Consider the following 72,089-nt stretch of genomic DNA (forward strand, 5'->3'; position numbering starts at 1 on the left):
ATATCTTGAGCTTTAAAAATCTCTTTTATTTTTTTATTAAATAATCATAAGAATTGAAAGTTAACATGAATTTATATCTTGAAATATTATAAGATGAAAATTTTACACAGGTGTACCTTGACTGCAATGGCCCACTTTCTTGTTTCATAGTCAGCAATTTGATTGGATTGTACGCCAGCAAATATAACCAGTCAGAGCCTGCGATTTCATGCGTAACTATTTTTTACAATCTTTCTGTCAAGGGCTCAGATACAATCCAATCAAATTGCTGCATTCACAAACTGCATATACAAGAGAATGGGTCATTGCTGTCAAGGTATAAGGTGAAGGTGTAATACCTTGACCATTGTGAAGATGTTATTTTAGTAGTATATAGTAGTCTATGGATGTAATTCTAGTTTTATTTTGTGATAATCTCTTCATTATACCTCACAATAAGTTGCAATAATTATTATTATAAATTGTGGAGATATTAGTGCATGTAAGAATATGTATGGAATTTAAAATGTTACAGCTCTACCTAAAACATATTCAAGTCCATCAATGTAAGCTTGAAATTGAAATTCCATGACAATTTGTATTTCATCTTCATCTTCAGTTAGTCAGAATTACCCAGATATATTCAATAAACAAAACTTCAATCTGAATTATTTAGTTTCTCATATCTTTCAACCCTGTATAAATCCAATTATTCTTAATCTAAATTTGATATCAATATTCAGTTGCTAGTAAAAGGCGTGCCAATATTGGGGTTTCTGAATTTCCACTGTAGTCCTTATATACATTTATTTGTATTTGCAACCAAGTAAATGAGAAACATACAGCAAATAGTAGAACGCAAAATTTTTGGTCTAATTCTATACGAAAAACATCCCCTTCAAATTTTGCCAGGGAGCCACAGTAACTAAGTGGATTAGACCCAAGTTCAATCGGGTTTCCCTGTCAGTGATGCAGGTAACAGGGACTGACATGGAAAAAGCGTCAAGTCGTTCGAATGGGACAGTAAATTGAGGCCCTAAGTGCTGCAGGCTGTGCATGTTAAGGTCCTTTAACAGTTGGAAATTGAAAAAGAGTAGGCTAATTCCGCTGTCCTGGCAAAATTTCCCTCATTGCACCCTGCATGGCATTGCCCATCTTCATTATCCTACATGGTGCAGAAAAGTATGATGTAAAAAATTTTATTTTTTAAATTTTGCCAGGGCAACAGAACTACTTTTTTCTTTGTTCAACTGTTTATACACAGTCTGCAGCACTTAGGGCCTTAATTTATTATCACACCTGAAAAAATATACAACTTATACATTGGTTAAAAAATCTGAAGGTACTGTGTCAATCTATGCCAGAGTCAAATTGCATTAAAATAAGATCCAATATGTATTACAAAATATATTTTATTGTTAACTTGTACCAAAAATATTTATATCAAATAATTAAATTTCAAAATAATATTCCACTATATACCTTCCTCTATTAATACAGTTGAATTGAAGCCGAAAACCGAGGCTACAAAGTAGAGATTTTGGTATCCAAAAATTAAACAATAGCCTCTAATTTTTGCAAGGTTAAAGACAATCAAATTTACTTTTCATAAAGGATAGTAACATTTTGGACATAAATTGGGGTAGGTCTGCTTCACACAGAGGACATTTAATTAGTTACTTAGTAGATATATGGAAAACAAAGTAACAATCAACCCAAAATCATAAATATAAACAACTTAAAGTGACTGTGAGAGCTGATATCTAGGTTCTAATTTGAAAACTTATCTTGAATGAAGAGATTAAATCAAAAGTAGTGGTGATACAATTTTTTTAAAATCTGCGTCAAAGGTAGCTGTAGGCTATTGGATTTCATGAAATATTCATCAAGCCTCATCAAGCCAAATTTCTCTATTTGAGTAACATTAGCAACTATTGTTACGATAAAAATGAAAACACTCGTGTTCTACGGGTGAGCATGTTCCTTTAGCGATGGTAATAACATGTGGATAATATGTCTATAATATTGTCTGTTGCTGAAGGAAAATGACAGGAGAGAGAGATATTGACGTGTAGTTATTTTATGTTGAACTCTGGCCCTCACAGTCAATTTAATATTGAACATTTATCTCTTTATTTGTGACCTTGGCCAGTGCTTTACATATAAGTTTTTAGGAACTTCTTCACTCTTAACATTATTAATATAATATCATAAACTTCTATTATTTATTAGACATTGTGAAAGATATTTTATAATTTAAGTAGTTTCATAAGTATTAAAAAACATAGTAAGAAGAAAGTCTGCAAAAAGCAGTTAATATACCAAATATAAAAGAATATTGAGTATTTGAGATTATATAATAAAGCTGAAAATAACCAATTTAGCTAATAAATCCTTCAAACTATAATCTTACAATAATAGGAATGTATCTTGGATGTGAGTTTTTTTTTCTAAAATTTGCAGCAATTTCAAAAGCCATAAAAACAAAAATGTGTGGAAAAAGTCCTTTAAGGCTTCTGTTTGACTAATTTAAATGCCAGTCTACCTGTACTTAATATACACGACTATTCTATAATACCAGTGTAGTATTTTTAGTATAGTATATTTCTTGTTAAAAAAAACCATACAAAAGAATCACATAATGGAAGCCTGCAGATAATAAGCAGAATTACAAATGAAATATTGAAACAAAATATGAGACATGTTGTTACTCAGAGTTTCAAGCTATGCGTTCTTCAGCCCAACTGAACTATTTCAGCCTGCATCCCTACTGCAGTTGGACAAGTAGAACTTATTCTCATGTTTTCAATCTGATTATATGCATATCTGTATTTTTGATTTGTTTTATTTCTGCAGGTTATTACACTTGCAGAAAAATCACCAAAATACATCTTGAACAATCAGATTGAAGAAATACAATAATCTCAACAAGGTAGAGAAATAGAGACAGAAGTGTATACTATAAAACTGACTGAACAAAATATTTCACCATTGCTGCTTAAAGCTAAAGCTACTTCAGTATATATGAATGAGGAAGAGCCCCCACTCTAGGCACTTGATGTGGCATCAACAATATTAGACATAAATCTCAATTCTATTTCAATAATGGTTTCATAATATTCTTGAACCTGTTTCCAATAAATTGAAAACTTGGTTTCCTGTTATGCTGAGATAATGGTTCCATCACATGGTTCAATGTATTTGGTTTCTTCAATTTATTGGCCAGTTGATACCATTTTCCCATGTGATCTAGTTTCAGGTTAAGATGTGGTAGTTCAGTTAGGTCTGAAACTGTGACAGGTGTATCACCTTTAGGAGGAATGTATGCTATATCTGATGCTATCATTAAGGAATCCTGTAAATAAAAGGGAAATAATTGTCTAAAATTAGAGCTGGTTTTGGGGGAGATTTCATCAGTCTGACAGAAGCTGGTTTATATCTTTCAAAAATAGATAAGGCTGAAGATGAATTGAAATTGTAAGCCTCAGGAGTGAAAAGAATTCACCAGTTTAAAAGGGCCCTCTCATTTAAATGAAAATGTGCTGGCTGACATCTGCCGAATATATAATCAAATTGTACATGATTTAAACAATATTGGGACCCAAATTTCTCATAGACTAGAGCACATATCATGCCACCAACACGCTTTTCAGATAAACAATCCTCATCAGGAAAGCATTATTCAAAATAGATGGCAACTTTTCAAAAATGTGTGATAAAAGATAGTGATCACTAAATAGGTAGAAATTACCTGCCTGCAAAACTTTGCATTTTCTATGTAATGAAACCCCCAAGTTGCTGTTTTATTGTTTATGCTTATAGCTGATGAATACCGCACTGATTCCCTCCATGCTTAACAGTTAACCATTTAATGGGCTATATATATATCAGGGAAATTCATATGCCAGGCATAGTATTCGTGCCATCCTAGGACATCCTCATGGCTCAAGACAAATTATCAAAGAACAAAATATGAAACATACCTTTTGTAATATAAGTTCTGAATTCTTGAACTTGATTTCTTTGGTTATTGGTAGGCTCAGTCCTTTAGCACCAATATCTAAGTACACAACATTTGAAAATAACATAGGAGCAAGGCTATCATAATTACTGAAGATATTTTACATGTATGAAATCAATATGCTTACTTATTATAAGTTGTCAATTCTCAATATATTTATACCATCAATTTCTTACAAAATATAAAATATAAATCCAAAAAACATAACTAACTATGGGGACTTTCAGCATAGGTTGCAACTCTGACAAACTTGTGTTATGGAAAAATGTGTCCGTCAGTAATAATGGCAGGCCACTCATAGAAATAAATTCCAGCATTACCTGGGATTGGAAACCTAACAACATTTGAAAATAACATAGGAGCAAGGCTATCAGAATTACTTAATCAAAATGAATGAAATGAATTGTCTTTTTTGACATAATAATATCTATAGTTGGGTACACTGAGCTATCAATAGCTATAAATAATAACTGATGATAAAAATTCTGAAAATTGAGTACGCCTACACTCTCTATAATCCGACATATTTTCACTGTCTCAATGCATGTCAGATTACACAGAGTACACTGTACAATGAATGTGACCCAAAAGTATGAGCCCTAACATAACTAATAGATTTCAATGCAGAATTTGATAAATTCAAATGCATCTGAGATCTTTTCAAATATATCAGCATAATATCATAAAATCTTTTCTTTTTATCATAATTTAAGTCTCTTATCACATTCTCACTTCCATTTTTGCCTTTTTTCCCCGTATCAAATTAAAAAACTTACTGTTTAACTTTGGAATAACTACCAACTGTACACCAAATTTAATCAATGATTGAATAACTGGACCCTACAATAGATGACAAGATAGTCTATTCATATGTTTATAACAGTGAGGGGAACCATAGGAAGAAATACACAAGGAAATAGCGTTTGATATGATGAGAGTGCTCTTAAAATCTCAGTCACAAATTTATAATCAAACAATGTGCAAGTTAAAAGACACTTCATTTTCAATCTTGCCTTTAGTATTTTCAAAACCATCAATTAATGATGTATGTTGTAAGTCATTTACTGCAAGTTTTTCTTAAGAGCTCAAGATTGTGTAGGTTTTTAATGGTTTAGTTCAGCAGTAGTGGAGCTCAGTTAAACTGTGAGTCGGAATGCAATCTTCAAGGGTACAAAGTGCTGAATTTTCAACTGAAACCACTCAAAATATCAAAACAATATTCTGGAAAAACTTGTCCAATACGAGTCAGCCCTCAGTTCCTTCTACAAGAAAACTGTGCTATACACTATACACCTAGATAAGATTCAGTACTTACACTGACAACACCGACTGCTGATTTTAATACACCAATTATCAATCTACAAGGATAAAAATAATTTTAAAAGATATTTTACATGTATGAAATCAATATGCTTACTTATTATAAGTTGTCAATTCTCAATATATTTATAACCATCAATTTCTTACAGAAATATAAAATATAAATCCAAAAAACATAACTAACTATGGGGACTTTCAGCATAGGTTGCAACTCTGACAAACTTGTGTTATGGAAGAATGTGTCCCGTCAGTAATAATGGCAGGCCACTCATAGAAATAAATTCCAGCATTACCTGGGATTGGAAACTTCAGTATATAAAATCTCTCCTTTAAGTGATGCCTTTAAATCAATTCCTAATGTCTATAAATATGAAAATAGAATTAAAATATACTTTCGTATTGGCATACAGAATTAAAAAGTTTCTAAAAAATGACCACTATTCAAGACTATATTTACCGAGACAGTCAATCTACTAGAAACCCCTTGACTTTTGTATTGAACTCCTTCACACATGCATAATTTCTATCAATATGATACTTATATGTATGATTTTGTATAATATTTCCTCATTATTCCAGTTATTCCATGTTTGTCCAGGAAAGACTATTCATATTTCATATTTTGACCAACCAGAACAAAAGGTAGAAAATTCTTGTTATCTTCATAAAATATAAAACTCTCAAAGTTTGCAGGTTGATTTGGTTCTTGAATATATGCAATTAGTCTTCAAAAGTACTAGAAATGTATGAAAATTCCTTAAACTAGGAATTTCACTTTAAATTCTATACCTGTCTTGAATTTCAATGGTGAGATGTGAACACTATTACTGATTAGCTAAAAAATTTCTGTTTCTAAGACTAAGATATGATTGGCCAAACAGATGATGAACCTGTACATTCTCTTTCTGTCTTTGTTAATGAAATTGAATGTCATACCATATTAAGTTTTATAAGAAAGATATCTGGTGAAGACTGTTTCTTGGCATATAGATCAAGAACCCCAGAAGCATCCACTTGTATAGCTTGTGGTGAAATAACCATTTTAGGAGCACTGTTGGCAACCATATTTACTTGTACGACACAATTGGGATATTTCTCTCCAATCTGAAATGTACACATTATAATAATAAAAAATCTTCTCATCAAAAACTTAATTAATATGGTCCCCACTTCACAAAATATTTATCACATCACAAAAGTTAGAACTTTTCCGAGATCTTATCAATTCCAATGATCACACCAAGTTTCATCAGAATTGGTTGAAAACTGTAGCGTCAATCCTGCTCACAAATTATTTTTAACAAATTTCGACGCATTTTAACAAAGTCAAGGGCAATAACTCAAAAACCGTTCATCGAAAATGCGTTAAGTTACAACTTGTCTGAGATCTTATCAATTCCATTATTGTAACATTTTGTCATATTCATGTGGGCGTATAAAAATTACAGTAATTTAATAATACTTCATAGAAAATTGAAGATAATTGGTAAAATAGGTTTTAAATTATTTAGAACATTATTTCCTGTGATCTTTTTGTTGTATAACAAGTGGGAGGAGCTTAGCTGTGATCTAACTAGATTTCAATCCAAGTCAAAGCACGATTTACTCTGTAAATGTAAAGCACGATTTACTCTGTAAATGTATAGAGAGAATGGAGTGACTGGAGTTGTCTATATATACCTACCTGAGGGATTAGTTTACCAATACAGAACAGTCCAGAACATGTTGTATTTAATATAGATCTATTACCAGCTGGTAGCTTAAAATAAGATAATATTTCTCTGAATAAACAGTCTAAATTTGAAAAACACTCTGTAATTCACTTAATTCATTGAAATATTTACAACATTAATATATTTGTCAACAATCTCAATTTTATAATTTTATCATATAACTAACCTTTTTCTATCAAGATAGGACAATTTTTCATTTTCTTGGTATTGACCAGCAATATTAAACAATTTTCACATTGCCAATGGAAAATACTGGTTACAAAATGTTGTGCAGTATGCCATAAAATACCACATATCATTATCAAGTTTGTGCTCATAAACTACAGGACAATAAATCTAAAATAGGCTTCAAGTACGTTCCAATTCTAAACTTACATCTTTAGCTGTTAAGTTATATTTCAAATAACTGTTTTTATATGCTGTATAACCCATAGAGTTGGCCATATAGTCAGATAGCCATAGATATACCATCTTAGAGCTGCTTTTAATAGCTGGTATATCAGCTGGTTGAAATGGTATATCTTCTTTACCTCCTTTCCAATATATCTCACCCTATAAATCATAAATAAATCTATTAATCCAAATATCCCAGCATATAATTTGGTACTTATACCTATTACTCATATAGTTTTCATTTCATTAATTCATTTACATTAACTTGTTTGGTATCAAAGGTGCTCATTGAGTTTACTGTCCACTATATTAAGCATGTGTACTTTGGCAAGAGTACCTATTAAGTCAGAGCATACTTCCCCTTAAGAATATCAGCCAGTTCTTGACTATCTATTATGTTTTTCTCACCTTATGGAATGTTTGCATGTAGGAATTTGAAAAAGAGGGCGATGAAATCAAACTATAGTCCAGTAAAAATTTCTTGGCTAATTCCACATTAACTGAAATAGAAGATCAATCAATCAATATTTCCAATAAGTTTTAACATTAATTTCAATCCTTATTCTTTAGTGGTGTTTCTATAAACCATTAAATTCAGAGGTCTTATTAGGTCAAAAGTGCTGTTTAGGGGATTTTAAGGCTTTTCCTATGTAAAAGGATAAGAAACGTCAGTTTTTTCCCTAATCAACTTTTTTACATTCATTAACTTTTCAAACAAATAAACAAACCTGGAATTTTCTTCATTTCTTTTTCTCCATCAGTATTTACAGCATCAACAGCTTCTGAACACATCTACAATTAAAATAGACATGTGCTTGCAAGGCTTAGGATAATCTAGTCAGAGTCAGGCTATTGTACTATATTGGAAAACTACCCTTCCTTAAAAAAACTGTAGGAGATTCTGTATCTGAAACATCTGTTGGTTGCATTAGATAAGTTTGTGTCAATTATGCACACATCAGAGCAATAAGTATCATATCGTGGAATAGCTGGCAATACCCAGCACTAATACAATCAATATAAATATAGCCAATAGAGTTTCTTACCTTTGATTTTAAAATACCCTTCAATTTACGCTCAATAACACCAGAAAATATATTATAGATCCATGATGCTCCACCATGAAATTTAATATGGACACTACTGACATCACAACTACACCCGGACGCTGAGATCTTTGGTCTGCCATTTCCATCTTTACCTTTAACAATATGCAAAAATATATAACTTACCCATGAAAACAAATAAACCAAGCACTAACGATCCAAACTCGACATGCATATAAAATATAAGCGAAACATTAGTAGCAGCTTATGAACTTTTCACATCAGCCTACTATACTAACTTATTCTGTTAGTGTCATATCATAGATCCCTCATGATTATCGGTAATATATTTGAAACACATGCTGACATGTCAAGCTCCGTCAAATAGAGTAGAGTTTATAGACTATAGCATCTCTCATTATCAATATTTGTGAGTGTGCTTAGTCCAGGTATTGAGTTTTGAGCTCACTTAATTCATACAAACTTTAGTCAAGATATTGAAACAATAGCACAAACTGAACTCTTGTTAAACAACTTTTCTACCATTTATGCAATCAAACTATTTAAGCATCTTAAACTTGCCCTTCAGTCTTACTGAAAGCTAAATGGTTGTGATAAGAATTTCTACTAACCTATAGCCATAGTTAAAGAAAATGTAATTCCATTAACAGAGGCATCAAACCGACCATGATCAGACACTTTAAACCTGTAGTATAAAGATATAAATATAAAGATATATTAAGATCATAACAGTGGTAGATTCTGATAATTATGAAATAAGTATTTCAGTTTTAAAGGGACAAGAAAAGAGGACTAGTCTTTTTAACTTTCAAACGCGGATAATTCACACACATGGACCTAAAGGCTCAAACTCTTACTGATTGGCTTAGCTACAATATTCCCGTTTCAGAGACCAAGATATGATTGGTAATAAAAATGGTGCATTTATCCTTTAAAGTATAGAAAAGTGTCTCTTGCCTTTTTAAGCGCACTGAGCCTATTAAGATAATATTCTGATGTCTGATATCAAGAATGCATATTAATAAATAAATTTGCATTATACAACGGTCATAATTAGGCTTATCTGGATATAATGGATATAATTTTTGGCTTACTCTCTTTGAACATTGCCTATTACCTTTCAGACGTTCTTTGAAACAAAATGTAAGAAACATTTATAAGCTTCATTTTTAATTTCAAAGCTAAAAGTGTGAATACTAAAACAGCAAGTAAAGTTACCAATGATATGGAGACAATGAGGTGCCTCAATCTGTATTCTATTTTCATGTCAGCTTTTGAAAGTATCTTTATTTACATGTAGGTCTGTTTAATACTGTCTGCTCAGAATATTTCCCCAGTCAGCAAGTACTTGGGACTGAGACATTGAAATTCAAAATAATTTTGTCACTGTTTATAATGTGCACTGCCAGTTTAGCAAATTCTTGAGGTTCGAATTTTTTTTAGTTCTATACACACAAAAATATGGTATATGTACATACCATCCTTTTTTATATTGGTATTTCCAATTACCCTTCATAGAAATACCAGCTCCATTGACAGACCATTTTAAACCTGTACTAGGTACTACAGCAATATTACTGGCTGGCTTGGTAAAACTTGTTATCACCATGCTATAAGATAAACAGACATTCAGCAATTATATCATAACATCCTTTCTCAATTCAAGGTATAACAAATGATGAACATGTCAGAGCTTTCATAGGTAACTGATGTTCATCAGGAGACTCAAAAGTAAGCTCAGATTAGGAGGGCAGAATCTGCAAGCAACTGAAATTTCGGCGATAAGTGACATCTGAGAGAATCAGATTAATTGCTGAATTCATACAAACTCACAAGCTATTGAAAAATTACAATTGTAATGATGAGTCGTTATTTTAACATTCAAACGCAGATAATTCTGGCCACAAAGGCTCAAAATCCCGTTTCTTAGACTTAAGTATGATTGACCAAAATAATAGTGCACCAGTCCCTTTAACAAAGGGCAAATTCATGCACAAGGAAACTTTTAAATGATTGAAATGAATATCATATGTTTTTAAAACCATGGATATTTTATATCAGATAAGGAATATCATATTATTTCCTGGATTAGAGTTATTGTATTGTAAGTGAAATATTAACCTTAATCCTTGGTTTATATCTGAAGTACAACTTGGCTTTTATTCAAGTTTATTACTAATATAAACCTAATATATTAAGCCTATACATCATAAACAATTAAATGTTCTATATTGCCAACAAGTATATTAAACTTTTGCCATGAGAAGTTTTGGAGTTGGCTGGATGTCAACAACTCAACAATGACATGTAAAACTTAGCCTGCCGTAGATTTAGGTTTAAAGCTTGAGTTTTTGATACCCACATAGAATATTGCAGATTCTTCCAAAACTAAGCTTATAGCTAAGTAAATCCATATAATTTTCTAGGCAGATCTCTATAATTGTAACTAAAGCCAGTGGTTTTATAGAATCACTAACTGTTCAATATAAAAAAAATACGTACCTAGAAACAGTATATGAAACCCCCCCTGATTTTCCACTCTGATCAGGAATCTTCTGGCCATTGAGTTTTTTAGATAGGGCATTAATAGCTGAAGTACTAGCTAAAAGAAAAGATAATAAATTACAAAATACTTGATAGGGAAAATATCCTTATAGAGAAAATATTAAGATCTAAAGACCTATACATTGTACCTTTTTTTCAGGAATAGAAACAATTTTTTCAGGATGTGTAAGAAGCACTGTAGACCACTGTGATGTAGGCCTATGTAGATCTACTTGTCTCAATATTCAACCATCAAAAAGTAAAAAGAGCAGGCCTATATATCATTAACTATGCAAATGTTTCAAATCAAGACATTAGGAAGAAAATTGATTTGTAATTTGACAAAACCAACAATTTCTTTAACTTTTTATTCCAGATATCCCCCATACTGTAAAAAAGGCTTAACAACTTAATTTAGGCATAGCTTAATTACATTGCATTAATCTTTTTTATCTGCTAGGCCTAGGCCTACTCTATACTTACCATTCTACCAACTTCAAAACTTAATTTAGGCACAGGTCAGGCTTACATTAAGTTACATAGCATCAATCACTTTTATCTATTTTTTATACTTACCATACTTCAAACCTTTATCTGTTATTCTGGCTTGGAATCCTGGTTTTACTGACAAGATATCATCAAACTGTAGTGTTATAACAAATATAACAGACCACAACATCAGGAACTTTTGACACCCCTTCATCTTCAACGTCTAAAAGTTAACTATCAATTAAAGCAAAAAAAAAACTTGTAATTATCTGAGCAAATTAAAAAGTTTTTTGAATTTTTTTCCTAATTTTTTCAGGAGAATTGGAATATCAGCTTCAAAATGGTACTGATAGTCCTAGAATGTCTCTGCGTTGATAAAATATAATCTTTTGTAAGTTTACATTGAAAAGAAACACATTTCTCTCCTAGATATTTTAACCCAAAAAGATCATAAATTTTTGCTGAAAATTTTCCTCTGTAAAAAAGAAATTTTGAAGGCATTCTGAGACTAACAGTACTAGTTTGAGGCTCCTATTACAATTCTCATAAAACAAAAAAATAAATCAAAAAACTTTTTACTTTGCTCAGACAATAGTTTCTTATTTCTTCTTTTAAACCCTACTTGGCTAAAACTAAACTATAATGATGTTAAATGTAGTTATCCAGTCTGATAGCGCTTTAATATTTCCTCAACAACGAGGAAGAAAATTCTAAACGTTAAGTAAATATTTCCAAGAAATTTGTAATTACCTAAATCGAACTTTCAATTTAAACTTTCCAGATAAGTTTTGTGTAGTGTAGGGCTTCCTCAACCGAAAATCCGGTCACGTGGGCTTTGACAGCTACGCTGCTTATCTTATGTGTGACAATCAAGGCTTGTTGTTATTCTCTGCACCAATAGAATGGCGCTACATTTAGTCTTGATTGCCATGACTAATACAGTCGCCTCTGAATACAGATTTTTCTACGAAAATAGACTCAAACTTTGAGGAAAGACCCGGATTTGGTGGTGCATAGTAATGTTTCCTGGATCAAAAGAAATGGCCACTATACAAACTTGTATCATGGAAGTTTGTAAATGCAGCCATTTTATTGGATGTACGCTAGCGAAAACATTAAATCAGAGCTATCGAATATAAAAGGCTGTAAATAATGAGCCATAATGTTTACAGTCTTTCTGTCGAGTGCTCTGATTGGCTGTATTCGCTATTTTATAATCCAATCAAATCGTTGCATTCCGTAATACAAAAATAGTGGCTATTGCAGTCAAAGTATAAGACGCAGTTCGAAATAGCTTCATATTGTGAAGATGGCATCACTCAGACCAATTTTCCTTGTGACCAATTTTTCGTTTGAGCAATCTGTGAATAGGCCCAGGTGATATCATGCATGAATTATGAAATTGGGAGAATCGAAATGTTTTATTCAGAATTATGTTCCATTTCAACCCAGTTTCTCCCAGTAAGTGATCCAGATCCGACATGGAAAAAGAAGGGCGTAAAACCCCCTTCATTACCTTTTCCTTTTTCATGTGTGTATTAAGCATAAAGGGAGACTACAAGCGAAAGTGTTGACGCGTAAAAAACTACAACGAATGGAGTCAATCCACAAGTACACACACACAAGTGCATGGTTTATAGTCCCATCTGAAAAAATGGACGCTTTTCTGTGTCAGTCTTGTGGCTTTTATCGCAAAGGGAAACATTGAATGCCAAGGCAAAACTTACGTAACTTGGTCACAGGAAATTTGGTCACATTAATACTGGCACAAGATATTATGGTCACGGCAAAAGAGACCAAAAGGTTTGACATAAAAGCCAGAGCAAATAAAATCCCTTTGACAAACGCCTGACATACTGCAGACTAACCAATTTAATTTTCGTCTAGTGTGCAAATTAAGGGGTCGAAAGATAGACAATTCGTGACTCTTCGTGACTCTTCGTGACTAAGGGCACATTACGATGTCAGTTTTCACAGAGCGACCCCCTAGTAATTAGGTTTATAACAATCATAATACTCATTAGATAACTGAAAGGCGCGTATTATCATTTTAAAGACATCTTTCATGTCCTTTGAAACAATGTATGTTATCGTAAGTTGGCATTTTTAATTTGAAGAGTTAGGGTTACTGCGGTTATTAGTACATTTAGAGTACACACCACGCAGGTGCTTGTTCTCGCAGTGTGGCCAAGTTTTACCAGTCGACAACGATCCTGAAACCAATATTTTTACATGTTTTTACTGGGAACGAAATATGTAGAACGTTCCAAGGTTATTTAAAGGAATCTGTATTGGCGGTAACTGAAATAATATCAACCAAGCGTTTGTGTTTTTATTGTTATCTAAAAGTTAAGCAATGTTTCCGCAACAGGCTCTTTTTAGATTTCAAGTACTTATAGGGATTGTAAAGAGGTTTTCTAAATTTTTCATGTGTATCGGGGATACTGATAGCATTGATTTGCACCATTTCAAGTTTCAACAGACGATTGTGGTTCCTGCAAGTCCACTAAAACTACATGTTTTATGACGTCACTAATCGCTAAATATTCTTTATCGGTTTGTAGTAGGCCAAGGCATACCGTGCTTCACGATATAGATTATGAAAATAGTGCAACAGTCATATGGTAAAGGTGGGCTATACCTGTAAAAAAACATTTAAGTGTTTAGAAACGGCAACATTTTTATTTATTCTGTGACCGAAAATGGGGTCGATCGATTTTACGTTTGAGTGTTGAATTAACACAGGGACTTTCAATCTGTGCCACCCTTACCAAAGGGCCACCAAAGGTTATTAAAGGGCCATAACTCTATTACATATATTATAAAATTGGTGAACTAAACATCATATTTTGTCAACCACTTAATCAACGATCAATCGAAATTTAAGGGCGAGAAAAGTTCAAGGGTCAGCTGTGGAAACAGGCCCTCTTCAATATCGGGGGTTTGATAAGATTTAACAATAGCATCGTATGGGTTATTAAGATTCATTGGAATCAAACTAGACATTTGTGTTGTCCACAAACTCTGACGGAGGCCTAACCGTTAAAATTGTAACCAGGCCCGTAGCCTGACTTGATTGTTAGGAGGGGCAAGTAATATAGCTATATTGTGCATGGTGTATAGTTGCAGTAATGGATTTGGTCGGTTGTCAGAATTTTTTCAGGGGGGTGGGGGTGGGGTGGGGCTTGTCCCACTGATTATAACACTTACTTCAAACGTAATCATAAATTGTGTCCCTTTAAAAGAAAGCGTGAGTAAATTCGTGTCCCTGTGTTTATTTACCAGCTGACTGTTACAAACCTGATCAAATACGGACCTCAAACATCTTAATATTATTGTCGGTTTTTTCACCCTATATTTTACAGTCTGAACTATAACAGTCTTTTCATAGTAAGTAATTGAATTTCTTTATCAAACATGGTCAGTGGGCATTTTTTAATCTAAATATAATATTATTAACAGTTTCACTCAATATTGAATATGTTTCGAACATAGCCACTGTCCTTGACTAAATCATTCTGTTTTTGTTGGAAATGTTTTTGTTTCGGTTATTTAAGTTTTATATACTAAATGTGGGTTATTTAATTTTGAGGGTAAGATTTTTTTAATTAGACTTTGTTTGCACGAAAATTTGTGTAATTAACAATAGTAACAGAATTGTTGACTTACTACAAACAGAAATGTTTCGGCCTTCTGGGCCTCATCAGTGCAGTGTCGATACTGGAGTTGACGTTTGGCTATATAGCCGTCTCAGATGATCCCACATAATGTGGTATCATCGTACCATGCCAGAGTGCTCAAACTAGCAAGCTAGTGAGCTACGCATACACGATAACGACAATGGTACACTCCAGATAGAGTGCTAAACAAGGTATGAGCCAAGTAGCATGTTTCGGCCTACCGGGACTCATCAGTGCAATGCTGATACTGGAGTTGAGTATTGTTAACTTAAATCAATTCTAGAATTATTTTTTTAATTTCGCTTTAAATGGTTGGTAATTTTTTTAATAGGTAGAGACTTCAAATCAAATATATGATATCATTTATTAGAAATCCACCTATCAGAGATTATCTTTCCTGGATCTACTAATATACAGAATAATATATTTATGATTTATATTATGATGTTCTTATTAAAGGGATTGTAAAAAGTGACCTCACTAAAAGCTAAGGACCTTATGGGATAAAGAATATTTTGCGATGCATTTAGTGACGTCATCAAACACTTATTATTTGTGGAATTGCAGGAACCACAGACATCTGACTAAAAATTGGAATGGTGCAAATGGATACTATCAGTGTCCCGAAAACACATACAAATTTAGAAACCTCTTTACAATCCCTCTAAGTGTAGACCAGGTCTTATAATCAAAATATTTAGAAGTATTTCTTTTCGTTCACTAAAAGTTCAGTTCTCTGCAAGAGTTCAATTGCAATGCATGTTGACGTTTATACACTCTCATGCATTGTGAATGCATAGCTTTCGGTTGAGTAATTTTATGTTACTGAAATCACATATCCTGAACAGTTTTCCCCTTTCAGCTTTTAAGTGCATATCTCTTCAATTCACTTCACAAAGTGCAAAGGGCAATTTGAAATCAATGTACAGTCTGTTGAATGTGACAGCCGACATGGGCACCTTTCTGATTCAACTGATTTCCTTTGGTATTGTTTTATCTACCAATAATTTACATTGCTATTTATCTACCAATAATCTACATTGCTAATTATCTACCAATAATCTACATATCCAGTAATCATAATCTTGTCCAATTGATATCGTTTGGTTTTGCAAGAGCGTTTCATGTGCATATCTTACAATCTACATTGCCAAAAATCTACATATAGCGAATATTCTCCATTGTCAATAATCTATAAAATATTAAAACATAATTTTATGTTATTGTATCCAATAATCTACATCGTTAATAACATTATTTTAGTTTATTATTTAAAAAAGACTTTACGAGAAACATCACCTTTGGTATAGATTGCAGGCTAGTAAACTGGGCAGTTCGTGATGAGACAAGAAGGACGTAGATTAATATCAATATTTTATATATTAATTTAAAGTTTATATATAGACAATAGTTTAGGCTGACATCTAATATTAAATACATATTTGTACATTCTTCATATTTCATTGTGCGATATCTTCATTCTTATCTAAGTTAGAATTTGATCTTCACTCTTTTACTCCCTTTCTTTTAGTGTACGAAATGGATACCTTCAAAAACCGCAAGGTGTCAGGTCACTCGGATCAGGACAATCTGACCAAACTTTACTTACTCCTTGTCGCTCTATTGATTATTGTTGTGACCAATTTTTCATGCGACCAAATCTTTGTGATCAATTATCTTCATGACTATATTGTTTATGAATTCCATGTGACCAAATTACCCTTACCTATTGACCTTGTGACCAAGTTATTGTGACCGATTAACTTTTTGACTATACCATTACCTTGTGACAAATTTACTATTTGACTGAAATATTGTGACCGATTTACCTTGTGACCATACTATAGCAGCCAATTTACCGTATGGGGAACTAAATTATGGGGACTAAATTATTGTGACCAATTTACATTGTGACCATACTGTAGCCAATTTACCAATTTGACAAAGGATATTGTGACCAATTTACGCTGTGACTAAATCATAGTGACCGATTTACCATTTTACGAATTAACTGTGACTATACATTATTGCACTACAAATATATAAATGCCCTTCATCAATGTGAATGCAAAGTTGGTCTTAGGTGGTTGACTGTGTTCTCAAATTAAAAAAAAGCCTACTTCCATTTTAGATAGAATATTTCGAGGACTATATATCTTAAAATATGGGTAATAATTTTAATATACTGCACAAAAACTTCTCACTCAATTGTAACTTGGAGAAATTGCCATCAAGTACCATTTAAACTAAATTTATAGTTAGTAAACAAAAACACACATAAACTTTTTTCGAAAAATGATAGACGACCCAACAGCTAAGCTACTACCACTTGACATAAACAAAATTACGAGAGGTAAATGACATATCAAAACTGAACTATTGGGTTTCAGTCATTTATTCAACAATCATTCGGCCATTACTTTGCCATTGTTCGTTGGTTTCCGTGAGTTGAACATTACTTGAACAGTGAGTAACTTCCAGCATTCCAAACGGCCTCCGTTAAAGTTGCAACATATTCAGCCTTACGGAAACTGCCGAGGATAGGTCTCGACGTTGATACGAGTCGGAGCACAATATTATGTCAAAACAATTAAGCAATTAAAATTGGTCTTTGAAAGTTCGTTAATAAGTATATGTAATACTTTTTTTTAACACTTTTAATCTATAAAATGTCTAGCCCGACGAATCTGGTCCTACCCGTTCTTTTGATGTGATATTCCCATTCGTTTATCACGTTCGAGGTACGGGTTAGTCGGACTATAAAATTGAAAGAAACCATCTTTGGATGGTGTTTGGTTTTGTTTGGTTAAAATTCGCACTTTTAAAAAGTAACTCGATGTGGAGTACGATTAAGGTTGAAGTAATCGTGTAAAGTTATTTGATTTATCAATTGTAAGCAGATGAGACAAAATAAGTCTCGGTCAGAATTAATGACTACTAGGATTCGGAGGATGTAATCTCAATCGAATAAAACTTATAAGCAAAAGAGTTTCTAAGAATTATGGTAGGAGGGGGAGGGGGCATGGTGTAGGATGTATACAAAAACAATTACTCGGCCCTAACCTCTTGACAGCTTCTTCACCTTCTCCGCTCATACGAAACTAAGCACTATGGTTCCTACGTGGAAATAACACATGTAAGAATCATACGTATGCTCCTCCGCTTTGAAACACAAGACAAATGCAATTACTCGAAGTTCAATGCGATCTTGCAACAAATTTGAACATATCATTTAATGTAATATGGAAATTATTTGATTGAGCCAATTATAATCGATTTTTATATGATTTATAGGCCTATATTTTATATTTTTAATATGAATAATTACGGATGACATCATACATAATGTATTAGCTAATGAGAAATGTTAATATTACTCTTGAATGTGTGTTTATTCAAGTCATAAAAGCAAAAAGTGTATAAGAATAGTTCAGCATAACTTTACGGTACTCTGAATTTGGTTGTCTATTTCGAGTTCCTGTTCAGTAATTTTGTATCAAGCCAATCGTAAACATAATCAATTTACAGAAACTGTCGAGAGTCGGATATGTAGGGTTCATTTCTCATAGGGTTTAACACGCTAGTCACCCACCCAAAAATGCTATACAAAATTCTACATGTTACAAATTCATTAATAGAAAATATTCTGAACGCATAGATCTACATACAACAAAGTGACATTCTGTCTACAATATGACCATTGGTAAATGTTACATAATGAAAAAGTGATATTTTAAAAGTTCATTTTTACATTCTTCAAATATTCAATCAAAAAGAGTTTAAATGCCATGTGTCGCCATTTTCGGGGGTTGGTTTTGGTCTTGAATATTTGTAAATAGTCTTGAGAAGAACAACTGCCGAAAATCGCATAATCCCTTCAAATATAACTCGAACTATGAAAACCATAAGGGTCGTTATAGGGATACATCAAGCTGATCAATAAAAAAAATTGAAATGAAACTAGACCTGTTCGACACAGACCTGTCAGCTTCCTAGCTATTTTACGTCCTCTGCATTTATATTTCGCAAAACATGAATGGGAATAGACTGTTTGGAAACGTTTCTGAATTGAAAATTGAAAAGGAAATATATTAAAAATAAATTTAGAATAATTATAAATAAACATATAATTGCAGACGAACTGTATACACTTATGTATAACACTAAGAAATACTTTACTAGAAAAATGTTCCATCAGATAGAAACGTGCATATTTAATATTTAGATCTCCATGTCGGTAGAACATGAGATAAAGAACATAAAATACACTTGTAACACACCATTAAAACAAATTATGAGACTTTAACCATTTTTTAAACTTCAATGCATTTAAATCAGCACAACAAGGTGCAGAGAAAGTTAGGTAGGTTGTATGGCTTTAAAACTTCATTTCATATCAAAATATAGATGAATGGATATAGCTGATTAGATATTTGCTGGGAAGGCTGATATACCTTAAAGATAGATCTAGGTAGTATTGAGTTCTATCAGCAAATCCCTTTTATTGTCTATATTATAAGATGGTCAAGAGGTTTTCTAAACCTTTCATGTGTATCAGGGACATTGATTGCAAATCGGTGCTATCGGTGTCCCAAATACCAATAAAAAAAGTTTTGAAAACCTCTTTACAACTCCTTTAAGTCAGCAGGGGTAATATCACCTTAAAAAGTGAGGGGAAAATTACAGCTGTGTCTGAGAACAGGACTATATTTGTTCACGAGCAGTTTATTGTATTAGTTTATTCGATGTATAACACCTTGTTGTTCAAATTTCATACCAGTTTGTCATTGGATAAGCTACAGTTGACAATATCTATATTAGGATATCAATAACAGGTATTTATTATATGTTTATTACAAACAAACTTTCTGAAAAAAACAATTTGCCAATTAACTAACTGTAGACCATTGGAAATATACAAGTATTAATTTTGAAATTTTGCATTTGTATTTTTATCATATAATATAAAGACGTATTAGTACTGTGGTGTCCACGATGGCTCAAATATGACATATTTCACTTTGTATTTTGAATCAAAAACTTTAATTTTTACTTGGTGGGTTAATATTTTCACCTGGTTGAAAATTAAGTGATAATTCCTGTTATTCTTAATTAAAAACTTTAATTTTCACCTAGGTGATGGTAAGTTTCACCTAGGTGAAAATTGTGTGATATTTCGTGTAATTTTGAATTAAAAACTTTAAATGTCTACCTAGGTGATAAATCAACGAATTTTTAATTAAAACCTTTTGAAGTCCATATGACCAGCCTCCATCTTGTAAAAAACGTAAAAAAAAGTTTTTAATACAAAATAATCGGAATTATCACATAATTTTCACCTAGGTAAAAATAATTTACGTTTTTATATTAAAGTTTTGAATTCAAAATAAAAAGTGAAATATGTCGTATGTGAGCCTCCTTGGGTATCAAATTTATTAATTCCATCACAAAAAACGAGCCCCCTCCCCTCATTTTGTTTCTTGTGTAAGAGTTGTTTCTATCCAAAAATTATAAAAAAACCAATCAAAACCACTTCGAATTTAGCTGTTCAAGCAAATCATCTTCGTTACGTCACTAATCCTAATATCATTCAATTTGACGTATATAATATGAGGTAATGAATAGGCTATAATTATGGGATTAGTTCTATTTTGGAGTTTTGAAGGGCCAAATATAGTTAGTATAAATAAACAATTGAGAGATCGGATACACACTCATAAATTATACTATAAAATGTCCTTCAAAAAACTAAAATAAAAATGTAAGAAATATTACAATTATTTTCCTAATTGGTCGTTTCCGTGCGAACGTGTCAGATGTATGGTGTCTCAATAATGAAAAAACGAAAATAATATTTTACTGCACATTACAATGAAACATTGTGTAAATGAAAATTACTTAGTATTATTTTCTGTTTGTCATGCCTGTAAGTTGGATACTCTCCTTATACCACGATTTTCATAACAATAATCGACTGCCTCTCTTTCGCAGTAATCTGGTCAGGATTTTATGGTATCGTAAAGAAAAATTAGAGACAGTAAAGCACCTACGCGGGACTAATATCACGAATGTATCTGGACTCCAATCACAGTGAGGATACAGAAGTTTTACAGAGCGGGTATAAACAAATCACAACCCTATTTTCTCTTTTTTGTTGTTCCCCGATTACTTGCATGCTGATTATAGGAATTCCAACTAATACAAAATGATATTTTATTCACCAACTATAAAGTAAGAACACATATCTTCTGCAAACAGTTCCTGTGCCTTTATAGTTACCAAGAAAATTACACAAACCCCACAGCTCGTCATATTGGTTGGGAAATTAACTTCGTCTTTACAAAATTTCCATAATTATACATTGATTTCCCCTGGCCTTAAAAATTTGCAAAACACTACAGGTAGTGCATGGTGTTGACCGTCTTCATTAACGTTTCATTTCAAACAAAACAAAAAAAACTTGTAATTACATGTTTCCCTAATTAACGATTCATCTAATTGTACCATATACAATGTTCATTATGAAAAGGCCTTAATTTGGCTATTTAAAGCCCAGTTAATCGGATGATAAGTCCAATAGCATGTTAATTAATCTAAGACAGTGGATATTCCCCCAAACTTCCTTGGTTACATTTTGTTTTTGTCACTCTCTTGCTCTGTCATGACCTCTCAGTCCTCCTGAATTCATTTTCAGAGCTTCTATTTTCTACTGGAAACCATTAACTTGAAATAGGTAGGGCAATATTTTGTTTTGTTCTATGATGCATTTGTTTTTCGCTTCGGGGAAGAGCGATAATAATAATTTTGTCATAATTAATTATGTTAGATCGAACAGAGATTTAAAAACAATATGTGATCTTCATGATTTTGATATTTAAATCTGAATTATGATTGGAGAAAATTAGAAGAATTAATATTCCAATGATAGATCGCAGGGTAAGCCATTAACGTTTTTTTTTTCTGGAATGAATGACGACATACTTTTGAATATAATCAAACTGGTGCAAGGTTTATAAAAATTATAAAACTGATATATGGACCTTAGAATATACTTAATGCAGTTCAGTACAAAAACGAACAAATACAAGTTGTGAAAGTTCGATAACATAATAGAATTAGAAAAGACTGTGAAATACGCTAACACTTTTCATTTCAGGATTTTTCAAAAAGTAGCACTGAAAATTTTGAAAACGAATTCTTAAAATGCTGCCATTGCAAAATGTTTCAAACCACGAAGCTGAGAGATTGTGAAAAGATGTCTAATATATCTATAATTAAGAGGTCTTAATATAATGATATTAGCTTTGATACTTGAAGAAACATCCTGAAATGAAACGTATTACTTTTTTCTGGGCCACCCAATATAATGACTTCATATTGAATTAGGCCTACCATACGCGTTGCATTTATGTTACATTTAAATAATCATTTTTTTGTCAATTAGGTTAAATTTTTATGTCTGTGTACAATATTATTATTTTTATATAGGTTATATCATAAAGCAGCCTTTGCATCAGATTACAGTGTAGTGTGACAAAGTTAATGCTCGGTATTCATTATTTGAATTGAAATATAATTTCAAATTCTATACTTACTATAATGAAATCCACGCTTAGCTGACTGTGTCTTAGTCTGAAACTGTCCGACTCTATGAAATTGGCCCACCTGTATAATATTAAGAGTTGTCTCGGGTAAATGTTTGATAGATGTCGGCTTGGTTTATGCGGATTTTAAAGCCTTCTATGGGCTAACATGTGTTCGATGTAACTTACTCCTAAAAAAGGCGATCCGGGGAGTAGAAGGACAGGAGCACAATATTATGGGTTTGAATACACACAATTTTTTTAACATTCCCAAAAAAATCAAAGCTTAAAGGATCGGGTTTATGCAAACATGTTTAAAATTCCAAACACAAATATTCATATACTAGTAGCTAGTAGCTGTTCCTATGGTAATCAACATCTTCCAAATTATTAACCAGTTTCGGACTAACTTCGACATAAGCCATATTAATATCTTGTGAAATCACATTACGTAGTAGTTAGCTATATAAACCGCATAGTACCAGTATTTCAGTTTTTTTTATTTTCTATTCAGTGGTCTAGAGATACAAGTCAAGGAATGTCGTGATTATCAGTGAGGAATCGCCAAGATGGATATATGTCCGTGGTTATTGAGGGTTTTTGTGCTGGTGATATTGGTTAGTGTACAAGGTGGTCGGTATGATTGGATGGGATATGATAAATTCGATGAAATGGAGGAAATTTATAACTCGGTAGATGATCAGAACTGTAGATCAAAGAGTAAGGCTGAAATGGTGATGAGGGAAGATTTGGTGACCCAGATACCCTTTTATAATAACTTACTGAACCGAGTTTGGTATCGGAACAGAACTTCCCTTATACATCTTCATAATATGGCTTTAAATCGAGCATTCTTCTTCAGTTATATTCTTCAAAAAATGAATTCTACAAACGATTTTTCGTTACAACCTAACTGGTTATATATGTATTTTTCCGTAGCCGCAGACGTAAACGCAAATCCAACTGGAATAAACGCTAGTGCTATAATATTCGATTTCAATTGTACATATCCCAACTGGTACAGTAACCTTCCATTTAATAACACTCTCCATTTATTTGGACCTAAAGCCTACCGATGGGATGATTATCAGGATCAGGATAACTTTCTCCGAGAACCGACCCGGAATGTCGCAGCCGTAACGGATTTGGGAGCTGGAAACGGTAAAAATTATACGTTAGCGAGCTATAAAATGAATCCATGGTACAGTAATTGGCTACCGGATTTAACAGCTGAGAAGGATTCCGTGACTAAGTTTACATATAGTGTTGGTGTCCGATATTCAAACGTTTCCGGACAGTTTACGGAGGATAATTACATCGCACATCCGTTTTTCGGACCACCTCTTCCCGGACAAAACGAAAAGGATATCAAAATGTTTCCTGTGACCTATACGAAACCTTATTTTGATTGTGGCGTTCAGGGGAAATGGATGTTTAGTGCCACTAGTCCAATAATTGATTATATGCCCAGATATTCTAATTGGACACACATGCGAAGACCAAGGTGAGCTTTTTCATTTCCAATGTCACAAAATCATAGCTAGAATAAATTCATAGCTAGAATAAATTCATTAATGTCCATTATAGAACTATAGATATCAGAAATATAGAAATCTGATTGGTTAATGGAATCACTTATCGAACGAACTAATCAAGCAATCAAATTACTGAAACACTAAAATAGATAGCTTATGTTAAATTGACCCTAAATGTTATTTTATAACTGAAATGTTTACATCTGTATGAACAGACTTTAATATTTATAATTGTAAGAACAGATATTAATATTTATAATTGTAAGAACAGACTTTAATACTTTTAATTGTAAGACTTTAATATTTTTGACTGTAAAACAGACTTTTATAAGTATAATTATAAGTACAGACTTTAATATTTATAATTATAAGTACAGACTTTAATATTTTTGACTGTAAAAACAGACTTTTATATGTATAATTATAAGTACAGACTTTTATATTTATAATTGTAAGAACAGACATTAATATTTATAATTGTTAGAATAGATTTTAATATTCATAATTTTCAGAACAGATATAAACATTTATAATTTTTAGAACAGACTTTATTATTTATAATTGTATAATATTGTAAGAACAGACTTTAATTTCTATAATTGGTATTGTAAGAATAGACTTTGATATTTATAATTTGCAGAACAGATATTAATATTTTTATTTTTTAGAACAGACTTTAATATTTATAATTGTATTTTAAGATATTGTAAGAACAGACATTAATATTTCTAACTGTAAAAACAGACTTTAATTGTTCTAATTTTTAGAACAAACTTAATATACATATTTTTAGAAACAGACTTTAGTATGAATAATTGTAAGAACAGAATTATATATTTATATTTGTAAGAACAGACTTTAATATCAAAAATTTTAAGAACAGACTTTGATATTTATATTTGTAAGAACAGACTTTCATATCTGTACTTTTAAGAACAGACATTAATATTTGTATATATTTTTTGAACTGAAAAATGTTTATCAGAACCGACTGATTAATAAGACGTTATTTGTTACATACTGACTTAGAAATAGTGCCATAACAGACTTGAATATTGATATATATTAGATCAGACTAGGTAGGTATCATTGTATTGTATAATTACATTGTTAAACTGAATATGATATCTGTATTATAGAACTGTTGGTGTGATTGTGATGGATATAGATTGGGATATGATAGATTTTAATTCCTGTGATCCTGGAACAGGAAACCCAGGTCCTAGTTATCTCTCTGGTATACATAGATGTAAAACTGGAACCACTGTAAGTATAAATATCAAAATGATAATAATTGCTGTGAAAATTCGAAATCTAAAAAGGAGATATAGATAATATAGATTGTGTAAATGAATTATCAGCAAGGAATTCTCATTCACAGAGAATGAGAATGTAACCGTGCTCTGGCTTTGTCTTTCATTTAGATGTATATCATTGACTTTGTCGATGTAACGACATGGGGCAGTTATAGCAGTCACTATAAGGTTTTTATTTATTTATTTTTCAGTGCAAGAATAAAATAGGATATGGGTTTATGAGAGGCGGGTATGTTTGTGCCTGTAAACCTGGTAGAAGATATCCAGTGTGGATTGACCCTCCTTTCCAAGGTGAACATATCGAACAGGCTACAGATACAGAGTACAAGACAGGATTCTCCTGCAGTGAAGTTCAACGTAAGATATGTTTTGTCTCTTGTGGCTCCCAATTAATGAATATACCAAATCAATATAATATAGCGATTGAATAAATAAAAATATTTGACTTAAATGGTAAATAAAATGTGATAAAGAAAATCAATTTGATGGAGAAATTGAAAATAAATGGTTTAGAAAAGAGTAAATTTGAAAATAAATCAATAAAATTGAAATACAGAATAAATAAATAAATAAATAAATAAATAAATAAATAAATAAATAAATAAATAAATAAATAAATAATTAAATAAATAAATAAATAAATAAATAAATAAATAAATAAATAAATAAATAAATAAATAAATATTCTTTTTTTTGGTTATGCAGGATTAAATGAATTAATGAATAAATAAATAAATAAATAAATATTCTTTTTTTTGGTTATGCAGGATTAAATGAATTAATGAATAAATTGTATTTTCTATTTTTGGTTATGCAGGATAACATCAATGACAGGCTTTTTATTTTTCGGCTTATATTGATTTTACCTTACTGCAGTGGCTGACAGGTCGCAGCTGTAAATCATAAAACCCGTCGTTTACTATCATTTTTCTCTTTTATAACATTGGTTAAAATTTAGAATTGACACATATATCATTCACATTTATTGACAGATCTGGAGAACCCTCCCCTTATTGACAAATCAGGTTAATACTCTCTTGGAAATAATGACCATAAAACCCAGTTAGTGAGTCAATAAAAGAATTGAGTCAAGGTCTTATATGCGAGGCCAAAGATATTCAAAATTTATGCAAATATATTACCCAAATAATCTTTACAGAATAATAGATCATTTGGTATGGTATTCCTGCACATGTTATTAGACAAATTGCAAGGATCATAGAAAATGAATAAGGGTCAGTCATAAATGTTTAACAGTTGGCTGAATAATCATTGTTATGTCATATATCACCTCTGAGTAATAAGTCGTTATATTTCGATCAGGCAAAACCAGTGAATTTCCCATTGTGTGTTTATCAAGGCCAGGCATGCTTCTTATTCGATCAATAAATCTGGTTTTAATAACAGTATGCAATAGATCGATTCTATATCCATATCACACAATAGCGTTGCTCAATAATAAACTGTGAATAGTCTTGCAAATCTGATTAAATTGTTATTTCTAAAACTTCGGTGGGGTGAGTATGATTCACCAACCCTACCGTTCTCTACATAATAAACATTGACATCTATGAATTATTATAAATATTTGAATGGCTCAGAATAGTTTGATATTTAATTACATGTACAAGGATTTTCATCCATTCATTCATTCATTCATTCATTCATTCATTCATTCATCCATTCATTGAGACATTTGACATATTAGTATTGTGTCGTCAGGTGTACAAGAATGTTAATCATTTCATTTATTCATTTTTCAGATCTACAAGTTCTTCCAGTTGTTGATAATCCAGGAGCTGAAAATGTTGTTGTCGAAGGTGCTAGTGGAGGAAACACCTTTCTTCAGTTCAAACGTGACACTTCCCACGTTGAGGGTTACCACAGTAGAAAACTACAATCCTTTAATGATACGGTGGATCACAATGGCCCGATAATTGGTCCAAAGAATCAAAAGGGAAAACGATTGAAATTTAAACCTCGTCGAGTAAAAATACAAGTTCCTCCACCCCCTCCAAAACCAGAACCAAAACCTAAAAAACAAATTACAGCATCTCAGAGACTGAAATTCCATACCCGTCGCAAGAGATCAGTAACATATGACTATGCAGCGTTTGAAAAAATGTTACGAATCTTGAGACAAAAAGACTCAGTTACTCCTGAAAATTGCAAGGACTTGCCAGACAATACCTTGTCCTTCCCAGGAAGTGTAGCTTATGGCGTGGACACACAGTTTGAAGTAGAGGCAAGAACTGCTCTCCGACTTGCCCACTTTCTGAGCAATTTTCTCCAAAATACAGACGTTGACGAAAATTACGGAAATTTACGAGGTGGTGGCAGGTTACATAAAGATCATCTATTTGGAGAAGTTATTGCCAATGTTATGGGAAACCCTAAAATTTTATCCAGTGGACTTTTCTATGATAGGAATCAATTTTATAATATAGATGGTACCGTTAAGGAGTACTTCGGACCGTTAGCCTTCAGAAAGAATGGTGCTTACAATGCTATTGACAGTGCTGGGTTGGACAAACCTTATGTTGATGAGGATTGGTTTGCAGTTGTCAAATCAAGATGGTTGACAAACATTGCTGGACTGAAAACCTACAAGGTTCGACCCCATATCAGATCGAATCCAGAAGGTGACAGCAGAATCAGATTCGAACATTTCCCACTGAGGTATAAAGCACCGGAATATAAGGATGGTTATTGGACTAACCCTAGATTTAAATGTGATGGTCGTGTTGACCGCTGGATAGTCACTTATGTAATTCCATTCTTTGGCTGGGATGGGGTTAAAAGGAAGATACAATTCAAGTAAGTACATGCATACATAGGTATTTCGAAAAATCCATAGAATGATGAAGTAATGACATTGTCCACCTAGGCTTCAATGTCATCATCCAAAACAGTTGTTGTCTAACTTGTGGGTCCATGCTGATTGTTACTTTTTTTTAGACATTTGACATTTTTGGATTTTCTAAGTGAGCTCCACTTGCCAGGAATAAGATTTGGTAGATTGGCGTGTTTAAATATAAACACCAGATCCATTGTAGAGCTAATCCTTCAATTGGGCGAATTGGCACTGTGGTAAATTCCGTTACACACATGGGCTTTTATGTTTTTACCATTCCATCGTAAATGTTAGAGAACCCTGTTATAGTTCTGCAACAAAGTGGGCTTTGTTCTCGCACCTTGCTTCCTCGACTTTTTTCATTGTGTCCAACAAGGGCATTCCTAAGCTTATCCCCATTGTCTATTTCTGTATATTTCAGGGGAGTTGTAACAGTAGATGTACCTTTAGATTTGATAGAGATCAACCAATGTCCACAACCATTCCATGTAGCCAATGCTTTTAAAAATACTGCGCGATGTGACCAGGATTCCACAAAGGTAAGCGCCTGTATTTTGTTACATATCTTTATTGTGGCAATCTGAATGCGCAGTTTGATGTAGAGATCAGACATGCACTCTTCAGATTTTCCCATTTTTTCTGCAATTTACTCTAAAATACAGAGCTTTAAATGTTTGGTTCTGTTAATTTCTGTGTATTAGTACACTCGTTCCTGTTTGTAGTTTGTACCATGTTTAAAGCAGCCAAAGGGGAATATGCAAAAGGATATTCAAGGGCTGTATTTTATAAGATTGTTGTAGATGATAATTCGTAACCGACATTTATTTTGACGGGATAAAGTGGCCTACCTAGTACCTAGTGACCTATATAGTTCATATATAGTTATACTAATGCACTATTAAAAAAACATGTAAATATAGAACAAGGGGGTCAGAAATAGACAGACCGTTACAAGGTTTTTACTTAATATCAATCAAAAAAACGTCTGAATAAGCGAACTGTTAATAAATGAATATTGATATTAATAATATCGTCGTATAAGCCGTCTTTATGATGTTATATTGATTGGGTAACAATGCCAACTTAGAATAACTTTACTGACATATAATTTTGGATGTCGTTATTTCCTTATTGTGAAGAACAATAAAAGATCTGTGTGCCAATTTAAGTGGAAACATTTCCCAAACTCTGTTATGCTTTGAATCAGATTTTGATGTTATAGGGACAGATGCGCCTTTCTGGGGGTTGATGTGAGTCTTGAAAATATGTACATATAGTCTTTGAATTTACTAGAAATGTATGAAAATTGCAGAATTACTTCCAAAATATCTGAAACTAGGCATTTGACTCACTATTTCTATATTTTATTTACATGTCACAGATTATCTTAAAATGACGACTCATTTTAACATTCTGGCCATGCATAAATATGAAGGCTCAAATGTCGACAGAGTGAGCTGTGAACACTATTACTGGTTGGCTTAGCTAAAAATTTTCTGTTTCTGAGACTTAAGTATGATTGGTCAAAAAGAATGGTGCAATAGTCCCTTTATATATGAGACCTATAGATCTGACTAATGGAATGTGTAGGAACAAACTTCAGACTATATCGTTCTAATTGACAAAAGATCAAGTGAGGGCTGGCCTATACCATAATGAATAAATAATATTCAAACTTTAAACTTCTTAGAGCAGATAGAATTACAATCTGAAGTAGATAATCTGTATAATTTTACTCATCAAGGACCAACACACAAACTCTTGTCGTTCTCTATGAAAGGCTTAGGGTTATATTACGGAAAACTGTGAAATATGTACCAATTTTGTTATTTAGATCATTCAATGAAAAGAATGGGGACACGATGGTCCAATTTCTATTTAAGGACATTAAAATTGACCCTGTTTGATCCGACTACTCGGCGTCGATATAGATCAGTAGACACTGGGTTGATCTTTCCTCTTCATTATTTATTCTTTCGAGACCTGAAAAAGGGTTTCATTTTCACGAATAGATTTTTTTGTGAATAAGTGGGTCAATAGCTGAATAAGGATATTTTTTATATTTACCTTGACCCTTTTATTTAAAGATCACATCACATCTATAACGGATATATTTAAGTGCACTTTAATATTGGTCTCTGAAACAGGAATTACTTTAAGATTTTTCTTATCAATGTGTATTCTTAATCATCCGCGTTTGGAAGTTCATTGACGACTCGCCTTTTCGTTTTGGTAGCGATTGGTTTTTGAGTTACTGACCTTGACTTTGTAAAAACGAGGCAATTATTTACCCATACTTGTGAGAAATTTTTAATATATTATTTTTATACAGATGAGTTATTCAGTTTTGCATGAGTATCCTCCATCTTCAGGTCACAGCTATTTAAGAATGTAGTTAGCTCGAGAATGAGTTTTTTAACATATCTACCTTTAATAGGCGTATTTTTTTTATCAGATTACATATAACTGTTAATCTGTAATTCTATGTCTTTTCTTTTATTCACCTTTTGAAATCCATTATACATTACTTATTTTATGATAATTAGGTTCAGCATATCATGTTCCGTATACAATAGAGCCTTCTGTAAACTGCAACAAAATACCTAGAAAATGTAGTGAAGTTTTTATGGTGTGGGTGTAAAAAAAGACATAGTTTAAGTAAAAGCTGTATCAGAGGGCGGCGCCAGCCTTCCGAGACAGAGAGTACAAATAGGGGGTCTCTCATGGAGTGTCTGAGAAGATTTTCGAAATTTTTTTATTGATTTGGTGCTATCTTCCATATATTTTTGGGCAAATACGTATACAAATCATATTTTAAATTCGTTAAAAATAAAGTTGGAGTGTAAACCATTAACCCCCTCCCCTCTCCGTACCCCTATACAATGTAAAAGGAGAGAATTTTCATCAGAGGAACGATAACTCATCCTCTCCTCATTATATTTACTGTTTGGCACAACTAATATAAAAAGTTTGTCAACTGCCATTGTACTAAGCACTATTTGCTAGCATTTCAGACGTGGTTGAGCATGATATTTCGTGCGTTTTCATACCCCAATCAGGTGCAAATAAGTTGGACGTGAAACGTCATTTCATTTCACGATATTTCATTGAGATTATTTTACAAGGAAAATATCAATTTTATTTATCAATTTATTTGGCGTCCGAACTACAGATCTTTAAATTCTAACACAGCTTGTTATGTTATATAATAATGGTTTAAAAAGCATCCGTACAAAATTTTCCGTTAAACAGTATACCAAAAAAGTTCCGTGAGCGCTTTACAACAGATGTAGCTTTACGAACACTGCCGAACGATATTCCATATAATAACTTTCATTTTCGTTTCAGTGTCGACCAATGGCTGGCTTTAAATTTGCCCGAGGTGCCTACAGATGTGATTGTAAAGAGGGTTTTGAATATATGCATAAAGATAATAAATTCTGGATTGAAGGATCGCTGATAGAATTGGAATACGAAAAGAAGAGAATGGGTTTATTCAGCAAGTAAGTAACTAATTTTTACTTTAAATCAGAACTTTCGGATTAACAGTTACTTTTACAAATACTATGGAATGCCATGGAGGCTTTTTTTTTTCTAAAAAAAACTATGAAGATAACCTTACAATCAGAAATCAATGACTGTATTTGATAATGTGACATTTGTCTCTTCCTTCGTTCCATAAATTGTTGGAAGCCTTCCTGCTCTCTTTCACTTTTCCACTTTCAAAGATGTTCTTCTAAATGATAGTCTTCTATAAAATGGGTTAATATACTTCTTGGCATGTCATATTTACCAGTAACTCGTCTTAGGTGGTCCTCGGGTTTTTCCTAATCCCAATGCAGTGTAGGATTAAATGTGATTACATTACATGTAATTATTTTATTTATTAATTGCTGTCAGTAACAGTAGCTGAAATTAGTAGTGCACAAATGACATGTTTGTCTAACGTGCCTTGTATTCCCGAAACAGTTGACAATCGTGTTCGATGTACAGTACAACAATATGACCTTTTGTAAAAAATATTGCAACAGAGTGATAAATATTTAAAGCATGTTTTGCGTTTCAAACTACTGGAGTCAAATTTTGCATGTTAAATGTGAACGCTGTAGGCCGCTGAACAACGACAAAGAGATACTTCACAGACAATAAAGGAGTGCATTCACTGAACAGCTGATAAAATCTGTATATAATATACAAAAATATTCATTTTAAGTTATCTAATCGCATGGTCAGGTCAGTGGTAATGATGCCAAACTGATAGTGGGTGAGTTCTATGGTGGACTAGGCCGATTGATATAAATGTGATGGACTAAATGAACGAAAGAGATTTACTTTAAGTTATCATTCATAATATTTATTTCTGTATTGCAGGTTTGATGATATGCGGTGTCGAATTGCAGGAGGTGACAGAGCGACCTCGACAGTAGTCTTGGTTATCACAGCATTAATATCGCTTACTTTTATTTAAATATTTCAATGGAAGCTAAAGCTATACTCATTTCATAAAGTTTGCTTTATAAGTAACTTTTCATATTAGTGGAAATCCATATATTAAGTAGAAATCCGATGGAGATTATGAAAAACAGTAAGCTTCTGGAATAAGCTGACTGTATTAACAGCGTTGTTGTCGACAAATATGTAGACCATAAGAAATAAAGGCGTATATAGGCAACAGAAATAAATGGGACAAAAGCCTGTATTGAAGCATATTCAAAATGTCAAGCTATTACGACCTTCTGCTCGTGCCTTGAATTAGCCGCCTTTCTTGTATCTCTGAAGTTTGTAAATGCATTGATTTGAATGGATTGTACGCCAACAAATACAGCCAATCGGGGAGTCAAAAAGTCTGTAAACACTAAGCCGTAACTTTTACAGTCTTTTTGTCGAGGACTGAAATTGGCTGAGGCTGAGATTTGCTTATTCTCTGGCGTACAATCCAATTAAATCGTTGTAGTCGATGATACAAGGAAGGCGGCGAGGTAGGCGGCGAGGTAGGCCTATAAGCCGAAGAACTGGTGGGACCATGGGTTAACTGGAATCAAACTACTCTTGTAATCAAGAGAGTGCACAAGAGTAGGATGTAAAACTCCATTTCATGTCATTTATAGCTTGCCTTATAATTTATCATTATTGGCTTCATTTTATTACATAATATTCATCTTAGACATGCAAAAGGGTAAAACCTCCTTGACGAATATAGTCCCTTCTGTCACAAATTGAATTCCAGTTCTATGGGGCTGTGACTATTTAATATGTAATTTTTAGTCGAACTATTTGACAAATTCTGTGATATCGGGTGGCCAGCGATATTACTTTTCACTTCATTCCACTTTATTTATAAATCTTCTTGAAGCTAAGGCCATAATATTTCGACCTCCAAATCTATATACTTGATATCTTTTCACCAAATTAACTTCAAAGGTTGAAATGAATAAAAAGTGTTATTGTTTTTTTCTGAGCCACCCGATATGTTCAAGAGCCAAAGATTTCTGAGGATGATTGAGGTTCAAAATCTCTTCGTCTAAGTTTTGTAAATATATCATAATATAACTATGTAGCGCCATGTTCGTCATTTCGTTCATTTGTAATTTTTCAATAAACCATTTTGTATATAGTTAGTGTTTGTATATATACTTCTATATATTTAGCGATAGAATTGTAGTATATATATGTCTGAAGTCTTTATGAAGCAGGAAAAATAATGTCTTCAATATGCCATCTTCACAATGTCAAGCTATTACGAACTTCGTCTTATACTTTGACTTTGACTCTATAGTCACCTTTCTTGTGTCATGGAAGTTTATAAATGAAGCGATTTTATGGGATTGTACGCTAGCGAATACTGCCAATCAGAGGCCACACGTTTGTGAAACAAAGTCTCAATGTTTACAGCCTTTCTATCGAAGGCTATGTTTGGCTGTATTCGATGGCGTATCCAATCTAATCGCGGCATTCTGTGATATAAAAATAGTGACCATTGCACTCATTGTTACATTGTGAAGATGTAATATGCAGAGTTGCAGGATCTATCCTAAACGTTGGCATTATAGCCAATCCGAGAATCCATGCTATAGCTTTTTTGATTTCAATTTTGCTTTCACTTTTTGAACTCACTCTGCTCAGTGTTGCTGGATCTATGACGCTTGCATCAATAAAATGGCAGATTCTAAGGGCATCAACCTGTACATGAATAAACTGGCAAAAAAGTTCTAAATAACATGTGTGACTAACATTAGAAATAAATTCAACGTGGACATTTAGAACAATAAAGATGTAGGCCCTCTATACGACCTTAAGGACATACATGATACAGCAATAATTGAGGCACTGTTATCTGTGTAATTTTTTGACCCCTTGATTACTACAATCTACTCCTTTAAAGTATAATATTTACAAAGGAAGGGGGAAGGGAGGGGGGGGGGGGGGGGGGGTTATTAATTCAAGACTCGTAACTCTGTTTATAAGGGATAGTCGTCTATAGGTCAATACTGAAATCCAGAGTCTCTTATAAAACTCTATACCCTAATATCAGCCGATAGTACAGAGCACAGTCCCAGCTACCCCAGACACTTTCGGAATTAAAATTTGAAGTCTGTTTAATGAAGCCAATCTAAATTTCTACGTTACGATTTTATTGAATTGAAGGGGAACCATACGTCAAGTTTTCATTTTGTAATGTGATACAACTGTCTGAAAATGCGCTTTTTTCAATGAAATGTGGTCTATTGTAATACATTTGTCGGTAAATCGAATGTAGAGCTTGAAAAAGTGCATGCAATTTGGCGACAAACTGAATGTTGAGATTTTTATATTTAATTATTCATAAACCCTTCTCTGTATAAGGCTATATTCTGCATACTAATTTTATAGATTGGACTGAAATCCGAGAGGCAAATTCTATGGGAGGGGGGATAACCCAATATTTTACTAATTGCTACAGACAGCAACGAATATGTATATTTTGAAAGAAGATTAATTTACTGGACTCGTTTTGGCCTTGACTATGTAAATCAGAGCAAGATAATATACAAAAAAGACTCTATCTTGCAATACACCGATGTTATCAAAATGTACCGATATCTTAAAGAGACTCGTCTAGCTTAAAAGTATTTTTGCAACTTCTTGTGATTCAAATATATTATGATGCCAAAAGAAGAGCACACTGCTATGCACATCACAAAAATTGTTTGAATTAAGGAATCAAGGGCTGTAACAAACTGTATTCGTATTGAGTTTTTTCTACAATAATCACAGCGAACTTTATTGCCAAGACTATGGCATGATCACTCTTCCCAAATATTTGAAGACACTTTACAATATTGAGGATTTCAACTCGGTATCTTTTCGGATATTCAACAAATGTTAAAATTTTTGTGGTTTCCCGATGAAGAGAATAGATGTACCGGGTATGACAAATTATTTAATGATTATACAATTTAAAAAAAAAAAAAAAAAATTCTTAAAATGGGAAATTTTTCCACTTGAACCAGTCAAATTTAGACGAAATCCCCTTTGCCATCAGTCTGTCAGGACTTCAGGTGGAATTAGAACCTACATAGTGCCTCTTTAAACTTGTTAGAAGGAGGCAAGAAATGTCAGAATTACCTCCCTTTAGTACGCATGCGCACAAGAGTTAAATATGGCACCCATATCCCATGCTTGATGATAAAGTTTGAAAAATAAACAGATGTTTTGATAAATATGGATCCTTCTAATCAGGTAATATGGTTAACCGTTAGGCGAAATCCCCAGCTTTCTATACATGCCCAATTCTTAGGTAATCGAGACTTATTTGATGTCCAAAAACACACCGAAAGTGTCCACATTCCATGAAAATCTTCTCTTGCAATTTATGAAGAAATCACTTTCGCTTTCCAAATAGTTTCAACACTTAATATAGACCCCTGTCATCATAAATAAGGCGCTCCTCCTTTCGAAGACCCCGATTAATTCCTTTTTGGATGCTAAAGTGTAGATATTGTTGAGATACAAACTATATAATCATTGAAATGATAAATCAAAATGACAATATATTGCATGTTTCCTGTTTTGACAAACATGTCCAGTCAGCATTATTTTGAGTCTTGAGTTTCATCTGATTCTGTTTGGTAGAAAGTTTGACTTTTTGTAATTGAAATTAAGTACATTTGTGTCCAAATAAGTTTTCATATAGATGGCCGCTATTTACTTGACATACAAATTAATGTCATGCAGATTGTCAGCCAATCATAATTTAGGCTACAAATTATTTTTTTTTATAAAAATTGGAATAAATGTAGGATTCATAATAGTAGCCTACAGTTTGCTTTATAATGATTTAGTATTCAACAATACAAACATGAACATACATTATCACTTGAATTTTTCTTGTTAGAGGGCAATTTTCAGCCAAAATTTTTTCTATTGACACATTTGGAAGGAAAGAATCAATGGGGTTTCTATTCAATTTACTCAAATCATTTCTTTTTCAAAGCACAATTATTCTCTGATATACAAATTGACCTTTAAAAAAAAACTTAACGAGTTAAGTCTACTGACCAATGTGCAAATTCAAATTTAGTACACATAGCTTACGTGAATGATATTTACAAATTTCAGATAAAAGTTTTATCATGAAAAAGGAATTGTATAATTGACAGAAATTGACCTCTGATAGAATATATTGAATATTTTATATTGTAATTAATCCTTTGCGTTTGTTTTTTTATCCCACAGCCAACAAAATGTGTTTTTTTTTAACTTGATTGTGATACAGACTTTCAGAGCTCTGTTATTGTGAAAGATTCAATGCCACCATTTGGTAGCACAATTGAGAGATGATTTATAATGAGAATCGTTAGCTTTTATACCAAGCAGCAGAATTTCTAACCCCAGAATGATTTAAGGTTTTTTTTAGGTTAAATGATCAAAAATCTATTCACAATATTTTTTCCCTTCTTTCCAATGAAACTCTATTTGTCTTTTGAACCTGAAGCTGATCTTAATTCCACTCAAAATATTAACTATATGACATATATAACATATCAGTAGTCACAGCCTGATTCAAATTGTGTTAGGAAAAGTGTTGGGGAAATTTTGGGAAGCCATGATATTGACGGTTGGAAACTATGTATACATAACTACATGCCATGTTCAAAACTTTAAACATTCTTTGATAGCCTGGCAGAGTAATTATAATTAATGATAAAGTAAAACTTTTCTTTTGCCAAACATCATGACAATACCGGTGCTGTAAAACATGCAAGTTGAAATTCAAATCAAATTTCACAGGTCGTTGAAATGTCCGACTGACAAAAAAATAAATAAAAAACCCTGCTACATGGTATTTTCAGGAGGTATATTTTGTGGAATTGGATGGATTGGATGGAGAATCTTATTCTGAAGTAGTCAGTATACTTCATGGTGATAGACACAGTAAAAAGGTTGAGGTGAGAATAGATATTATAGATGATGTATAAAGTTTGTTGGAGAACATCAATGAAATTCTATGGCCAGATCATCAGATGCCTCCCCTGAATGCATTGATCACTTTATCGCGGTTGAGATATTAGAATTTGATTGGATTCTTTACAAGATAGTGAAGATAATTTGACCAATGAAAAGCATGATCTTAAATGGCCAATCAAATTTGATTTTTCACCAACTATATACCAACTATATAATTTGGCCACTGTTGAGTGATATGATGTTAGTTCTAGAGTAGATCGGGGATAATACCTTACAAATTTCTATTGACATGTTGTTAGTTGTTTATCAAAAAAAAAGTAGGTTTTTTTGTTATCCTGTCATAATTTCCCTCATTGTATAATATAATTATGTTCTTACACATCTTCATTTCCCCAATTAGTAGAGTGTAAAGAAAACTCTATTTCATTATTATTTGGTAATAAGAATAATGCCAAATTACAAATTCCCATAGAATTTAATGTCTATCTGGTTCCTTTAGGACTGTACCAGGTGATGTTTTGATTTTTTATACGGCCACACGTAAGATGGGCGTATATTGTAATCACCCCGTCCGTCCGTCCTTTCACATTTGGCTCGTGCTCACTCTACAGGCTACAGTTCTTTATGGATTCTTTTGATTTTTATTTTGTATGTCAATGTTGTTATGAAGATGATCCCTATTGATTTTTCGTGATGATCAGATAATTTTTCACCGAAATATCGTGTCTGACTTGACGTTTTTCCCCTATTACTATTAGCTATATTTTGCAACTCGTGCTCACTCTACAGGCTACAATTTTTTACAGATTCTTTTGATTTTTATTTTGTGTGTCAATGTCATTATGAAGATGATCCCTATTGATTTTCGTGATGATCGGATATTTTTTCACCGAAATATCGTGTCTGACTTGACGTTTTCTCTATTAGCTATATTGTGCAACTCGTGCTCACTCTACAGGCTACAATTTTTTACAGATTCTTTTGATTTTTATTTTGTGTGTCAATGTCATTATGGAGATGATCCCTATTGATTTTCATGATGATCTATCGATTTTCATGATGATCGGATAATTTTTCACCGAAATATCGTGTCTGACCTGACGTTTTACTCTATTAGCTATATTGTGCAACTCGTGCTCACTCTACAGGCTACAATTGTTTACAGATTCTTTTGAATTTTATTTTGTATGTCAATGTCATTATGAAGATGATCCCTATCGATTTTCGCGATGATCGGATAATATTTCACTGAAATATCGTGTCTGACTTGACGTTTCACTCTATTAGCTATATTGTGCAACCCTGTAGTCACTAAAGACTGTTAATCATTTCTGACAGCTGCCAGTGGGCGTATGTTACCTTGCCTGGCAAGTTATCTTTGTATTATTTCAGTTCCCTTGGGAAAATAAAGCAGAGAAGGAGAAAGATGAATCAAATAGTAAGTATATTTTGTTATTTCTTCATTATAATTTTATACAGTTATTGCATGTACCATTAGACTTTGGTCCAACGAAGTATGTAGTGCTATTTATGAATGTACCTAAGAAACTGGCACTATTTAAATTTCATTCCATCTTAAAACTATACAGTACTTTCAGATTTTTAAAATAATTTCAGTTATGTAGTTTGAAAGGATAATCCTACTGTCCTAGTACAATCTTTCAAACTTTCTTTCTCTACAGCTTGGAGTAGTCCTCAATAGTAGTGAGCAGAGAAAATAATGTTTCATTTAATTTCCTTACAAATGTCTTGTTTTGAATCATAAAGCAACCACCATTTTAAACAATTACATTTGAATCAGTGGTGTGAAAGTTGCTATGTTATTTTTCATTGTAGACGTACAAGGAGAAGATAAAGAATCCTTACAAGAACAACCTAATGAAGTATTAATTCCTGCTACTGTTGAAGCACCACAGATTCTCGTACCTTATGCTATTGTACCTCCAGGAGTTGTCCCGATTCCTGCAGGTTTAGCGCCATACCCTATACCACCTACAGGTATGGTTAATGGTGTCCACGCTCCATTTCCACCAAATGTTCTGCCAGATGGGTCCCTCCTTCAGCCAGATTGCATCATTGAGATGCCATCACCTGCTAAATCTGATCACGGAAATCATTACGCTCATTGTAATGGACCAGTTATGCCACCTAGTTTTGACCTTAATCAGGGGCAGCAACCTGTACCAACACAGCCCAATATGAACTATACTGTCAGTAATGATGCACATATCAACCATGTGAATAGTAATGCTGAATATAAAAGAGAAGAATCCCCTGGTCAGCAAGTAGAGCCAGAAGATGAAAATAGTGTTTCCTTCACTATTCAGCTACCACCAGAAAGCTTTGACACAGATCAACCTGAAACTCCACTAACAAAACCAAGTCTAGATCAGGCTATAAAATCAAGTCGTATATTTAACCAAGTTTTGGGTAACAGTGAACCATCTACAGGAATATCATTCTTGGTTGATGATACCCTTGCAGATGACAGTGGAATTTCATTTTTCTGTGAAGACCAGCTTGGAGATACTGAATCCAGCTCGAAACAGAATGAAGAAAATGATTATTATGAACCAGAAGTATTGATAGGAAATATTGAAGTCACAGTCTGCATCAATAATCACGAAAACACCAACACAGATGTCAAACATGCAGAATATTCAGAAACTGTTTACCTGAATCCATATTCAGATGATAACCAACAGATGGAATATTTGACTAACATTAAGAAAGAGTCTTCACCAGAGATTGAGACTGTGACATTAGCTCCTCCCCCTCCAGTTGAGACTCCTCCCACACAGACACATGTCGTCAAGCAAAAACCAATAGAGCCAGTAAGAAAAGAGCCATCCCCAGTTTATAACAATGCACAAAATTCTCCTAGAGAAAGTCCAAAAGTTCAATCACCGAAAGCTCAATCACCAAAAGAAAACAGTGTGGAGCCTGCTCCTTTTGAAGCACCTGCTGCACCTAAATCTAAATCGTGGGCTGGTTTATTTAAAGCTACACCATCTAGATCAACAGTGGTATATGCTGATAAGGTACCCAATATACCTGCTCCAATTGTAACAGCTCCCACTGTCAACAAGAAAAAAGAACACTCACCCTCGCCAGTTCCTGCCTATGAAGATTCTGCTACATCAGAATTAGGAGGTGAGTTTTAAAAAAAAAAAAACCCGCTTATTTCTAAGTATTCCTTACAATCGTAGCTATAGTTTTCTGTTATCATCTGGAATTTTGTCGAAATATAGTTCCCAAAAGTAAGAGCTTTTACAAGGTATAGATTGTAGACTTTCACACGCTGATTAGAATCCACATCCACAAGTTGTTCGTAATGAAGCAAATGATGTCAATATTCCAACAATATTACCAACTAAGCTACAGACCATCTCCTTTATTGCTTCATTCTTCAAAATGATACCATACTATACATTGTGTCACACCATTGAATGTGTCCATGTATATCAGTTAATGACTATGTTTGTATTTCAGCATTATTAAGCCATATCAAACTAAATCATGCCTCAGTAGCTCTACAACCTCGTGGGTTAATCAACAACAGTAACTGGTGCTATATCAATGCTGTATCCTTTATATATTTTCAATCAGATGTTGTTATGGGTGTACAACTCATTCTTTTAGAAATCTGCTCTGTGGATTAAACATGTTACTTTGTCTTCTCACAGAATTGTTCAATTTGATGTTACAAATGTGTTTGTTTTGTCATAAGATGTCTGGTGTTGATACTAAATGTTTTGAAAACTGTCAACTTAATTTAGCACCGACATGAAAACCATTTTTTAAGGAATAGTACCTTCCTCAGAATGAATAGATTTCCAAGCTTGACAAATGAGAGTATATACATGTATTCATTAGTGTACTCGCCAACATGTACATTTTGTCTTCCTTCTAAGAGGTTCAATTTTCATTTACTACAACTGTCAATTTTATGAGTTGGATTTCCTTAACCATTAATTAGACCTTACAAGCATTAATAGCTTGTCCTCCGTTTTATCATTTGATGAAGAAATTGTGTGATTTCCCCCCAATGTCTCGAGGTTCTAGTTCTACACCAATATTAGATAGCTTGTAAGTATTACTTATTGCTTCAAATGTTATTTTTAACTTATGTTATTCAAATTTTCGAATTATTAAAACAGGGCTTGTTGTTACTCAGAGTTTCAATCAAATTTTAATTAAAATCTTACAGTAAGAAGTCATGATGCAATGATCCAAAACCCAGTGATTTATATTCTACATATGTTAAAAATGTAGAGGAGATAAAATTGGCTGATTGACCAGTTATCCCTGATTTTCAGTAACTAGTTAAGATTTGGACTCTTCAGACTGATGAATGCTCACTGGGAAGGGTTCGTCTAAAATCTGAACTCGGTACCCCCACTTTTCCTGTTTTTTGCATGTTAAAAATGTATTAAACAGTTTTTGGAAAGAAGTTTTCTAAACCTTATTTTGTGTTTCATTGACATCCATTCTTCAATTTGAACCATTTCATTTTTTTCATAATGACCTGTATGTAATGACATTCTCAATAGAATATTTTTATGACTGTATCTCTTCAATGAGTTAATCAGTGTGAATACAACTTTGTGACTTGTTTACTCAACAGGTTACAGTTTACCAGTGAATTTAACATCATGCCCAGACATTATGAAATGAACGGTCATAATAAAAACGATAGAATTAAGAAGATCTATGATATAGAACCTGGACAAGATTTCGAACCAAAATATGTACATAATATGTTACATGTTATTGAAGTTAATCCTGCTTTCAAGGTAAGTACATTGGTATTTAGTTGCAAAGTTTTTGATATTAGGGCCCCCACATATATAGAGAATGCATGAATATTTTTCTGAATATGTTAAGATTATTGTAAAGAGCTATAGTTTGATGACAAAATCTCATTTAGACCAAATTTTTACTCTGGATGCTAAATCAAAACCTCCAGATATTTACTGTGAGCATGGTAAGTAAGAGAAAATGTGGATTCACAGACTTCCATTAGATTTTCATGAAACCTCATATAGGTAATCTTCAACAAAGCTCAATAAGGTGTACGCAACTACATTGTTTAAGATAAACCAAAAGGAAATTTGATTAAATATGTCTGTATGTATTACAGCTGGGTAAACAAGAAGATGCTGAAGAGTTTCTCAGTATTCTATTGGATGGTTTACATGAAGAAATGGCAGCAGCTATCAATTCTAAAGGTAGGTTATAGAGGGAAACTATCTGTTAACTGTCTGTAAGGAACCTTTCCTTACTATGTATAAATCTGTGGAAACAACTTTCGAACACTGCATCGTGTGTTTGAGGCATATTATTACTCTTCAAATGAATCTTTTCTCATAAAGTCTTTCACTTTTGCGTGGTCTTATATAGATAAATATTTGTTGCTAGAGCAACTCTAGGGGACTCTTCAAAGATATTGACAGTTGAGCCACTTTATATCCCTCTCATGTCTTCGTCTGTTGAAAAAAGGGAAAATTTTACACTATATTAAATATTTAAGGCTGAATATAGGTCAGTTGTCTGAAGATCGCATAGTGTACAAGTCTGAGTAACAACGTGTTTTTTTTTGTTCTGTTTTAATATAGCAATTCTTTATTTGTGTTCAATTTTATTCTCATTGTTTTGTGTCTAGATTTAAAGAATAACAATACTGAACCACAGACTAATGGTGTTTGTGATGATGATGATGATGATGATGAAGATGAAGATGATTCATGGGAACAAGTTGGTCCCAAAAATAAAAGTGTTGTTACAAGAAGGGTAGGTTATGGTTTTATTGGTAGAAGTTTCTAGTTAAGTCCTGCACATGTGTTCCTCAATTGGGTGAATAAAACTGCAAATTAAGGAGGACAATATAATTGCATTTAATAGTGAGCAAATAGTTGGATTTGTGCATGTTTTATTTTATGTATTTTTTAGGCCACGTTTTCTAAGACACCTATATCAGATATATTTGCTGGACAAATGAGATCTGTTGTGAGTAAAACAGGATCTAAAGAATCTGCCACGTTACAGCCATATTTTACTCTTCAACTAGACATACAGGTAGGTGGCAAACTGTTTACTTATTTAATTGATATTTTTTGGCTTTTGCAGATTGCAAAGGGTTAGTATAGGAAAAACGTGTTCCCCTATCTTTTCCATAATTTCATTATATTTGAGGATAAAATATAGAATTGGATACATACAAAAAGCTTTAATATCTCATCGGTGGAAGCTTCAAACTGATGGGAATGAATAGAAATAAGATATAATATAATATAATTACATGCTTTCTTTGGTTCATGTCTAAGACATTGTAGGGTTTTAAACTGTTTTAATTTTATTTTAATTGTTCAATAAACTGTTATCATACACATGAAAGATTGGGTTTTAATTTATTATTATATGCTTACAGGGTAAAGTGTTCTCTGTAAGAGATGCTCTAGAAGGTCTGGTCAGTAAAGAAATTGTTGGAGATTTTTTTGATAAAAAGACAAACCAGAAGGTAAACATCTGAAATTCTTAATTTCAATGAGATAAAAGTTATCTATCAAGATTTTCTTCATTTCTCTCTTTTCATAAGATGGTCTCACTCTGTCTTCAATTGAATTTCCTAGATCCCTGTCATGTCCGTGATTCCTATTACCCCTTATTGTAGGCCTCTATGGCGGTTACGTTACAAATCTTAATTCATAAAAAGAACTCATAAAAGAATAAAATAACACAATAACTTTATTTCATTTTAGATTGAGATTCTAAGAAAGACAACTCTAGAAGAATTGCCACCAGTTCTTATTTTACATTTAAAATGTTTTGTATATAATAGTGAGGGTTCACAGAAACTCTTAAAAAACATAGAATTTGATGTTGACTTGAAAATAACGAAGGACTTAGTTTCACCAACAGCTAAAATACCCAATTCACATAAATCTTATAAACTGTTTGCAGGTATTGTAGATATTTCTTTATAAACCATGTTTTTAGATAGAGATCTTGCCCCTGTTTCTCAAAAAATTTGTTTAAATTTAAATTAAAGTTTAAATTTACATTAAAAAATTGATTGAAGATTTTCGAGAAACAAGCTTCTGAACTTTTGATCTCAGTATGGGTCAAAATACTACCCAGCTACATATATCAACACTCTTCTGGCATAAAGTTTGCGATATCAGCATCCGCTGGAAGCGAACATTAACTTGTCATCTACCTACCTACCTACCTGGCATAAAGAGAGGCTAACCTGGATAAGAATTAAGGATTTAATGAAAATCTTTCATTGTTTGACACTGGATAGTCTTCCAACAAGTCTCTTCTTAAAGACAATATTAAGTTGATAGAGAGGGATAATGGTAAATAAATGAGTAAGTTTTTAAGGAGTTTGAATAAAGTATCATTGAACATTTTCTTACAAATTATAGACCTATGGCCATCCCACTCTTCTAGTTCTGACCATGTTCTATTTTATTTGTAGTTGTATATCATCATGGAGTGAAGTCTAGTGGAGGACATTATACATGTGCTGTGTTTCACCCGGGTATAAACGGGTGGATTAATATCGATGATCGCCGTATTGAGACAGTTAACGTACAGAAGGTGTTAAAATATAATCCTCCTAGGATGCCATATTTATTATATTATAGAAGAACGGACCTGGCGTACTCCTAGTAATGTTTATATTCATATCATCTCATCATTATAGTGCCTGAATAACTCTTTTAAACTTCATTACTGTATGATTACTATACTAACTATTTCTTTGTCAGTTGGACTATGACTCTTTTGGTACTTAGTAAGAATTTTGTGTGTGATCATATCAGCTTCACTTATATTATGACATGGGTTATTTGGTGACAATTCTGTGAATGATAAAGTCAGTTTATTATACTATTATCCACTTAAATACGAATTGATCTGGATTTTTAGAAAAGAAAAGTAAAAATAGAAACCAGTACTGTTCAACTTAGCTGAAAAGCACTAAAATTCATAATTTTGAATTATGTGGTGAAATTATCAAATTTTAACTTTCAAATTTCTTCTCACTAAATTTTACTGGGATAAGATTAAGAAAAGCTTAAAGCCATCAGTGTTCAGAAATTTGAAAAGAATTTCTCACAATAACAAAGTCATTGAAAATTCATTTTGTACAAGTTTACTAATTTTTTTGTTAATATTTGTTTAGAAAATTCTATAAGAAAATCATGTTAAAAAAGTTGATCATATATGTGAGTATGTGTCATGTGACTTGTTAATGTCTTGGAAAAGCGTAAAATAATATTACCATGTGAGTTAAAATATCAAATTATTATGAATCTAGTCCACCATCACTATATTGATAATATTGTTGACAAAACCATTTATAGTTGTTAAAACAATTATCTAATTTCATTGATTATGTATTTACATCATGACAACATTCATAACAACCTTTATAAGAAGTTACAGGCTTGGATATTGCTATAGAATTTCTGAGAACCAATATGTTATATTTTCAAAACGGTGCCTGATTCAAATGATTAGCTCATGTGAAGGGCTAAAAGCTTGGTCAATTTTAATTGACTGCACATGTTATTGAGTATTTTGAAAGTTTTCTATCTGAACTCATGGTTGGAATTTGCTAACAATAAGTGAACGACATTCTAAATGAGCTAAGTAAATGTAGAATTTGATTGATTCTGAAAAAAGGTGACAGGAACATTAACATAAATGTTTGCCAGCCATCACGAGTGATCCTACATTAAATTTTTATTTGAAACCACAATATATCATTGTTTGATAAACAGGATTGTTTGTATTGGTATAATATCGCCATGTATATAGACAGTGTAATATAGACTGACTGAAACTGAAAGAGTTTCATGAACTCCATTGTAAATAAAGAAATGTGATTTGTGTTATTCGCCTTGAGACTTGCATTCTCTCCAGGCCCTGTGGTGAGAAGGGATAAGTGTACATGTACATGATTTGTTGTGGACAATATTTCTGTGTTTGAAACTTAATGAATGTGTTGAAAAAGTGTCTCATACAAAGATTAACGGAGATTCTGATATAGGTTCAGTTGCCAGAAAATAAACATATTGAGGTGCTCCTAATTTGAACCCAATGTAGTGTTTTTGTTTCACCGTAGTCATATCCCATGGTGTGTAGTATTTTATATATATCTTTAAAGTTATGGTCAAAAAAACTTTGAATGATTAAGGGATGTGTCAATAAATGTTTGATAAATTGATAAGTCAACTGTATTGTTGGCCCAACAGAATAGTTCTACAGTTAAATTAATAATTCGGGGATGTGACCAATTCGTGAAATTGTGGCTGTGAACGAAGACAGAAAATAACGTATGAATAATGAAGAACAATTATAAGATTTGAACAACCTTTAAAAGAGGAGAGCACATGTAACAAAAAACACAAGGGAATATATTATATCATTTCATCTGATGATGTGTAATTCTGTTAAAATATGATGTACCTGTTATTATAGGAGTGTCCTATACCATGATATATTCCCTTGTGATTTTGTTATATGAACAATTGTATTAGTACCCAGCTGAGAAGACTGTGGTATATTAACAGACAGGTTGTGTGATTCAGCAGAATAGAATTAATATGGGATATATTGTCTGATTATTAGGTGAAGATCCACTTTAAGTAGTCAGCACATCAGTGAATCATATTAATTTAATTGTATATTTACCAGATATACGAATTTCAGATTTGAAAAATGTGTGAGAATTAAAATGAAGCTGTCTCTACTGAGGAATTAATTAGATGATTATATCCCATAAGCCCTATGTATAAAACACCTGTACATATGTTAAATAAAATCTTGTTTAAATTATCGAGTGTACAGTGTTGATTATATTATATAATAATATATATATAAACATTGTTCTAATGGTAAATTATATTATAACATGTATATCAAACCCGTCCTATCTGTCTAGTAATTCCTCAACCTATAATTTGTAATATCAACCAGTTAATCATGCCAATTTCAAATTATTTCTGTGTATTTTACCATCCAATGATAGACATGGCCTGATTCTCTAAAGAAGTCTAATGTAAACATTTGTTGTATTGGTTAGTTGATCTTATTGTATTTTGTATTTTTTTTTTTTTTGGCAATTTCCTCATACCTTATGCTTTAGTGAATGGTATTAGATTAATACTCTCCCTTCCAAACAAATTTCAAATTTTTGCATATTGCAACAACATATTTGCAACAGCATTTTATCACTTTAATAATTGATGGGGTCCAGCTTATTTGTATGTAATAAACAAACTTTTGTCATTTGTGTGAAATTCTAATCATGAACATAATAGTGCCTTATTATAAAACAGGTATGATATCTTTAAAACAAATCTAAATTTTTCATGAAATTGTCAGAAAATGATTAGATTTTCTTTAACATATCTTAAGTCAACTTTTTTAACTTCAGCTTTTCAATGTGAGGGTACACTTTGATATATCAACGCATCCATAAATATGACATTCAAATATATAATATAGAAGATGAGTAATTGCTGAGTAATTGAGTACACAGTTCAGAATTGTTGATATGACTGTCTTCAGCCCTTTCTAACTGCATCAGCATAATCTTTGGTGGAGTTGGATATAGAGAAATGAGCCAAACTCATTGACACAAAAATACAATCTAAATGCTGTAACAGCATGGGCCCTTATTTTTTAAAACCAAAACACTAAGATTTCTCTTTGAATTAATTATAGAGAGAATAATTATGATAAGGAATCAGGTCTAATTAAGTCTGAAAGTATCCATCCTATAATGTAAATAAAATACAATGTAAGGTCAATTATATATGTATATAGATATATTATCTTAAATTGATGTACATCATAGAATCATCCAAAAATGTACAAGAACAGTTTAATTTGTTTTGAGGTAGAATAAACTATTTGTTAAGATACTGTTCTTCAAATGAATGTGTCTGTTAGGAAATGAGTATTTTTCCCAGAATGTTGCCTACTGTTTTTGTTTGTCTTCAATTGTTCCTGTATATTAATGTTTAGACAACTTATAAATATACAGATAGTAAACATTGTTTATAATGTACATAGTCTGAGATCATGATTTGATATAATTAACAGAGAAGTTGTTTCCCACTTCTTAAATACTGTAAAAATCTATTGAGATTCTAAAAATATAAGTGTTAAAATAAAACTTCTAATGTTGGCATTGACATTCTATACTTTGTTTTTATGAAAATTTAATCCTGATTTTGGTTTCCATGATTCCTTATTGTGGAATGTTATGCGACTAACTTTAAGTTTTCAGTTAGATGTCTGTGGTTGCTGCAATTCCAAAGAAACTAAGGCCCTTCTGGATTAGTGACATCATCAAACACCTAGTTAAAGTGGAATTGCAAGAACCACAAACATCTGACTGAAAATTGAAATGCTGCAAACTGATGAAATTTTGAAAACCTTTCTACAATCCCCTTAGTAAAAGGCATATGTTCTATTTTTTATTTGTCAATAGTTTATTTATGAAGTATCTGTATATTTCATAAAATGAAATAAATCATCAAGACATTTGAGATGTTAAACTGTAGATAATGTAAATATTGTAAATAAGTTAGGATTTAACAGAATGTAAATATGTACAGTATATTACTAGTCTTGGCATTGTTTAAATCCAAGGTGATGACATCATAATAATCTAGCATTTTAATTGGTCAATATTTCTAGATCTTTACAGAACTGACCAATCTGAAGTCTTGTCATTGATTTAAATGTCTAATGAGACAAAGACAAAACAAAAAACCGATTGTTGTTGTTTTAAGAATTTTAAAAAATATATAAATTTCAACCATGAAATTCAAAAAGCAAAATGTAGAATATAGAAAATCGAACTGTTTTGATGAAGAAAAGACTCAGATTTTGACCATTTATTAATAATATATTACATGTATTTATTATGATTCTTTTTTGATATTTAAAATGTTTTGTTTTGTGTGTAAGTTCTCTGTATTTTGGATTGTTATGAAATTTGATTTATTTGTAGTTTATTTCCTGTTCAGTTGTGTGTATTTATAAAATGAAATTTTATTTTGTCTCTTTAATTGTTTCATATCATAAAAGTTTTCTGATAAAAGTTTTTTGTACTGATAATGGTACAATAATGAATAATTAAATGAAAAAAAGATATAAGAATTAAAAGATTGTATCTTTATAACTGGTAAAAGTAAATTAAAACATTGTTATAAAGTGTAAAGGAAGACCTTATTATTTATATCATGCCATAAAAGTATAAAGTCATCTCATTTAACAAATCCAAAGTCAAATAGTGTCAGTCTGACAATTGGTATTTAAAGATGGGTTCCCTTATTTTCATTTTTGAAAATGAAAATGATAATACTTATATGAATAGAAAGTAGAGGTGTTTTATTGACTTGGAAAAATACCAGTTTGTCTCACATGTCCATAATTAATTCATAGTTAAACCCCAATTACTTAACTAGTTTGTTTAATTTGACACTAAAAAATAAGGAAATCCATCTTTAAGCTAGGTCCTTTTGGAAATTTACTCATTATTTCCCTTTGAAGTGAAGTGCAAAAAAAAATCAAGTGTTGGAATGAAGTTTTTTAGTATAATTTCATTGCATCATTGTCATAATTCAACCAATCAAAAGGCAATAACTACTGAATTTAGTCATGTCTCTATGCATTTTCTGATCTTTAATTTTAAATATACAACTTGATGTATTTATTTCATTTGTCATATTATTTTTCTTTCATTTTGGAATATTGTGTTAAACACCTTTATAGTAATTAAGATAATTTAGCTTGTAAATTTTTTTCTAAATTTTATATGTGTATTGGGGATATGTCCACTGATATCACCAATTTGCTCCATTCCAATTTTCGATTAGACGTCTGGTTCCTGCAATTCCTCTAAAACTAAGTATTTAATAACTCACTAATCACAAAGGGCCTTATATGATAAAGCATATTTTGCGATTAGCGACATCATCAGACACTTAGCCTTTGTGGAATTACAGGAACCACAGACTTTTGACTGAAAATGGAAATGGTGAAATGGTTGCTGCTGTCAGTGTTAAAGATACACATAAATTTCTTTTCAAAAACTCTTTACAATCTTTTTAAAAGGACAGATGTGCCATTTCGGGGGGTTGATTTTAGTCTTGAATATATGTATATAGCCTTCAGAAGTACTAGAATGTATGAAAATCACATAATTCCTTTAAAAATACTTCAAATTAGAAGTTTTAACATTCAAACGCAGATAATTCTGGACACACATGGACACACACACATGAAGGCTCAAATTTTGACAGTGAGCTGTGAACACTTTTACTAATTAGCCCAGCTAAAAATTCCTGTTTCTGAGACTAAAGTATGATTGGTCATAAAAATGGCCTACCTGTCCCTTTAAGTAGGAGTTAATGTATATTTAAAGCTTGGTCATGGAGAATGGATTTTATTATAGGTTTGTCTTATGTCTTTATTTATAAGATTTGATGAAAATAGAAGTATATAAGATAACAATTTATTCAGTCTTACTTAGTTTTATAGTTTTTTGATCAGTTGATTATTACCCACAACAACTATAACCAGGGGTAAATTTTCCCTGCTGGGGTACAGAACCTCAGTTTTGACTATGGTATTACCTAATATTGTCTTCATCATAATCAATTGTTAATGTTTTTATATTAGTTACTGAAGTCTGAAGTTTTGTCTGAACCAAGGAGCAATGTTAAAACTTCTTAATCCGAGTATTTTGAATTTAACATTATATTAAAGAGGTTTTCTAAACTTGGTATGTTTTGGTAACACTGATAGCATCTTTTTACTCAATTCCTATTTTCAGTTAGAGGTCTGTGGCTCTTCCATTTCTATTAAAACTAAACTTTTTATAGGACACTTGCAAAGGCTCTTATATATTGTTGGCAGCTTTTAAAATAGCTACATCATTAAAGCTTAGGATTAGTTGCATTGCAAGAACTTAAGACGTCTGACTAAAATTATCAAATAGCAATGAAATTAATCGCAAATCATTGCTATCGGTAATGTCCTATCAAGTTAACAGTTTAGAACACCTCTCTACTATCTGTAAAACCTTTGATCTTATCTCAATTTACAAGAAATCTAATTGTTTACTATTTATTGTGTATATGTATTATCTTTGTATATAGATTTCAAATTGTTAACTTTCATTAAATAAAATCATGAAAAAACAAGTGGTGGCTCAGTGAGTTAGACGCTTGTCTTTAACCTGAAGAACCACTGTTCAATCCCTAGCAGAAGAAGAGATGATACCTTTAGATTTCATGACCGGGGCGATGTGTTCTTCAGGCTGTGCACGATAAAGAATAGTGTCGATTTCCTGACAAAAACTACCCTCATTGCTCAATGCATGACGTTGTTCTTTGCCACAAGGCCAATTAAATGCAGAACATATTATAATGTTATACATATAGAGGATAAAGAGTACATTCAGATTATGACAACCAGATCAATGTACGAAAATTGTATAATTACTTAAGAAATATCTCAAACTATGATTTTTTTTTTCCTATTTCTATACATGGTTTTTCTATATATGGCATTGTCTCAAGAAAAGGCGACTCATCTTTTTAACTTTCAAACTCAGCGTACTGTGAGAGACCTGCTTATATGACACCTCGACAAAAGGGCTGCATTATGAATTCAGCCTCGACCATTGACCAATTCCCCCACCATCCATTAGTCTGCCCGATATTTGCACCTCCTGGCACAGAAGGCTGGCTCCGCCAAGGACACTGCAATTCATAAAAGTAAATAATTAAAATGATTTATTCTGAAGCTTTACTGCAATTTTAATAAAAAATCGTTGCGAAGAGATAACTATTTTGCCACATTTCATTCAATATGGTGACAATGAAGATGTCCTTGGTGCTTGTATCACAAACCGCCAAATAGATGTCATTCCACTAAACTGAAACCTATGGTGTTAGGTTTGGAACCCAAATTTGAGCTATCCTTCTAAGGCCTTGACTAAGCGTTCATATTGGTGTTCATTTAAACCTTCTTCAAGGGATATATGATTTATGGAAGTTAAGAAATCCGGAGGCTTGGCATTATCCTTAATAATAGGTATTACAGAAAATCTACTTTTCTTGTTTAAGGCACTTGTGAGAGCAGCCTGAGATTCGTGCTGACACCAATGGCTATTTAGAAAGTTTGGAGAGATAACAAAAATTGACTTGTAGCTGTTACTGATTGCCTTTTCAATATTCTCAAGAATTGTCAAACCCGGCGTAAAGTCTCGATGATCCAGAAATCCTTTGAAATTTTTTATGTTTTCTAACCGATTCATCAGACTATGTACCACCCATTCGCGATCTTTATCACTGTAAATGACAAAGAAATCGTGACTAAAACCTTCTCTATTCTTCGGTTGAGATGAATCGCTTCTTTTCAATGGTAAACTTGCGGCTTGTTGTACTGGAGATGATTTTTCCAACATCAAAGTCAGTATACTTGCATCAAAGTTCTCTTTCAAAGCAGTTGATACATCGATTTCGCGTAAAACAGCAGCAAGAAATTGGTTGAGATAGGGATCGTTCTTTAAGAAGATCTGTACATAGAAATCAACACTTAGTTTGTCCATATTCGTTAGAAGAAACTTTTTAAACTGTTTTTGTAGCATTGTTTTGTCATATTTGTGAAAGGCCACTTCACAGAACCAGTAAATCATTTCAGATAGTACTCCTGAAGATTCTCCACACCGAGCAATCTTCTCAAAATGCCAGTCCAACAGATACTCAATATCTGCGGGACACTTATTTCCAGCATGACGGCATTCCATACAACGGTGAATGACATCCAAAGCACTGTCGTGTTCCCCAATTTCATTCAGATACCTTGCATGTTTAAAATGAAGCCATGGATCCTGTGGTCCGCCAAGACAATCCAAACCACATTGAAAAGCACAAAGAGCCCTGGCCTTCAAATCTTCATTTTCCCCTTTGTTGGAAGCGATACCACAAACAGTACCAAGATATCCAAAAACATATGCGGTTGGACATACTTGACAGACAAATTCAAAGTCATCTATAGATTTATGTAAATCATTTTGAACATCAGACAATTTTGTGCCATCACGGAGTCTTTGCTTACATCTCTCTACCACCAGTTCGCCTCTCTTGGAATAAGAATAATAGTTTGTCTCGCTATTGCTCAGCTGGATGCATTTGTCCAACAGTTCAATGCCCTCATCGTATCGTCCTCTAGACTTCAACCAACCCATATACAGTTGCATTGCTTCAATCTCCTCGAGAATACCTAGGGATTTCTTGAAACATAGCTCGGGATTAAAGAAATGCTCCTTTAAACTGTTGGATGTTACTATTTCAGGCACTTCAGCATTTTCTTCCATTTGTTTCCTTTTCTGTACATCGTATTCGGCGTCTAATGGTTTCTTCCAAAAAAAATAACCAAGGTAACCCCAAACCAGGCATTGTAAATATTTATCATCCGGTACAAGATCTTTAATATCTAACAAGGTCTTTAGAATATCTGGATATCTGACCTCATTCTTCAATTTAGAGGAATCTGTCGAGAAATTTTTATAATTCCAACTTTTATAATTCCATACCATACATAGCATCCATAGAGCTCTTTCATTTCTCATTTCGAAGTCTAGATTTTGTGTTTTTTCCAAACACTCGGTAAATATTTCATTTGATATAGAATGTCTTCGAATGTCATATACCGTACCATACACGTCAAAAACGATAGCATATGCATGTTCAGCGCGGAATCTGGCTTGTATCGCTATTGATGGGCCATTTGCTAAATTTAACTCATCCCCGCGTTTAATGAGTTCGGCCTCCTTTTTTGAGTTCATTAACTTTAAGCAAACTCTAGCTAGGTTTTGTATTGCATTGAGATTGGTGAAATCTTCTTCTAGAATCGCTTCAAAGATCTTATATGCTTGAATGTACTCTCCTAAGTAGTAATGAAGAATACCAATAAGATTTCGGATGGCGAACTGCAATGGTCCTAACTCAGCACGTATATGTGGTTTAAGAGTTTTTATTCTAAACTGAATACGAGCTTTATCTTTACAGTTCTTCACATTCAGGTCCAAATCAAAGTGACATTTGGCATTTTTCATCATATTTTTTAATCCTTTTACTTGTTCTGGAAGAGAGAAATATAAAGCATGTAGCATGTCATACGTACTCCAAATAACATAACACAAATTTATGATATACTACTCCTGGGTTTTATTGATCGAGGATTATGTACAAGCTCGACATCAGGTAATATCGATCACCGACTGCTCCGGCAGCTCATTTTGACATTCGCAAATTAAAAAATATTTTCAATTAATACGTGTTCATGACGTTAGCTGCAATAAAATGTTAAAGTGTTCTTAACAGGTATGATTAAACGAAACAATAAATAAATATCTATCGTAAGCCTTAAAGATGGGTTTAGTTTTTTAGTGTTAAATTAAGCAAACTATTCGTGCTTCTACTGAATTATCATGTATTCTTAATCATATCAATATATTCGTAATGAAGAGTTTAAACCAATCATAAATGTCCATGTATGTACAATCTGGATAAACAAAACTAAAAAAAGACTTTTTGACCTTTTTTGATCGGTCACTCATTGAAATTCTGCTGGCAATACTCTTCTAATTTAGCTAATTATGAATTAATCATGGACAAGTAAGACAAATTTCAATTTTTCCAAGTCATAAGAACACCTCTACTTTCTATTCATACGAGTATTAGCATTTTCATTTTCATAAATGAAAATAAGGGAACCCATCTTTAAGATAGAACATGACTGTAATCAGCTAGATATAAAAAAAGCATGATCTTTTTTCCATGGAATTTTATGATACCTATGTTGTTATGTATATGTTGTTATATATATGGTGTTATATTATAATTACTCTGTCAAGCTGCTTTGTTGTATTTCTTTTTATCGACTTAATAAGGATCAATTTTCATGTCTAACAATAGCCTACACTACATATTTCCTGCTGTATTTGAGAATGTCGCTTCGACATTTCATTTCATAATCCACGGAGAAGTAATCTAGCAAATCGTAGATATACCAAAGTAAATTAAACATAATCTCTATATAACTAGCCTATATGAAGTTTAAAGGGACATTCGACTTTATTTGTAGATCGAAACTTTTTTTTTAGCTAAAATTTGTGAAAACGAGACACCAAAATCTAGAGAATTGTGCCCTGTAACGTATCTGAAAGTGTTAACGAAAAAAATCCAGCCATTACTATTTATAAAAGACAAAAACGTCTATACACAATACGTAATGTTCGTTATACATGCTTTTTAAAAACGCCTAATTGTAGAGAAATAGGTCTCCTACGTATTCGAAAGGTTTCAACTAAATATAACAAGCCATATTAAAAAGCCAAACACCAAAACTATGTCAAACTGCTTAATTAACAATTAGTACCCTCCGTGTTTAATTAACCCTTTTAGAACAAATTCGGTTTGATCAAGAAGATACATAGAAATAAATAGGATATTTTCAGGTATAATTTACAACGTTTTTGATTATGAAAACATTTTAGAAAAAAGCGGAATGTCCCTTTAAATTAATATCTACCCAATCTTTCTAGTGACTACATAGAAATGTCATTGTCCCCAATCTTATCAAAATACAGTGGCATGGGGCATAGGTCTATTTAGTCAATGATATCCTACCTCTATTAGGAATGAACAAATCTAATCAAATTACCTAAGAAACCTGAATCTTGATAAACTACTGGGGTAGGAAAACCTCGATAGGCTAAAATAATAGAAATCTGTCGTGTGTGTTGATTTAATATTTCCAAGGTACAGTCGCAACCGAGCATTATAACTATAATATAGACTTACCTTTCGACTATGTTTGAATTTTCAGATATACCGTTTTAGAATCTACACAGGCCTACCGAGTGAAGACAAAATCGCCTGCTTTGAATCCAATTGTACAAATGGATAACATGCACATTATAAGCTTATCGTCTTGAAATATTCACTATTCATAACCAACTCCTATTGTTCATACTATTAACTTGATAATTAGTTTAGGTGAATATTAAAAGACAACCAATCTATATATCGAATATGAAAACAGGATTATCCGGGAATACCAAATAAAAGGCAGTTAAATTACCGAAGTCAATGTGGCCGCCTTTTGTGTAGTCGCCGATTCGAGCTGTGAAGCTGGCCGGTAATCTCTAGCCGCCGATTCAAAACAGTACTTTTAATATGAGTGCTTTAATACGAATGTGCCAACTTTCAAGATTGATTTCATTTAATATAATATTGTGCCCTTTAAAAATATATAAAGTGCAGAAAAGTAGGACGTAAAACTCCATTCATTTCATTTCATTTAAAAAAAAAAAGGACGTAAAACTCCATTCATTTCATTTCATTTAAAAAAAATATAAGACTGAATATTTTTACATTTTTAATACGAATGTGCCAATATTCAACCTTGATTATATTTAACCTATTATTGTGCCCTTTTAAAACTTTTACGACTGGTGGTATTTTGTGCCCGAAATTGTCTGTAAATTCATATAAAAATATATAGCCTTTTTTCAAAATTCGACTGATTCTATAAAATAGAAACTGCAGTATTCATCTGATTTATAAAATTTTTAATGAGATTTCGGAAAAGTTCGAATTTAACGATTGTTTATGGAGCAGTAAAGTTTTTGAAATTGCCAGATTGGAGAATTTTCACAGGGGAGGTCTTGTTCCCCACCATGACCAGTGTCCTCTCAATTCGGCAAAGGGGAGCCTTCAATGTAATAATTGAGAAAAGTGTGAAGTTGAATTTTTGTGTTATTGCCCTTGACTCAGTTAAAATATCTAGTTATTGTCCATGACTCAGTTAAAATATCTAGTTATTGTCCTTGACTCAGTTAAAATATCTAGTAATTGTCCGTGACTCAGTTTAAAATATCTAGTAATTGTCCGTGACTCAGTTAAAATATCTAGTAATTGTCCGTGACTCAGTTAAAATATCTAGTAATTGTCCGTGACTCAGTTAAAATATCTAGTTATTGTCCGTGACTCAGTTAAAATATCTAGTAATTGCCCTTCACAGAAAAGGGGTCGGGGTATAAGATAGGCCACTACCTGGGGCAAGTTCGTTCATCTGGGGGCAAGTTCTACAGTCAAATGAAAAAGAGGATTAGTTCCATCAAAATTTTATGTATTCAAACAATAATCATACACCAATTGCACCAAGACCCAATATCATCCATTTTAGTCGCCAGAGTCACAGTTATGGCAGACGAAACCGACCATGCCGTGGATATCCCCACACTGTTCGTGTGACCACATTTTGCATTGAGAACATTGGATCCACTTTTCTCTTGATCTGACAGTGTAGTGCGAGGTATGTTGAACAAATTCGCAGTCTTCAGGTATCCATCATCAGAAGTATTAATGTAATGTTCTAACGCCTTTCTGGAGTGGTTGTACTTGGGCGTTTTCTTTTTATAATTTCAAACCATGATTAAGTTCTTGTATATGCATTCTGAAAGAAAAGTTTATTGATAACATAAAATATATTTCATACATATTACTAGGGGTAAGTTCGGCTAGTGACCGGTGCAGGTTCGGTTACTGGCCGAACTTACCCCCACAAATATAGCCGGACTTGCCCCATTGCTAACTTTTCCACAAATCACGTGATATCATACGACTGGGTCAACTAATTGAGAGTAGTTAAATAAGATAGTCAGAGGCATGATCTTACCAAACTTCACAAACAAAGCAATTCATGTCGTCCTAACGCTAGTTGAAGTAATCAATCAGTAATCAAAGTAAGGCGAGAATTTTTACTTATCAGGTCAAAATCCAAGATTCTCGTGATAAAATCAAGGCTAATCAACGTCGGACTGCCATTTTTAACTTTAAACAGTTGGTCTGGTGACACTACTCTACCGACAGGCGGCAGTGGTTAAAATCAAATTATGATGCGAGTTATGAATGGTGACGGACATGCCCCGTAGCCGAACTAGCCCCGGTCTCCCCTATTGAGTGTTTCATGACGTCCTCAAACACTTTTTAGAGTTTTGGTTGAATTTCAGGAATCACAGACTTCTGATTGAAGATGGGAATGCTAATTGATGCTATTAGTGTCCACGATACACATAAACAAACTGAGAAAACTTCAAATCCATTTAATGCTTAATCAAATTCAAATTGAGAGGGTTCTTTCAAAAGAAACTTTTAAAAATAGAATTATTTCTTTCTGAGACATGTTTTTGTATTTTTGGACAAAAGCGCATAATTCCTTCAAAATATCTTTAACTAGGAATTTATTTTCCTATTTTATAGATGTCTTTTCTATATATAGGAGTGTCTCGAGATGAGTCTTTTTAACTTCCAAACGTGGATGGTTCTTAACACACATGGATATGAAGGCTTAAATTTCGACAGTGATCTATGAACACTATTACTGATTGCCTTAGCAAAAGAATTTCCGTTTCAGAGACATCTTTCCCATTAAAAGACACGGACGTCCAAATACATCTTTAAATCAAATCAATTTCCCTTGAAATACGATTTTGTTGTTGTCTAGTGCGTCAGAGAATTACCCCCCTTATTAGGTAAACTCTTTAAAAATAAAAATAAAAACAGTCTCCCATGTTGAAAGCGTCGTTGGTAACATTGATTTTAACAAGAACTTATAGATTTGTAAAAGAAAACTGATATAAGTATGGTTTGAGGGCACGATAAAAATCAATGCCTGTGACTTAGTGCATGGGCTTTATGTTATTTTCCCCCTACAATCTACAATTGTAGCAGTACCTACCTAACCGTACTGTCACTTTGACTCGTGGTACTTGTGACGTACGGTACTGAACTTGTAGCCTAAAACTTGTTGGTGTTATTATCTACTGTCTGATTAACTGGTCCCCTATTCCATCAAAGAAGCGACTTTGGGCTATTGTCAGCTTGGCATTGATTGGTCAAAATTTACGTCATACCCTACAAGTAACGTTTGGTTTCTTAGTTGTCAACGCAAAATAGAAGACATCTCGCTATGTCATTTCCTGCAGTCAATATTTTGACTGTGAGATTTATGCCATGCCTTTTGTTAGTGTAACAATAAGCTAACATAACAGGCTACCTGTTTACAGTCTGACTTCATCAACTTTGAATTGAATTTTTTCTCTTATTTAATAAGATAAGCTTATTCAAAATAAACTTTTCAACTTTAAGCCATTTGTTTTAGACAATAGTAATATAAGGTTCAGTGATTTTACATTTGAAATAGTCTAAATGAGTCCGAGAAATTTCCCCTTTATAATTGTAAATCAAATGATAACTTTTCCAGTGGTTGATATTTTCATTAACCCAATGACAATCTAAGACTCTCAGTAGTATTTAGTAATGATATTTCAATGCATACAGTGTAGTCAGAGAGTAGGCCTACTTGACTATCAGCTGTCATACAATTCATAACCACAAGACTTGAGTACATTCACTGCTTAAATCTACTACCTACATCTGGTATTTACTGAATATTTCTGAGCTTATATTTTTCAGTAAATTAATTTTACAGGATCAATGCATTGTGTTTCTCGAAGATTATATCCACAATGGCACAAGTTAATTCCAGCAATAAGTGAATAAGATGCATAATAAATTCAACAATCAGAATTTTAAAATCAATTTCAATGTGATATTGGCTTATTTTGCTATTATTTATAATTTTTTATGTTTTTTATGTAATCTGCTGTTTTGAAGGTGAAATTTTTCTTCATATAAAATTAATCATAATAAACTAATTTACAAAAGAAAATAATTAGACAGTAGTTAAATAAAGATATCTTAGATAGAATTGATCTGGATGAATTTCAATTCTTTTTTATAGGTATCAGAACAAATTTGTCACATGTAAACAAAAATGCCACGTAATCCTTTAAAGAATAAACCTCCAAGGTTTGTGATGTTTTTTTCTTGTATTTTTTTGTCTATTTGTGTATAATAGAATTACATGTATAAGCTTGACATTTTCTAATGTACTTGATAATCTACTCTCTTTTGAATAAGTTACTGAAATGTCAGAAATAAAGGATCTTGATTGCTGATGGTACCGGTATATGAAATTTGTCAGTTTGAATTATATTCCCCAAGCTTTGGAATTCGACTATAGCCTATACTTAATTCTGCGTAATTTTTTCAGTGACCGAGCTATTCGATATAAATGCTCTCTACAGAATACAATATTAGATGTATTGAGAGAAAGACCAGGATGGCAAGAGTCTACAGGGTAAATATAACTATACTCTATCTCTTAATATCTTTATACACTGATGACACTGTATTTAAATTCATCTTATTAAAGATAATCAAACTGTTGAATCAGAATTTTCTTATTTTGAGGAGGATTTAAACCGATGGCACAATATGTTCAGACAACTACCCAACTTGCTAGAAGCCTTAATCTTTAGTGAAGAGTTTTTTTGTACTGAAGATATTCATTGATGTGACTCGTTGTTTGTGTTCTCATGATTCAAGCTTGGGAATATCACTAATTGTACTTATATTAGGTTTTATATCTTGAAATTGTATCAACAACTAGAGATGAGCCTTTCACAGTTCATTTACTTCCCCCATCTGAAAGAGTCTTTTCAGCAACTTGTCCTTACAATTTCAGAGAAATGGACTGGGATTTTTACTGGTGTGATGCCTGGTGGATGAAAGAAACCTTTGATCATGCGTATTTAGAGGAACATATGAGACTGAATCATTTTAGAAATCATTATGAGGTTACTTGAATTTAATATTCTAGAAACATAGATGTAATTTTGTGTGAAACTCCCTGTTTAGTTTTTCTGATGATTTTTATGAGAAACACATAATGAGCCCTTTCATAATATAGATAATATGACATATATAACAATTGTTTACACAGGTTAAAGAAAACCTTTTAAAACATATAGCATATAAGGGAAAATTTTGCTCAGATGATGTGTCAACGCCATGCTGAAAACTGATATTTTACTTTTAACATTCAGTCTGTTGGTGAATCTGATTCATAATTATTAGCTTTTTGAGGTAGTTTTTGATATTGCAAATTCAGGACATTGGACTTAAATGAACAAGTGACAATTCAGAGAAAAGGAAGCTCATATTTGTCCAGAAGATGTTAATACCTTTTATAATACTTATTTCTTTCAGCTAACCAGGAAAAATTTAATGGTAAAGAATTTGAAAAGATTACGGAGACAGTTAGAAAGGGAATCAGGAAAACTTGAGGCTCAAAAGTATCCTTTTAAATCAAAGTCCTGTAATAGTATTACTACTATTATTACTTTTAAAGCTGATTACGCAGATAGTATCGATCCACTTTACCACAATACATTTTACAAGTTATAAAAATCTGATGCTGGGCACATGTACATTCTTTGTCAATTGAAAATTGTCTTAAGTTTCCTTGACACATGAATTCAGATGTGATTTTTTCCCATCAACATATGAACTTCCAGTAAGTAAACTAACTCAGATTAATATTTTATTGTGGGTTTCAAATAATTTAATTTTTTAATCTAGTAGAGATACAACGGTTGTGTTGAAATATCTGGTAACATGAATTAATGGATGACCAAGTTTTAAGTGTTGCAAAATCTGAAACTGAAATCTTCATATTGCCAACATTATCTTCAAAATTATCTGGCCTGTGTGTGTATCTTGGACCCTTCTAGCACTTAATTATTTCCAAAAGAATTCAAATTCTTGCATTATCTCTATATCAATTGAAGCTATTTACTTTCAGTCTGAGTATCACATTTTCGTAGATGAATTCCGTAAAAATCCAGGATCAGTTTGGATAATGAAACCTATAGCTAAATCTCAAGGAAAGGGAATTTTTCTCTTTAAGAGATTGAAAGATATAACAGATTGGAAGAAGGTAGGTTATATATGATTTAATAGACATTCTCTTATACTATTTCACATAATATAATTGTAAATTTCAACCTTATTATGATATTCTCATATCAACAATTTGCCTTTAAATTAAATATTACTTATGAAAGGCTTTAATAACACATCAGCAGATTTCTATTTCAAAAGTAATATCTACCAACAGTTTTTCATTACTGTTTGATGCAGGTCGGATGGGCTGACATGGAAATAAGGTCTTGTCATTCAATATGGAAATAATCAAAGGTCCAGTGATCTGCAGGCTGAGCATGTTAATGATCCCTCATCATTTGGAAATTTAAAAAAGAGAAGGTTTATGTATCTCTCGTGTAAACAGTTCTTTTATTGTAAATTGCATGGCATTAACTTTCTCATAAACCCAAACAGGTGCAGAAAAGTAGGATGTAAAACTCCATTTCATTCCATACAAAATTCTCTTCTTTTTTTTTCAGGGTACAGAATATTTACCGAGTTCTGATCCGAACAGAGAAACACCAGAGACCTATGTTGTACAGAGATACATAGAAAATCCTTATTTAATTGGTGGTAGAAAATTTGATATTAGAGTATATTGTTTAATTACTTCAGTAAGTTCAGGGTTTATATTGCTATTGCTATTTCTATACAAAAAAATGTAAGGAAAGGCTTGGATATAACCTTAAAGATTTCATTTGAATTGCATCACTTCAAGAGAAAATTAAATTGTATTTGCTGGTTTAAGTATAATAATCATTAGCATTAACATCAGTTAGAGAACTTTTATTTTCATTTTGGAACCCGAAAAAGTGACCCAAATGAAAAAAAAATGAAATATCCAAGGCTGTATTTAGACAGATTAGTCTTAACTTGACAATAGAAATAACTATATTATGATTCATATTTGGAGATAATGTTTATTTAATCCTTTATAACTATTTTTCAGTATGGTCCACTAAAAGTCTGGTTATATAGGAATGGTTTTGCTCGATTTTCTAACACAAGATTTTCCCTGGAGTCTATTGATGACAACTGTATCCTTTCTGAGTTATTAAGAGCAAATTTATTTAGAGAATTTGTTTATGAGTTTGCATTAATAAGCAGTTGTTATAGCGGGCATTTTATTTCATTATATTTTGAGATAAATTTGAGCAATAGTGTAAATGATATTACTGAAACTCAGTTTATTTCAGTCCACATATTCTAAAATATTTGAGAGAAAGTCACTTTGTTGATTGTCAAAAATATACTTGGTATTGAAAAACTATCTTTAACCTATAGAAGATGTCCATCTAACCAATGTAGCAATACAGAAAACAGCTCCAGATTATGATCCAGAGAAAGGCTGTAAATGGTCTACACAACAATTACGCAAATATTTAACAGCAAAACACGGTCAGGAACAGGTAAGTTAAGGTTTTATTAAAGACATGAATGACTTTAGTTACACTGGTATTAATACAATGTGTAAATAATCGAGTCATGATTTATTAAAAGTAAATCAGTATGATGCTTGATGATCTATGTGCAGTAGATCCTGCCATTGCTAATAATCTATGTATTCATATCTTCTATATGTGTTTCAGATAGATAATTTATTTCATAGAATGAATGAGGTATTTATCTTGAGTTTACAAAGTGTTCAGAAGATTATGATTAATGATAAACATTGTTTTGAACTGTATGGTTATGATATTTTAATAGATAATAACCTCAAACCGTAAGTTATTTAACCAAAATCTCTGACATTGTTATTGGCACCCATCATATCAACTACAAAAAAAATCAAGTTGGCATAACACAGACACCAATTTCCAATTTATGTTTCAGATGGTTGATAGAAATTAATGCCTCGCCATCTTTAACAGCTAGTAGTAAAGAAGATAATGAATTAAAATGTGGATTATTAAATGATGTATTAAATATAATAGATATGGAAAATAGGTAGGTGTTTCACAGGTCCATTCTTAAAAACAAGGTGGAATAATAATTGGATTGTCACAAAAACTATTTGGAGGTGAGCTATGGGGTTGAAAAAAGCGGCTCTAAATTGCACAGTATAAGCTGTTGCCATTCATTTACAGAGCAACTAAAACTTCTCTTTGGTTGGCCAACGTTCTTGAAAGTGTGCAGGACATGACCTTTCAACTTATCACTAGATAACAGCACTATTTCATAGAATTTTTGACTTCAACATAATTCAATACTAAGTTTATATGAAAAGCATATATTTGAGGGAAATATAGTGTTAATTTAAAACATATAATTGCGAATAAAATATACACCCCTTCTAATGATGCTATAAACTGTATATTTATTGTAGATTAACTGGTAAAGAGAAAAGAATTGGAGGATTTGATCTGTTATGGGATGATGGACCAGTTTATTTAGAAGATGCAATAACTTCAGATTCTATCAATAATTATGGTACAGCTATGAACTCTTTTCTAGGTAATTTTAATGTATTTTATATAATTTTTCCAAAGATCTAGCTGTATTTTGTATTGATATTATGATAGGCCCTATTTAAATTTTCCTGCTGTATGTCTAAGGCTTGTGAAAGCAAATTATTGAAGAGCTATGAGGAATGGCTCGTTGAGTTGAGCTGTTAAAACTGAATTGACATAAATTGTATGTGATATATATGGTTCCATAAACTTAACTTGGTCAAAGAATGTAGTTGAAATTTTTTGAAAAGTTATATATATAAGTATTTTGAACCCACTACTATTGAAACTGACTGATGGCAATGCTTCACCAATGGCTATCCTGTCTACATGTACCTGTTACTCTAACAAGATAAAACTTGTACTAGGGTTATTCTTTTTATCAATTTATTGATTCTCAAAACTCGTATATTTAAGGTTGTAATAATGATAGAAGGGAAAATTTAAAACAAGTTTATCAATCAGCACAAATGGTGAAAAAAGCAACATTATAAATCAACTACAGCAATTAAAAATATAAATATTTTAAAGGTCAACAGAATTATACTAAATGTGTGGGATGCGCATGTTATATTGTAATAAATTGCTTAAAAGCTTAAAGATCTGGGCAAATTGTAAGAAAATATGATGTATGGACCTAATTATAAACTTGACTGATATTTTCATGTATAACATCAAGATCTAACTACAGCATTAATAAATCAGACTATGATTTGACTATAGGAATTTCTTTAGTCTACAAATCAATTTGGTTTCAGCTGCTCTTTTTAACTTTATCAAACTTAAGAATGTTTCTACATAGGCAAAACTGATGTTTGGGTATGATTTAAAACAAAGAGGCGTAGCCCAATATACTTGTATTTAACAAGCACAACAAGCATGGCTTATGGTTTATTTACTAGTTTTGCCTCTAAACAAAAATGACAAAGTTTATGTTTTGGACCACCCCAAATGTGCACAAATATTTTTATCTGATATATACCAGTGAATGTTATTATTGATTATTGTTATAATTATTAATAAATTGTTAATGTTTCTGTATCATTTTAGGGTACCCTATAGGTTGACCACTAACCTGCTTTCTGTTACAGTCTGTCCTCATAAGATTGGGTTCAATTTCTGTCATTTCTGAGTTTTCAGGCTATCCTGTCTGCAATTAAAAGTTTTTGGACTGCTAAGGTTTTGGAATTTCTTGTCCGCAATGGAAAGGTTTCAGATTATCTTGATATCGAGAGGTTTCAGACCTTGTCAATAGAAAGGTTCGTTATTGTCTTGTTTGCACTTTAGAGGTGTTTCAGTCAGTTGTGTCCGTAATTGAGAGGTATGACTACACTGGCCGCAATCAGGAGGTTGAGTCTGAACCTTCTAATTATGGACAGAACTTCTGCAACCTCTCAATTGCGGACAAAACACTCCTGTCTGAGATTTCAGACTGTCCTGGTCGCAATGCAAAGGTTACGAACTATCTTGTCCGCAACTGAAAGGTTTGATAAGGTCCTGTCCTCAATTGAGAGGTTTCAGACAGTCCAATTTTTGGTCATTCGAACAAGTTCTCTACCAACTTGGCCCATGTGTTCAAAACACACCTATAAACAGAAACATCTTCCTCTATTCCAGCCTCTGGTAGATGTTTCAGACTAACAACTCCAGTTGTCATACTTCATGTGAATGATGTCAAAACATGTTTTCATAATCCATACATGACAATTGTAATATAAAATATTATTAAATATCACAATAAAATAAAGTCCTAAAATATGACATGGTTTATGCACAAATCTATGATATAAAATAAATAATATGAATCACAGACATAAATTTAGGATATTATGCACAATTTAAGACAAAATTTAGGCTTCCCTTTCTTTTCATTTCAGTAATTTTGAATTTTTGAAGGAATCTCAATGTCTAGACACTTTACGATGTTAACGAGCATCGAGCATAGACTAACAATTATATAGCTACATTATCCTGATTATATAATTCAATGACAAAAAGATATTGCTTTCAAAAACTTTGGAAGTATTTCAATAGAGGACGGGTTGGGAATATGAAAATTCAATGGATGGACACTTAGTGTAATAATGAAAACAGTCAAATAATTTCTATATAGCTCTACAATTGATGTACATTTATTCAGCACTATTATATATCCTGAAGATACAATCACAGACACTTAGGAACTCTGGGTTCTGGACGGAATATATCTCTTGATAATTAAGTTTATTTTTTAAGAACAGATACCATATCCTTCAATACTATCTTTCTAAATTTACTTTCTAATGATTTCATATATTTTAGATTTTCTGATACTTTATAATTTCTAATAGGTTGTTCCTGAAATACAATAAAAATATATGAAATAATAAAAATAACTTCTGTTAACAATCAATTAATAGTATGCCTGTCTAACATTGAGACCTTTAATTAATTGGATCTAAAACAAAATAAATGATAAATATTATTTTTTTTAACACAGCAAACCTTTAAACAGTTATTCAGAAACCATTTCCAATATGATTGCACGAAGATGAGAGTTTCATTGTTGCAGCTAAAATGACAAATATCTTGAATAGTCAAGCTACTATATTTGTCAACATCGAGAATCAAGATATGATCCACCAACAGTCCATATCATTTACACATAGTTTGATTAATAATCAATACAAAAAAGCCTGGCTTGAAATATTCATGTAGCCAGCCCGTCGTCAGGAATGAATTGATGCTGGGGCTCAGATTTTGAACTCAGAAAATTTGAGGAATTAAAGGCCCAGAAAACTTATAACTGACAATTTTGGGGTGCAAAAAACATATCAAAACCTATATCTTTTTGATTTTGTACAATCTCTGCTGAACTGAAGAAAGGTTTTGCTGGGGCTTAATTCTTACATGCTGGGGCCCAGCCCCAATTGACCCCAGCCTAACGACGGGCTGCCTGCGCTGTAGCTCTTAGCCCAGGCAATGTTTTTTTTAAAGAATTCCTCTTACCTTAAGAAATATCATGAGATCATGTGTCTGCATGTGTTGTAAGATATGATGTTGTAAATGGTGGAATATAGAGATACAGATATAAACCTGATAATCTACCCCCATTATAATACAAGTTATTATATACTGACATATATCAGTCCAGTCTAAATAGTTCCAAAAACATTGCTTTAACCAGTGAACACAGATCTGAAAATAGAAGATTTCATACGTATTGTTTGTATTTCCTGTAATTGGATATTTTATTCCATTCATTTTTCTGTTAGATTGCTTCAATAGAGTTCAAATCATCTTATGCTGTTGACAGCCTTTTCAAACTGAAAATGTCCACAAGTCTTGGCAACAGCTTTAATATATTGGAAAAACAATAGGAACGTTCTTACCTCTAACTAAAATTCTTTTCTAAAAGATAAGAGCCAGGTAGAAAAATTTGCCTGGGTCAAACCCTCCAGTTAGCACACAAGTGTCTTAACTCACAGAGACGATAAATAGCATTACCTGAGAAGGAGTGTAACCAGACATTTTAAAAGCTGAAGCTACTAGAGGTAATTCAGTCTGTAGTATAAATTCTATATTATGTGCTGTAGAGAAGAATAGAGGATGAATACCACTGTATAATATAGATTGGGGTAAATCTTCCTAAAAACAAATAAAACATAACTATTGTAACCACTTCCCATTACAGACAATGATAGGTCTTTCCTTAACCAACCTCTATCATTCAGTCCAGAATTAACAAAGGTTCTATGAGCAGGTTCCCAAGGTGGGTGACAGGAGAAGTCTGAGTGTCAGGGACTATTCTTAACCAGCTTATATGAGGTACATGCTAAATTATGAGAAGCAATAAGTTTAGGATTGGAGAGACATTTTAAATATTCAGTGTATAGGGGCATGGTCAGGAAGAATTTTCAATTTCAACTTATTCTCAGTCAAAAATTCCTTATTCAATTCTACCAAGACATGTCTGAAGGTCAAATGTTTCCTTAGCAATTAAAAAAGAAACGCACATGAAAATTTTTTTTTTATGGGATACTTATTCATTTCAAAACATTCAACCTCTAAGTTTGGTGTATAAAAAGGGGGAAGAACTTACTGAACAATGTAATCTGGGTAGCCATAAATATCCTGATGTTACTAACATACTAAACTTGTGAAGAAATTTCCAGGTTTTCTCTTTATTACCATTAAACATTAGAAATATAGTAGAGGTAAACCAATCAAACCCTGGATAACATCCTTTCTCATGTACTAGTTCAAAGGTTAAGGTGAAAGAATGGAATATTACTTCGAATTTCAACCTGTTACTAATATTACTATGCCTACTTATTTTGATGACAGAGAGTGTTCCACCTTCCTTTTGAAACACAAAATATTAATAACTCTACTCTGTAATTCAAACAAAGGTCTTTGATATTGTCTATTGAATTGGTGGACAGTTTTAAGCGATCATTTAGTCAAATATTAGGGGTTAGTTCTACAGGATTTGAGTTCCATTCCACACACAGATAAAGCATACTTTTTATTTTCAAGATCTGATGGAACAAATCAATGGTATTAGGATTGGTATTAACAATATTATATACAGTATCCTACATTGTACACCACCATAACTTGTACCTTGTCTTTTTCCTCTGACCAACATATATATAACCCTATAGTGATGTTAGTAATAAATCTTTTAGAATAAAGGATACATAGAGCTGATGGTGATTTATTGTATTTTGATTTTTGAAGAAAGAAAGAACCAGTTTGTTTGAGAAGATGAGTTAAACTATCAGTGGCCTCTGTGGCATTATTCAAAACTTTAAGATGTACACCATATCTACAATATAAAACACATGTTACTGTATTAAGCCTTTTTCTTGATTCTTCAAAGCAAAACATTGAACTGACACAGCTCTATTTTCAATAAAAAATCAAACTGATTGAAACAAAATACTACAAAATTGGAATGATTCCATGACTATTCTGTTCAGTGGTGGAGCCAAAGAGAGGTCAGCCGTCCGCCTTGCAGCCAAGACAGCAAGTTTTTTCGGGCAAAAATCTCATAGCTAGGTTAGATATTCAGGCAATCTCACATATTTCTCTCCCCCAGGACATAAACCTGGCTCCGTCACTGATTCTGTTAAAGCCAATAGGTCAATTTCAATAATAACATAAGTAGAACATTAGTCATCATTTATATTATCCATTTATGATACATACCTTACAGCAATTTTAACACCTTGTTGTTGTAGTGGTGATAAATTATAACTGTTAATAGCTTCACCTCCTACAGTATAATAGATAAATATATTATTATATAACAATTATGATGATTCTCAAAAATAGAAAGAAATTCTTAGATAGAGCTAGGACTCTCTAAATTATAAACAGTACTCTCTTAATAAATGGGCATCAGGGTAATAACGATGGGCAACACCATGCAGTGTGTAATGAGGGAAATTTAGCAATGTCCCACTTTTCTCTATTTAAAACTAAGAATGTGCACATATTGCAGTACCTAGTGCCTCATTATGAGTTGTATTAAGACATATGAGGCCAGAAAAACATTCTGATGAACATTAACATGTTCATTTTTCCCTAAGCAAGTTTCTCAAGGTACATAAAGCTCTCAAAAAGAAAATAGGAAGCTTACCGGTAATAATACCTGTATATGTACTATGGGAATAGATAGCTTAAACATACCTGTATATGGAGTTAGGGAATAGATAGATTCATCTTTAATTTGACTAATAGCAGGTACAGTTTGTTCAAATAATAACTGGAGTACTGAAATAAACCAACCATTATGATGTACTCTTATCAATTTCTATAACACATCAAAATATCAGTTGTGCTCAAGACCAAAAACTTTGAGCTAAACTAAAAAGGTATTGTATTTCATTCGAGCATGCACTTACAATGTTGAGTCAAAGAGCTAAAATTTTAGATATGAGTATTTTACATTCAAAGTCATCAACATAATAGACTGTGTATGGGATTTAAAATCCTGACCTTAATCACAAAACTAAAATACTTACATGTGCCTTTCACTTGATCAGATTTCTTGGTTAAAAGATTATAAAATAAATTTCTACATTTCTCCAACCAAGACATTCTTTTCTCAGCTTTACCAGCTAAAAATTTACTCATTTCATTGTCTATTAAAGAAAAAAAAAACTTTTTTTTTACTTTCACTTCATTAAAAACATCAGACTTTCTTCACTATTATAAAACAATATTATCATTATCATAGATTAACAAATATCCAGTTTATAATATTGTAGCTATATGAAAGTTCAAATGACACATGACACTTAGCTCAGTCAGTAGAAAGTCAAATTCTTTTAGGTGTTGTATGTTCAAAACCCCTTAATTCTGATGCCAATACTTTGTCAGTCTGGTGTCAACCTTCAGACCTTATCAGGGCATGTACAATGAATTTAGTACAAAGATTCGAAATTAAAACTCAAAATAAACACATGAACCAGTTGCTTTATCAAAGTCAAGGAATAATAATGTGGTACCTGAAAATTTATAATCACACAAAGAATAGAACCAACACCTTATCAATCAGGTAGAGGTCTGAATCTAACAGTGTCCACTTCCACAATCATCCTCAGATACTCACTGATGATTACTAACATACCTTCATTTCATTTACCCTAGGATAACTCAATTTCATGAACAATCAAATAGTCAAATTGTATTCTTAGGATCAATACTCCTAAAGGTAGAAGGTATATTTGAGGCAACAAATTATATCTTAG

The 72,089-nt window shown here is 32.4% G+C and overlaps 6 protein-coding genes across 6 annotated transcripts in view; 3 read left to right on the forward strand and 3 right to left on the reverse strand.

The window, feature by feature from the left end:
- Nucleotides 1-1,373: 1,373 nt before the first annotated feature.
- Nucleotides 1,374-12,196, reverse strand: LOTGIDRAFT_231708 (hypothetical protein). Its single transcript, XM_009054151.1, has 16 exons — nucleotides 12,126-12,196; nucleotides 11,634-11,780; nucleotides 11,016-11,115; nucleotides 9,992-10,123; nucleotides 9,125-9,198; nucleotides 8,493-8,647; nucleotides 8,175-8,238; nucleotides 7,855-7,946; nucleotides 7,429-7,605; nucleotides 7,005-7,079; nucleotides 6,257-6,424; nucleotides 5,614-5,681; nucleotides 5,316-5,358; nucleotides 4,777-4,840; nucleotides 3,963-4,039; nucleotides 1,374-3,334 (listed from the first exon to the last, which is right to left on the reverse strand). The coding sequence occupies exons 2-16, from the start codon at nucleotides 11,758-11,760 to the stop codon at nucleotides 3,074-3,076; spliced, it is 1,677 nt and encodes a 558-aa protein (XP_009052399.1). The 5' UTR covers nucleotides 11,761-11,780; nucleotides 12,126-12,196; the 3' UTR covers nucleotides 1,374-3,073.
- An 11,182-nt stretch (nucleotides 12,197-23,378) lies between these two features.
- LOTGIDRAFT_214442 (hypothetical protein) lies at nucleotides 23,379-32,982 on the forward strand (the record flags this gene model as incomplete). The annotated part of the gene is made up of 7 exons (XM_009054152.1): nucleotides 23,379-24,313; nucleotides 25,484-25,610; nucleotides 25,852-26,017; nucleotides 27,649-28,477; nucleotides 28,936-29,053; nucleotides 31,863-32,017; nucleotides 32,886-32,982. The coding sequence occupies 7 exons, from the start codon at nucleotides 23,379-23,381 to the stop codon at nucleotides 32,980-32,982; spliced, it is 2,427 nt and encodes an 808-aa protein (XP_009052400.1).
- Nucleotides 32,983-41,410: 8,428 nt separating this feature from the next.
- On the forward strand, nucleotides 41,411-45,638 carry LOTGIDRAFT_214445 (hypothetical protein; the record flags this gene model as incomplete). Its single annotated transcript, XM_009054153.1, has 9 exons — nucleotides 41,411-41,545; nucleotides 41,941-42,050; nucleotides 42,589-42,757; nucleotides 43,105-43,192; nucleotides 43,702-43,754; nucleotides 43,914-44,039; nucleotides 44,392-44,481; nucleotides 44,723-44,924; nucleotides 45,445-45,638. The coding sequence occupies 9 exons, from the start codon at nucleotides 41,411-41,413 to the stop codon at nucleotides 45,636-45,638; spliced, it is 1,167 nt and encodes a 388-aa protein (XP_009052401.1).
- Nucleotides 45,639-53,076: 7,438 nt separating this feature from the next.
- On the reverse strand, nucleotides 53,077-53,406 carry LOTGIDRAFT_77467 (hypothetical protein; the record flags this gene model as incomplete). Its single annotated transcript, XM_009054034.1, has 1 exon — nucleotides 53,077-53,406. A coding segment is annotated over one exon (330 nt), but the record flags the coding sequence as incomplete, so codon positions are not given.
- Nucleotides 53,407-59,657: 6,251 nt separating this feature from the next.
- Nucleotides 59,658-66,385, forward strand: LOTGIDRAFT_214448 (hypothetical protein). Its single transcript, XM_009054154.1, has 15 exons — nucleotides 59,658-59,709; nucleotides 60,873-60,940; nucleotides 61,185-61,271; nucleotides 61,659-61,770; nucleotides 62,183-62,268; nucleotides 62,456-62,489; nucleotides 62,778-62,912; nucleotides 63,379-63,513; nucleotides 63,849-63,936; nucleotides 64,187-64,312; nucleotides 64,493-64,622; nucleotides 64,733-64,846; nucleotides 65,226-65,353; nucleotides 65,767-65,889; nucleotides 66,061-66,385. Exons 2-14 carry the CDS (start codon nucleotides 60,906-60,908, stop codon nucleotides 65,841-65,843), a joined length of 1,287 nt encoding a protein of 428 aa, XP_009052402.1. The 5' UTR covers nucleotides 59,658-59,709; nucleotides 60,873-60,905; the 3' UTR covers nucleotides 65,844-65,889; nucleotides 66,061-66,385.
- Nucleotides 66,386-67,101: 716 nt separating this feature from the next.
- The window catches only part of LOTGIDRAFT_231711 (hypothetical protein), an 18,005-nt gene continuing 13,017 nt past the window's right edge, over nucleotides 67,102-72,089 (reverse strand). Inside the window, exons 26-33 of the mRNA XM_009054155.1 lie at nucleotides 71,361-71,480; nucleotides 71,026-71,109; nucleotides 70,543-70,609; nucleotides 69,955-70,159; nucleotides 69,431-69,691; nucleotides 68,836-68,976; nucleotides 68,338-68,526; nucleotides 67,102-67,686 (exon numbers count right to left, since the gene is read on the reverse strand). Coding sequence (XP_009052403.1) covers nucleotides 67,573-67,686; nucleotides 68,338-68,526; nucleotides 68,836-68,976; nucleotides 69,431-69,691; nucleotides 69,955-70,159; nucleotides 70,543-70,609; nucleotides 71,026-71,109; nucleotides 71,361-71,480 — 1,181 coding nt within the window. The 3' untranslated portion in view covers nucleotides 67,102-67,572. The remainder of the gene's footprint in view (nucleotides 67,687-68,337; nucleotides 68,527-68,835; nucleotides 68,977-69,430; nucleotides 69,692-69,954; nucleotides 70,160-70,542; nucleotides 70,610-71,025; nucleotides 71,110-71,360; nucleotides 71,481-72,089) is intronic.

This window comes from Lottia gigantea (assembly GCF_000327385.1).
Source record: "Lottia gigantea unplaced genomic scaffold LOTGIsca_21, whole genome shotgun sequence".
NCBI classification, from domain to species: Eukaryota; Metazoa; Mollusca; class Gastropoda; family Lottiidae; genus Lottia; species Lottia gigantea.

Coding starts and splice junctions, on each gene's coding strand:
- LOTGIDRAFT_214448 (XM_009054154.1), top strand. CDS start 60,906: ATGCCACGTAATCCTTTAAAGAATAAACCTCCAAG. Junction 61,771..62,182: donor ATTTTAGAAATCATTATGAG/GTTACTTGAATT, acceptor TATTTCTTTCAG/CTAACCAGGAAAAATTTAAT. Junction 64,313..64,492: donor ACACGGTCAGGAACAGGTAA/GTTAAGGTTTTA, acceptor TGTTTCAGATAG/ATAATTTATTTCATAGAATG.
- LOTGIDRAFT_231708 (XM_009054151.1), bottom strand. CDS start 11,760: ATGAAGGGGTGTCAAAAGTTCCTGATGTTGTGGTCTGTTATATTTGTT. Junction 9,199..9,991: donor TACCAATATAAAAAAGGATG/GTATGTACATAT, acceptor TTTATACTACAG/GTTTAAAGTGTCTGATCATG. Junction 7,080..7,428: donor ATAACTTAACAGCTAAAGAT/GTAAGTTTAGAA, acceptor TCTTATTTTAAG/CTACCAGCTGGTAATAGATC.